At 41.8% G+C, this 72,089-nt stretch overlaps 1 protein-coding gene across 1 annotated transcript; it reads left to right on the top strand.

Moving 5' to 3' along the window:
• Nucleotides 1–17,727: 17,727 nt before the first annotated feature.
• On the top strand, nt 17,728–48,143 carry ATP12A (ATPase H+/K+ transporting non-gastric alpha2 subunit). The gene is made up of 23 exons (XM_037527384.2): nt 17,728–17,792; nt 18,476–18,634; nt 21,501–21,560; nt 22,357–22,560; nt 23,269–23,382; nt 24,226–24,360; nt 24,497–24,614; nt 24,856–25,124; nt 26,320–26,518; nt 26,682–26,791; nt 33,485–33,619; nt 36,877–37,069; nt 38,943–39,118; nt 40,617–40,753; nt 42,867–43,017; nt 43,493–43,661; nt 43,742–43,896; nt 45,077–45,200; nt 45,365–45,510; nt 45,969–46,102; nt 46,230–46,331; nt 46,738–46,829; nt 47,211–48,143. The coding sequence occupies exons 1-23, from the start codon at nt 17,784–17,786 to the stop codon at nt 47,237–47,239; spliced, it is 3,120 nt and encodes a 1,039-aa protein (XP_037383281.1). The 5' UTR covers nt 17,728–17,783; the 3' UTR covers nt 47,240–48,143.
• The last annotated feature ends 23,946 nt before the right edge of the window (nt 48,144–72,089 follow it).

The following is a 72,089-nucleotide window of genomic DNA, read 5'->3' as shown; positions in this document are numbered from 1 at the left end:
TTTCAAGAATATATCATACACTAGACTGTAAAAGAAGCTTCAGAAAATATGCAAATATAGAAATTTTATCAAGCATCTTCACAGACCACAGAGCAATAAAGCTAGAAATTAACCATAAAGGAATCCTGGAACAAACCAAAATATGTGAAGGCTAAAGAAAATCTTCTGAACAACCCTTGGATCAAAGAATCATCAAAAAAGAAGACATCAAGGGGCCTCCCTGGTGGTGCAAGGGGTTAAGACGCAAACTACGAAGCTACCTGCAGCTGCTGCAGTGTGAGTTCCATCCCAGGCCAGCACAGCAGACCTCTCCTGTTTGGCCAGCTGCTCCCCTCAGCAGTGTATTTCAGTCATTCTGCATGTTCTGCTGCCCACTCTGGTGAATCTTCTCACCACCCCACACTTCTGGCTTATACCCCAGTTCTGGTATGAATAAATAAATAAATCTTTAAAAATAAAAGAAGAAGACATCAAAAGATATCTACAGACTAATGAAAATGGAGAGACAAGCTGCCAGATCTTGGAAGCTACATTAAAAGCAGTACTGTACAGGAAGATTATGGCAATACAGATTCACATGAAAAAAAAAGAGAGAAATCTCAATTTAACAACCTAATTCTACAGTTGAAGCACCCAAAAACCAAAAGAAGGCAAGAAATAATTTAAAATTAAGAATGAAATAGAAAACAAACAGGTAGTCCAAAAGGTCAGTGAAACCAAGAGTTAGTTCTTTAAAAAAGTCAACAAAATTCCCACCAACAGTGTAGAAGAGTTCCTTTTTCTCCACAACCTCGCCAACATTTGTTGTTGCTAGTTTTTTAATATGTGCCATTCTCACTGGTGTAAGATGGTATCTCATGGTAGTTTTGATTTGCATTTCCCTGATTACAAGTGATGTTGAACATTTTTTCATATGTCTGTTGGCCATTTGCATTTCCTCTTCAGAGAAGTTTCTTTTTAGCTCTTCTGCCCATTTTTGGACTGGATTATTTTCTTTGTTGTTGTTGAGTCTCATCAGCCCTTTGCAGATTTTTGTGATCAGTCCTTTATTATTATTGTTGTGTGCAAAAATGTTCTCCCAGTTGGTGGGGTTTCTCTTTGTTTTTGTTATTGTCTCTTTTGCTGTGCAGAAGCTCTTTAATTTGATGTAGTCCCAGCTGTTTATCTTTGCCTTCACTATCACTGCTTTGGGTGATGTGTCTGTAAAGATGTCTTTGATATGCAAATCACGTAGTGTTTCGCCTATATTTCCTTCTATGTATTTTATGGTTTCAGGTCTTATGTCTAGTTCTTTAATCCATTTTGAGTTGATTTTTGTGTATGGTGTGAGGTAGTGGTCAAGCTTCATTCTTTTGCATGTAGCGACCCAGTTTTCCCAGCACCATTTATTGAACAAACTTTCTTTGCTCCATTGCATAGTCTTTGCTCCTTTGTCAAAGTTTAGTTGACCATAAATCTGTGGGTTTATTTCTGGATTTTCTATTCGATTCCATTGGTCTGTATGTCTGTTCTTGTTCCAATACCATGCAGTTTGATGATTATGGCTTTGTAGTAGAGTTTGAAGTCTGGGAGTGTGATGCCTCCATTCCCTTCTTTTTTTTTCAGGAGAGCTTTGGCTATTCGGGGTTTTTTGTGATTCCATATGAATTTCATCAATAATTGTTCTATTTCTTTGAAGAATGACATTGAAATTTTGATTGGAATAGCATTGAATCTGTATATTGCTTTTGGTAGGATGGCCATTTTAATAATGTTTATTCTTCCAATCCATGAGCAGGGGATGTCTTTCCATTTCTTTGTGTCTTCTTCTATTTCTTTTAACAGTGTTTTATAGTTTTCTTTGTATAGGTCCTTTATCTCTTTTGTTAGATTTATTCCCAAATATTTGATTTTTTTTGTTTCGATAATAAAAGGTATGTTTTTTTTTTATTTCTTCTTCTTCAGATTTATTGTTTGTGTATAGGAAGGCTACTGACTTTTGCGTGTTGATTTTGTATCCTGCCACTTTACTGAGTTGATTGATGAGTTGAATTAGTTTTTCTGTGGAGTTTTTGGGGTTCTCTATGTATATTATCATATCATCTGCAAATAGTGATAGTTTGACTTCTTCTTTTCCTATTTGGATTCCTTGTATGTCTTTCTCATCAAACTGGTCCAACCACTATGGAGAGCTGTGTGGAGACTTCTGGACCTACTAAACATAGAGCCTCCATATGATCCAGCAATTCCACTCCTAGGTATTTACCCAAAGGACACAGAAACATCAATTCCAAAGAACATCTGCACCCCTATGTTTATAGCAGCACTATTTACAATAGCTAAGCTTTGGAAACAGCCCAAATGCCCAAAAATAGATGACTGGATCAAGAAGATGTGGTACATATATACCATGGAATATTACTCAGCATTCAAAAAAGATAAACACATGCAATTTGCAGCAACATGGATGGCGCTGGAAGGGATCATGCTCAGCAAAATAAGCCAAAAAGAAAAAGAAAAATACCGGATGGTCTCACTCATAGCAGGAATCTAGAAAAATTAAATAAGGGACCAGGAAAATGAATAACTATAAGAAAGTGAAAATCAAAATCAACAAAAAACTATGAACCAGAGACACTTTTTGGGGGGGGGGGCGGGAGGGGAGGGATTGGTGTCAGAATGGGGGGTTTGCAATTGTATGGGGGAATATAAAAATAAAATTTATTATTTAAAGAAAATTTTAAAAAAAATAATAAAAAGGTTCAGTGTATTCTTCAAAAAAAAAAAGAATGTAGAAAAAAAAAGAAAAAAAAGTCAACAAAATTGACATAGTTATGCTTATGATAAAAAGGAGAAAACCCAAATCAATAGAATCATAAATGAAAGAGGCAAAATTACAAGTACTGCAGAAATCATACGATCATAAGCATGTATTTTAAAGACTCTATGCAAATAGATCACACAGCCTAGAGGAAATGGAACAATTCTTAGGACTCAAACAATTCCTCAAGATTGAAAAAGGATAAAATAGCTTAAAAAGTCCAATCACAAGTGCTGAAATTGAAAGAGTAATAAAATGTCTCCCCCAAAACAAAAGCCCAGGACCTGATGGCTTCTCCAGTAAATTCTGCTAAGGCTATAAAGAAGATCTAATATGTATCCTACTCAAACTCTTCAAAAATATCAAAGAGAAGGCAGACTCTCCAACACTTACCTTACATTACCATGATCCCAAAACCAGATAGTACCAAAAAAAGGAGAAAATTATAGACCGGTATCTCTGATGAAAATTGATGCAAAAATCCTATGAACAAAACCCATATGAACACAGTTAACACAGCAATATATGAACAGAATTGTCCACCATGATCAAGTAAACTTCATCCCAGGGATGCAAGACTTGTTCAACATATGCAAATAAATCAATGTCTTTCATCACATCAACAAAAAGAAAGACAAAAACCACACACTCATCTCAATAGATGCCAAAAAGGCATTCAACAAGATGCAACATCCATTTATCATAAACACTCACCCAAAAATGGAAATAAATAGAACCTATTTATATATTGTAAAAGTCATAGATGGCAAACCCACGAACAACATCACATTCAGTGATAAAATGTTCAAAGCATTCCAACTAATCGGAACAAGACTGGGATGTCCACTATCACCACTGTTATTCAACATAGTGTTGAAAGTCCTTGCCAAAGCAATAAACAAGGGGAAAAGATTTATATGATTTGAAGAGAAAACAGAGTAGAGATGAATCAATTAGGCAAGAAAACGAATTAAAGGAATTCAACTTGGAAAAGAAGAAGTGAAACTGTCACTATTTACAGATGACCTGCTAATATAGTTAGATTAACCAAAAGATTCTACCAAAAAACTTCTAGGTATAATAAATGAATACAGTAAATTTATAGGATATAAGATCAATACACAAAAATCAGTGGCATTTCTATGTGTAACAGAAGAAAGGGAAAAGAAATACAATTCCATTTACAAACATTTCCAAAGGAATGAAAACCAGGTAATAAACTTAACAAAGGAGGTGGAGGACCTGTACAATGAAAATTATAAAATTCTCTTAAAATAAATAAAAGAAGATACCAAGAACTGGAAAGATATCCCATTGTCATGGATTAGAATCATCAACATCACTAAATTGTCCATATTTCCCAAATCGTTTTATAGATCCAGTGCAATACCTACAAAATATCACCAAAATCATGGAACTGACCTAAGTGCCCTTCAACAGAGGAATGGATATAGAAATTATGGAACATATATTCAATGGAGTATTACACAGCTATGAAGAAAGATGAAATGGTGGCAAAATGGATGGAACTTGCTGTGATTAAATTGAATGAAATTAATCAAAAACCAAAAGATAAGGGCCTCCCTGGTGGTGCAGGGGTTAAAGTCTTAGGGCTATCAAGATATCACAGGTGGCAGGAGTTGGATCCCCAGTCAGGGAGCTATCTTATAGCAGACCTCTCCTGCCTCTCCTGCTGCTCCCCTCAGCAGTGTATTTCAGTAGATCTGCCTGTTCTGCTCCCCACTGTTTCTCATAAATCGTCTCTCACACACACACAACGCCCCCCATACCTCTGGCCTACACCCCACTTCTTGTATGCACAAATAAATTTTTTAAAGCTTTTTTTTTTAAAGCTTTTAAATTTTTTTTAAAAGCAAAATTTAATTTTTTTTTTAAAACCACATAAGATGGTTTCACTCATCTGTGGAATATAAATACCAAAAAAACATTTATACAGAATGTAAAGAACAGAAGCAATAAAATTTGAACTTGGCAAAAAGGAAGATGTTTACCAGAGTGAATAAAGGAAGGGTGGATGGGATCGGAGAGAGAGGCAGACAGAGTATGGACATGGTTGTTCGGTGGAGGGAACAAATGAAAAAGAGGAGAGATTTTTTTTTTTTTCCAAAACGTTTAAAAATATAATTTGGCTTATGGAATTGTGGGACTGGGGAGGCAAGTCTGAAGCAGTCAGGAGGGAAAGCTAGATATCTGAACTTTAGGGAGCGGTTGCAGAGGAGTACATTCATCCTTCTGGATTGGGCATACCCAGACTTTTCTGGATAGTATCCCTGCCTAACACCAACTAAGTATGGACCTTAGTCACATTTCAACACCTCACAAGACTCAGGTGAGTGTCTGATGGAATAGCTGAGACTTCAGCCTCACCAAATGAACCCATTGCCCTGGTCCTCACCTGAATGCCTGTCCTTGCCAACCCCCCAGCACTCACTTCTCACACTTAGAGGTGACATTTTAAAGTTGATCTTTTAGAAACATTAGCAGTTATATGAAAAGAACCCAATGAACATTAAATTCTAATTGGCCAACCTCATTCTAATGCACCACATAGTCGCTAATGTACACACATCTAATTCCACATAGGTGTAATCAGGATACACATGTTTTATTTCTTGGTACTTTCACCTAACTTTTTTTTATTTAGTCATGTCCTTTTTTGATATTTTCTTTGTATTTGTCATTTTTCTAAATAATTCATGCATTAATTCATGTTATTTGCTATAATTTTAAGTCACATTTGAATAATTACAGGTGTTTGCCATTTAAAAAGCACTGCCGTGAAGATATTTATGCATTTTTTTAAAGTTTTTAATCATTGTGCTGTGTTATTTCTGGGTCAAAAGATTTGAACAACCTTGGAATCACTGTTATGTACAATTGGATTGCTTTACAGACCAACTGGGCCAGTTCATAATGCACCAAAATAACATTTTTTTAAATATTTATTTATTTATGCATACAAGAACTGGAGTACAGGCCAGAAGTGTGGGGGGTGAGAGGATTCACCAGAGACAGAGTGGGGAACGGAACAGGTGGATTGACTGAAATACACTGCTGAGGGGAGCAGTGGGCAAGTCAGGAGAGGTCTGCTGAGCCATGTGGGTCAGGGAGGCCCAAAATAACATTTGTTATCCTAAAGCTGTGCCACCATTGGAATGGGTCTTTTTCTAAAATATGTGTTGACCTTAAAAACACATCCCATCCCCTTAATTGTCAGAAAGCATCCTTTCCCAAGACAAAACTAGCAAGCTGACCATAGATCTGAGGCATGCAGCAAGAGAGGAGAGGGGAGGAAGTCAAAACAGGGGAGAGAAGAACACAAGGGAATATGGTGATGGTTCACAGGTGATAAGGTGGTAGAAGAAACCAATTACTATACAAGAATTACCAACAATATAAGAAAATAAAAAGGTTTTATATTTAAATAATAATAGGCATATATATTTACAAATACAGAATTTCTTTAAGCATTAAGAATTACACTGTGGATGAGTATGCAGTAGCATATTATAAATAATTATTGGCCTAAAAAAAAGAAAGCATCTTTTCCCACGTAATAAGGCACTACCCTTTATTCCTCCTGCATAAACTACTCAGAGTAATAGACACCATTCTCCAAGTAAAGCTTTCTTAACACTTCAAATTTATGCATCAAATTTTCAGCTAGATCAAAAACTGCATGAGAATAAGATCCATTCCTCCTACTTCGTGTATCCTGCAAAACAGCAAACCCATTGTAGACTCTGCACTTCAAACCCCCTGCCTGGCACCCAGCAGAGGAGATGAGGGCTCAACTCTCCCTCCCTGCTTGCATGCAGCACCAGGTCTCCCCGGAGACCTGGAATATACAGGAAGTGTGAGAGGTTTGGCGGCTTGGAAGAAAGGAATCATTTTCCTAACATATGCTGATGGTGTTTCACGTACCTTCGGTTACTGTTCTTGAACTAATAACGTCTTTCTTCTGATTTAACCTGACCTTATAAAATCAGTGATCTTCTAGGGCAGGTTTCCTGTTCCAGTTACCCATTCGAGGGAAGATGATGGGGTCTTAGCACATTTGGAGTGTGAGTAGTGTGGCAAGAACAAAAGGAAAGGCAGAGTCTGAAATAGTGTTAGATGCATTTGTTCTTAAGACCATGTTGTAGGACTAAGATCAATGCCACACATTTGAGGCACAACCAATAAGATAAAGAAGTTCCTTAAGATATCACCTTTCTGTTTTACCACCTCAGTTTTAAAAATCAAAGTTCAATAGTTATTCAATAATAATTGTATGTGGCTGAGACCAAAGAAGCCAAGAAAACAAGCAAGGCCACTGCTAGGCTCTTTCCAGTTCCTGAAGGTCTTAATCAGGAGATACTGTGAGCTGCAGACGTGTGTTTACATTGATCAAATCCCCCAATAGTTGCTGAAGGCCCGATTGGCTTTTACTTTGTGTTTCAGGTTACATGCTGTATGAAGACAAGATTAAGAGAGCTTATAAGTAAAATGAAGTTTAGCAGGAGTAAATTGACCTTTCTGAATTTCTGGGGAAACTAAAATCACTGCATTTCAGGCTCTCAATTCAGAATCAAGTTTGTGTTCCTGGCTTCTCTTACTCGGGGCTGACTCTTCACTGTCTGCCTCACCCACTGCTGCTCAGACCTCCCAGGGTCAGTCATTGACTTCAGAACAAACTACAAGGAAATGCAGTTGTAAAATTGTGTTTATTTGCATGAGTGAGCATCCACAATGGAATACTACTCAGGAACCAAAAAGATTCATGTCATTTGCAGCAACATGGATGGAGCTGGAAGGGATTATGTTCAGCTAAATAAGTCAAAAGGAAAAAGATGAGTATCAGATGGTTTCACTTATATGTGGAATATAGAAAAACTGAACAAAGGGCTTAGGAAAAAGACAAAACTTGCAAGTTGACCACAGATCTGAAGCCTACAGCAGTGCGGGGGAAGGGAGAAGGGCCAAAAGGCGGGAGGGAAAGGAAAAAGGGACTGTGGAGATGGCACATAGCTCCTATGGTGGTGGGGAAGCTACAGGGACGACACCTGAGGGGAAAAATAAAATACTGTTAAAAAATGAACAATGATATAAGAAAATAAATATTTTTTTTAAATTGTATTTATGAGGGCCTCCCTGGTGGCACAAGGGGTTAAGACACAACCTATGAAGCTATCCACAGCCTCTGCAACATAAGTTCGATCCCCGGCCAGGGAGCAACCCACATGGCACAGCAGACCTCTCCTGTCTTTCCCACTGCTCCCCTTGGCAGTGTATTTCAGTCAGTCTGCCTGTTCTGCTCCCCACTCTGACTCTGGTGAATCCTCCTACCACCACCCCCCCACTCTGGCCTGTACCACAGCTCTTGTATGCATAAATAAATAAATCTTTTTTAAAAATGTGTTTATGAGAATGCAGCAGTTAATGACAGCATCTGATTATGATAACACCAAAAGCTTTTTCACATAAGCCTAAGCTAGAGGTGGTTGACCATACAGGGTTTCAGGAGGCTGCAGACAAATGACTGAAAACTGCCTTTGACATTTCACTTCTTTTCCGTGGACTGGACATTCTCTCTGTGGCTTGCTAGCTGATAAAATGAAGGACCTTGGATTAGTTCAGAACTCTCCAGTGACACAGAAACAATAGGATGTTTAAAGGTTGATTTTTAAGGAACTGGCTCATATAACTGACAGGGGTTGGCAAGTCCACAATCTTCAGTGCAGGCCAGCAGACTGTTCCTAGGGAACACCTAGGGTGGCACTCAAATCCCAAGACAGTCTGGAGGCAGAATTCCCTTCTCAGCCGCTTATCTCTTAAATCCTTCAACTGACTGAATGAGACTCACTCACATGCAGAGGATCTGCTTTATTCAAATTCTATTAATTTAACTGTTATTAATATCCAAAAATCCCCATCTAGCAGATGCTAAGCTAGTGTTTGATCAACAGCTAGAAACCATGATTCAACCAAGTGACACAGAAAATTAACCATCCCAGCATCAGGCAGAGTGTCTAGGAACTGAAAGGATGCATCAGGAGTAAGATGGAGAGAAAAAACTGACCAGATTTTCATTTCCAAGTGATATGCTTCCATCATTTGCTGACATGGAGCAGACAAGACTCCTGTTACAGCATCAGGCCAGTGTCTCGGATGGGTAGAGGCACAGCCCAGAGTCTGCTCCTCCAGTCCAAATTCAACTCCAGCCAGTCTTTCCTGCCATAAAGGGAGGAGAGCAAGGGAAAGAGAAAGGTTTGTAAGTCACTATGTCGGATTTGCCGGTCCTCTGGTGAGAGGCAGTGGTTGTTTTAGAGATCTGAACAGCCTATAATCACCTAGACCTGTAAGACGTCCAGTCCACCCTACTGGATCAGTACCATTCTCACCAGCTCCTATATACTTCTGATGATAACACGCAGACCAAATAACTCATCACAGAGTATAGAGAGCAATCACCAAGGCCTAGCATCGACTGAACTGAACTGGAAAATCTAAAGAAGTCAGAGGGCTCACATCCTTGAAGGGGTCTCTAGGAATTGGAAACTGACAACATGGATGTGAGCTGTGTCCTGATGGCCCTTGCCCCAGCTGTTTATGCAGGTCCTCCAGCTACCCGGGATCCCAGAAAGGGCCATCTACAGCGTCTCCATCCTACCCTCCACACCAGTTCTGTTCACCCTTCACAGCAAACTCTCTCCACGCCTATGAGACATCAAGAATCATCACAACTTCCCTCAAGCTCCTGCTGAAGCTCAATCTCCACAAAGCGTGACCTCTGTCCATGCACAGGCCCTGCAGGGGACAAAATCTCAGCACTTACAGAGGACTGTGACACAGACTTCATACATTCATGTCAGTCCTCTCTCTTTCTCTGGCTTGAGTTGAGTCCATAAGGAGGGCCTTGGGACAAAGGGGAATGAGGACATGTTGATGTATCCTACCAGTGAGGTTCTATTCTGAGGTTCTATTCTGGACCTCTGTTCTGAATCCTTGCAGACCTTGTTTCTTCTTCACTGCAAGGAGGTACTCCCACCTGGCTACTTCCTTTTGTCTAGCTCATCAGGTACTCAGATGTACTACATGTGTTCTAGTGGTGGACACAGTAGACTCACTCTGAAGTCCTGTCATGCTGCAATGTGTAAAAACACTCCGCAATTGTAATTGTAATTGCAATGTGTAAAACCACTCTGCAATTGTGTAAAAAGACAAGCAGGTGCCTTTAAAAATACATAAATAATTTGAAGTGTGGGTTACTCATGGTCATTGCAGTGGAATATGCTTGTGTGCAGAATGAATCTACATCCCTGTTTATGAAAAGCTATACAAATGTCGGTGATACCCATACTTCACCAAAAGCCAGCACACAGCTGAGCCATGCCACTTGCCGTTGGTGAATAAGCATTTCCTCTTGTCTTTGTGGTGATATAGCTGGCTTGTATTGATTCCCCCACACTCCTGCATCCCCACTGTCTATGAATAAGAGTGGTTCCTTGCCAGGGGGTAGCTATGAGACATTTGTCATTTAGTCCACAGATAAAAGATCAAAGTTTTCATTGAATGCAATAAACTACCACATTAATACTTATAAAGGCATGTAAATCTTGGTAAAGGTCTAAATCAGAGGACTATTAAATGGCATCTAGTCTAGGCCCTTGACCTCAGCTACACATAGACCTTCTGCCCACATCTGACCCTGAGTGACTCTGTGAATTCGATGTGCACAGTGAGGACCTGATCCAATGGTTTTCAAGTTCACTGGTTCATAAGAACCAGTGGAACTATATCCAAGGGAACTATATAGACATAAACTGCCAGAGCCTATCCCAAAACTATTAGAGTATGGGGTCCAGGGGAGTTCTAAATCTCCTGGAGATTCTGTGGCCAGTCAGCTTTGGGATCCTCTGATTCTCTGAGGACACAGAAATGTCCAATGTATGTCCCAGCAAATACAAGTAGTAACAAGAAAGCTTGGACTTGACTTCAGGTCTACAGACCATCAATGCAAAAGCATTATTTAATAAATTATCAACTGCGTCAATCAGGAAAAAAATACCTCTGCTTTATATTTTAGATTAAAAAAAAAACAAAACTGCTCCATTGGGACCATTCACATCTGGAAATAAACTCCAGCTGTAAAATTAGTCTTTTCAGTGGTTTATAAGGAAGACTTTCCTAAATGCAAGAGCCAATCACTAAAATGAAGATTTATGAAGGGAGAGTGTGAGATCTCCTTTTAAAATATTTTAAAACTATTCTTTCTTTTCTCCAGAGTACTGAGAAATGGAGATAACTACTACAGTGCCTAGCCATGTCTTTGAAACCTAGAGAAAGTATAAGATAGGGCATCAAAGAGCATACTTCTCAGAAGGAAGGAAGGAGAGCAGCAACTGGGGCTGTGAGGCCAGAACTACTATAATTGGGTGTTGGGGTGCTGAGTGTGAAGGGGGTGCTGCTCAGTTTGCTTCAGGGAGAAGCAAGCCCTAAAAGGCTGAACCCAGTGTTTCCCTGTCCCACGCCATCCTCGCAGGAACGAAACACTCACAATTGGATTTTCCTCAGAACCTGTAGTTCATTTTGTTTTTTTATCTGTCTTGCTCTTTCTTTTTCTGTTTTTTTTTTTCTTCTTCTTCCCTCTAAGCCACCCCTTGTCAATTTAGAAATGAAGTGTTCTGCAAGCAGCAGTGAAGCATACAGGTGTCTAGTAAATTCCAGGTGGTCTGGTGGGTGGCTATCTCATCCTGGGTTCTGGGCCCTGATGTGCAGCCTCTGCCTGGTCAGCTTTCAAAGTGCACCTTGGTTTTGAGAGCACTGAATCCCACAGTGCTCTCCTCAGCTCAGAGGAAGTATCCTCAGTCTTTCTTGCTCAAAAGATTGATTTAAAACAAAAAACCTTACACCTACAATCATTCAAGTTGGCTATCTTAAGACAATTCCACTCACTTGGGCTCTTGGGGGGGACTGGCCTGACATAAAGAGGAAATTTGGAAGTGTTTTTATTTTGTTTGACCCAGCAATGAAAAGACCAGAAGGTGTATCTGTGGATGAGCACTCAGGACCCACCCCTAAGGCACTGTGGGAGTAGGCATGCAGGGTTACAAACAATAACATCCAGTTCAATTAGTATTTTGGCTAAATAACAAATCTTTTTGTTTAGTAAGAGTATATCCCATGCCATATTTGAGATCTACTGTAGGGTAAGGAAAAATGTCAGGCTTTTCTGCCCTCCCGCCATCAGGATAGATGATGGATCCTTGTCCTGAATGCATGCCTGATGGCGGGCACCTGGAATAGGGTGTGGGCATAGGTAGATGGGATTCACCTGGGCTAAGACTGTGCTTATAAGGGTGGCATCACGGGGACACCAGCAGAAGCCAAAAGAGAAGCAAAAGCAGCAGAAGCCGAGAGAGAAGCAAGAGAAGCGGAAGCTGAGAGAAGGCCAGAAAGCCCAGAGTGAAGACCTGCTGGGGGCTGGGAGGCCTGCCAGCCCACCGGCCCCCCAGAGCCCCTGCCTGCCGTGGACCTGGTAATCCCAATAAAAACCTGCAAAACCACTGAGGACTCTGACTCTTCCTTTACCGGTTCTGCTGGAGCATAGAAAACCTGCACTATAGTCTTCCTGACCCTACACCTACTAAAAATTGTTTATCTGAAATGTAACTTTTTTTCTTGCAACTCTACAAGAAAAGAGAGTCTGAGAGGAGGAGTAAGATTGGTACAGAATCTATGAAGGCGCATAGACAATAAGGCCCCAGGGGGGAAGTGGCTGCAGTCAGTGACATTGAGACATTAGGCCTGAGATGATAACTAGTCCCACTGAAACCCTTTTCATTTATCCTCTCCCTCTGACTGGACAAAGGTAGACCTACTCTGCACATGTGCTGATTAACTAAATGCAGCTCAACTTGTTTTCTGACTTTGCCGGTTTCCCAGGCTGTGATCCTACTACTGGTCACGTGTTAATTGACACTGCAGCTAGTGGCTTTATCTCCTAAGGGGATGCTTAGGCAGCCTCAATAATATCACCTACAAATATACCAAGCACCCCTTCTTGCATGGACCTGGCGAGGGTGTTCTACAGTTCAGCTTCTGCCTCCCCAGGCTCCAGGTGCATTTTAGGAGTTGGCATGATCCTTGGCTGCTTGACAGAGGACAGAACTTCAGAAACTCAACTACCACTCATTTATTAGTGGAACATCCCAGAACAATTTGCAGCCAAGCAGCTTCCAGTTTTCTCCCAATTGCTCCATGAAAACATTTTCTCATTTCCTTTACTTGTGTTTTATTTTCTCAGGTTTGTGTACAGAGTACCTGAATTCTCCAGCGAGGCTTTGAATTCTCACTGGATGGGCATGACCCCCTTCCTGTGTGCCTCTGTGGATCAACTGGCGCCCTGGTGTGGATGTAACCATGCCATGCCATTCCTTCTTTTCCCATTTGCTTCAATGTTTGTTATTTTAAAATACTGATCCCAGGACAGATATGTTCAGAATTAGCTTAACTCACCGCACGTGACTTGAATGATTGTTTATCAGATACAATCATTTAAAGCACGTCAGCTGTTCATTATCTCTACTTGTTAGGGAAATGCAAATAAAAGCAACAAGATATAACTTCATACTTATGAAATAGCTGTCGTCCAAAGACAAGAAGCAAGTGTTGTCGAGAGTGTGAAGAGAGAGAAGGGAGCCCTTACACACCTTTGGTGGGAATGTAAATTGGTGCAGTCATTATGAAAAACAGTAAGGACATTCCTCAAAGAATTAAGAATAAATACCATATGGCTCAGCTATTCCACTGTTGAGTATATATCTGGAGTCAGGAGGGCTCTCACCATGTTACTCTCATCTCAACACTCTCCCAGGCATAAGGCTAAAGTCCAATCTCTCCACAGCCCGACCTCCTGCTGCTCCCTGAGAGAACCCTTTCTCTCCTCTCCCTGAAACACCCCCTTCTAGTCCCACCTCTGAGCCACATCTTTGCAGGAGCCAGTGCCTGACTCTCCTCTCCCACAGCACTGCTGCCCTCCTCCTCCCAACTGGGTCATGTTACTTAGTCTTTAAAATGCTCTTGCACTTGACCCACTTCAACATGTGCCCATCTTGCCATTGCACAGAGCTCCCTCTTTCTCAGCTCCTCAGGAACCCTGCTCCCCACCTCCACTCCCCACACCCAGAGCTGGACCTTGTTGGACCTTTGACATGTCTGATGTTAACATTCAACCCTGGGGTGATGGATCTTATCTCCTTAACCAGGCTGGAAGCTCTTTTGGAGAAAGGGCCTGGATGGATAGTGCTACACATATGTCACAGCCTCCAATAAATATTTCAGGAATGAATAACTATTGCAGTGTCTGCTTTTGGCTCCCTAACTCTGCAGAGAGTGGGAGGGAGCTGGTGACAGGAGCACGTGGCCTGTCATCAGAAGGAAACCATTCCTGCCAAGTTACATGGACATGTTTCTGTGAGAAATGGCCTTTGTGACATATGTACATATAACACCCACAATAAAGGTGAGGGTGATTGGCATGGAGACAAAAACTATTTTTACCCTAGGGTTAAAACACAAAAATGAGAAAATTTCAATGCAGTCAAATTTTTTCAATTGCCTGTGAAAAGGAAAATAGTGCTTTCTGGAAAGGGATCTTATTACCCAAAATAAGTCACAGAGAGAATGTGGTAGCAACCTGACATTTGGGGGACCTCTGTGCACAAGAGGGGAAATGTGCCCTGTGGCATGGCCCCTGGGCCTCTGCAGGCATTTTCCCAGCCCAGTCCCTGCACCAGTAAGGGCCTTTCTGTAGCATCCATGCTGACTGATTGCTGAGCGTGTTCCTTTCTGTGGGATGTTCATGCATCAGTCTTGGGGTTTCTTATTAATGAAGAAACAAGGAAGCAATGAAGTGTGCTGGGCTGAGGTTTTGTTTGTTGTTTCATTCTTGTTTCCCGCGGTCAGTCACTGCCTGGCACACCGGGCGGGTACAGGTGTGGGGATGGCCACATGTGGGAGAGGAATTCAGGAGAGGAGGGGAGTGGGAGCAGCCACACTGGCTCATCCAGACTTGTGGCAGGAAGTGAGCCTTCCTCTTCCAGCATCACCTGGCTTCTCTTCCCTGTTCTTGAATCCTCACATTCACACTCACCAGCCAGCTGGCAGACACCCCTTCACTGGGAGGGAGTCTTTAGAATGACTGACAAACACAACCCCTAAATCAGAGCTCCTTCAATCTCTCTCCCAACCCTCATGGAGGATGCGAAGGGATAGAAAAATCCCAAAAAACCTGTTCTAAGTAATAAAAATCATACCCTCTTCCCCATCTTTCCTTTAACTCTTTCAAGCTCTTTGTCTGTGCCATTTAGACTTAGATTCCATCCTGTCTCTGCTCATTGTCTGTCAGGTATTCATTAATGTAGCCTCTGCAACTAAGTGTGATTTCCTTGTGGGCCAAGAATGACACATTTTAGTACCATTTCTCCAAGTACCTGATCTGTGTAGTCCAAATCAAATACACTAAGTGTATTAAATGATTAAAATGAGCAAGGAATGTTATGTATCATGACCACTGTCCCAAGTATGTACCGTTTATCAATCAGAACTGTCCTGGAAGAGACTCCAGGCATGGATGGGCTTCTTCTGAAAGGTAGGAAAACCCAGCCGCAAGCTAAGCAGGTGTTCCAGGATGTACCCTGGCCTGTGGTCAGCCCAGAAGGTCACAGAATTATCTGGTGGTCAAGGTCAGTTGCCCACATCAGCCCTGGTACCAAAGAGTTGTGGCTATGCTTCTCAGGGGAAATCCAGTCCCTAGAACTGCTTGGTGAGGACTGGTGCTATTCGGGTCACAGCCAACTGATGACCAGGGCTCTTATAATTGCAAGGTACCCTCAACAACAGCATTGAGAAACTCTGAAGAAAATAATAGTTTATAATTGACAAGCCCTGGAATTACCCAGCATACCTGAGGACAGCAAGCTCTCAGGCTTGGTGTCCTACTTTTATTGGGATCTGGGGGATTCCAGGGCTCACTCTTTAATGGTGAATATCAGTGGGAACCTAAAGTATGGGAAGCTGAAAATCAGTGGTACTTATGGTCATTTATGGAGATTCAACTGAGATCTCTAAAAAAAAAAAAAAAGGAGTCTCAATGGGAGGCAAGGACCTGGCACACACTAATGGTACAACTAATGAGCATGTTGAAATGCCCTCTCTGAGCAGATGCCCTCTTGGGAATGGAGGCCCCTGCCATCAAAGCTTGCCTGGCATTCGCATTACAGAGAAAACCCAACTGTCTGGCTGACCAGACAGTACAACCCACGGCACAGATACCTACAAGACTTTCTCCCCAAGGATGATGGGATATCTGTGTCATGCCAGCCAGTGGATGCTGAACAGGTCAGGTGCAGCATAGGAAGAACTCTGGAGTTAGGCTGACACTGTTCTGTCTGGTAGAGGCCACACGCCAAATGCCTGATGGCATCAGAGACTCCCACTTGGGCCACAGCAGCCATGGCAGAGACTGGCACATGGCAGAAGCCAGGAACTCCCAGGACAGAGAAGTGCTGTAGAACTTGACGATGGAAAATCTTTCTCCCATTTGGTAGCAACGGACCCTTTTCCAAACCTGACACCAGCAAGGACCAATAGCACTCTTCTCCGAGGGGAGCCGTTACAATAGGAACACCTGACCCTCTCTGCCTTCACCCTCCACCAGCCCCTTGCTCCTTCCCTCCCACTCCGGTCCATCCATCAGGTCCTGTGGATCTGACTTTGCTCTTAAAGATTGAAACAGATGAGTTTAGGGGCATCTCTTGAGGCATCCTGCTTCTCTGCTCTGTATCTGTCCACAAAGAGAGAAGGAGCCAGACCAGGTGAAGGTGTGCAGCAGCCCCTGTGCCTGCAAACCCTTCTCTGGGGGTCTAGCAAACAGTGGGGCTGGTATATTCAGGCAAAGTTTGTATCTTCTTCCCCATCTTCAAATCTTTCCCTTGTAGAGCAATGCTCAGGGAGAAGGACACAGAGACCCCTTGGAAGGATACTCAGAGACCTTCTTGGAAATGCACCAGGGCCAGAGCTGCCCCCTCCACTTCTAGAGGTCCTGTGATGAGTACTAGTAAACCAGATGGCGTCTTCCTGTCTTGTGAGGTTTAGTTTAGTTAGGAGCAATTCACTGGTGTTGCCCTTGCTCTACAAAGGGTCGGTGCCTTGGACTTCAATTATGCTCTTTCAAAAAGTAAAGCCACCAGGAGGGGCTGCGAGAGAGGGCACCAAGGCCAGCATTCTTGGGAGAAGGGACTCTCCAGGACGACCAGGGATGGAGTGGGGAATTTTTGGGCTCAGTCCGCAGCTTCCACGCAGCCTCTTCCTAGCCGACTCTGACCTCACAGCCCCCTGGGTGTGCGCTGTCTACCCTCCCGCCTCCCCTGTCCATCTCCCTCCCAGGAATCATTTAGAACTCCAAATTCCTCTCTGGACCCTGCGAAGCCTTAAACCTCTCCTAGGAAGCTTGCTGGGTTACTCCTCAATCTAGTGTGAGACCCAATATTTACCGTTGGACCCTGTTTCTGGAAATGGAGAAAGCCCCGTTTCTGGTCAGGACGACTTAGAGGTTGCTGGGGACTGCAACTTGTATTTGCTCTGCTTATGTATTTGCATAGGCGCCTTTATTGGAGAGCCTGTTTTAAGCTTAAAAAATAAAAAAGCAGGTCTGTGTTCGCCCTCCCACGGGTGGGGGGCTAGACGCGCCGGTACTGTACCTCCCGCCCAGGGCCCTCTCTAGGGTGCGCGCCGCCGCCTCCCGCCTCCCCGCCTGGGCGGGGGCGGGGCGCGCTGTTTAAAGTGGCGGCGCCTCTTCGGGCAGCGGCTGCAGCTCCGCAGCCAGAGGTTCCCGCCGGGCCAACGCCGCCGCCGCCCGACGGGACCAGCCCGCGCCACTGCCCCGGACCCGAGCAACCCCCGCGGCGCCAGCCTCGCCATGCGTCAGGTGCGTGCGCCCCACGCCCCGACAGTCCCACGGGGGGCGAAAGAGGGAGCCACTTTTATTCCGCGCGCCCCGGCCGCTGCTAGGCTCCTCTCCCTTGTGGGCTGCAGGGTGCCCGTGGTGGGAGCTCCTGGCTGGCTAGGTCCTGGGTGACTGGGTGGCAGGGTGGCATGTAGACGCAAATTCAAATGCATGGGAAAGGATCCATGGGTCCTAGACCTGCTGGGATTTGGAGTTTGGCGCCAGACTGGGGCTTCCAAGAATGTGTTCTAATGCATAAAGCCCACCTGCACTAAAGTGAGTTCATAGTTCAGTGGGCACCCCCTATCCAGGAAGTGGGGCACACCACTGCTGTGTCCTGTGGGGGACAAGATACCAGTGGGATACCTCGGCTCCTGGGCGGGATCTTGTCTCAAATTAGGTAACATAATTTTCCACCTTCCCCAGTGGGTGTCACCCTGAGGAGACACCTGCAGGCTTGTGCCCACCCAGTCCTACTTTGGCAGGGGAGGGAAGAAAGGGCTGGAGTTGCTCAGTGAAGGTGGAAGGGAGCCTCACTCCAGCCCCCTTGCCTTCCTGTCTCTAAAGCAGGGCACGGGGAGGGAGGTCTGGCCTGCAGAAAGAGTTCTCCACTTTTCTGCAGAAAACCCATCTTGGCCAATATTGCACCTCTACTTCTCTTTTAGAAAACACTAGAAATTTACTCTGTGGAGGTCAATGGAAATAATGCCATGGAGAATGCAGACAAGGGGGGTGGCAAGGAGAAGTACAAGGGCCTGAAGAACAACTGCCAGGAACGCGGAAAGAATCACCCAAAAGAAGAACTCAAGAAAGAACTCGATCTGGTCAGTCCATTTAGTCCTTAAGTGATAGAGACTGCCCTTCCCTGAGAGTTTGCCCTTCTAACCTACCTCCTACAAAAGGAAAATCAGTCTCAATGATTTGAACATCCCTGGAGATTTCATTCCTTATCTTTTGTTTTGTTTTTTGTTATGTTTTGTTTTTTTTCATTGTGATAACATCTGCCCAGGGGTCAGGTCTCTGCTGGATGCCTGGTTCTGGTTGTAGGCACTTTCAGGTAGAACTCAGAGAAGAGTCTGTTCCAGTCCCCAACTGGTATGGCCCAGACCTCACTCCTTCCTGGTGCTTCAGACATAGAAGTGCCCACTTGTCAGTTTTTAGCTGACTTGGTAAATCATTTGAGCCAGAGCTGCCACAAAGGAGGACCACGACCACTAAAAATGGCTGGGTTTCTGGGCAGATGTGCTCTGGGAACTAATAGTTTCATGGTGAGAATGTTGGACTGGGACTCAGGACCCAGAGGCTCAGTTGAAGCTCTCCTCCAAGGATTGATCTCTCACTGGGGCAAATGATCTGTCTTCACTGAAGTGCCATTTTCTTCATGGAAAATGGAAAATAAGCAATTTGCATGGGTCTGTGAGGGAAAAGAAGGAGACAAGAAAGAGAGTACTTTGTAGCTGACAGTGCCTTATGGAAGCATATTATAATTACTATTAAGGCAGAACCTTGGTGCAGAGGCTGCCTGTGGGACAGAAAGGCATCAATCTGAATGTGACAGGTTGATCTCAGGAATGCAAAGGGGGAACTTTCATACTGAGCTGCAGATTTTGCTGAATTTTCCTGTAGTTCATTGCAGACTTTAAAACTCTGTGATTATTTGAGCAGAGGGTAGGAGTGTGAGTTCATTTGACCTAGAGACCATACTTGTATATTGTTAAATATTCAGAAATTTGTCAAGCTAATTGACATCCTGTTAGTAGCTTAACACTGGCTATCATAGACAGCAAATGCTTTAAATCAACAAATGCGGCCAAAAGAGCTTTTCTTTTTTTCTGGAGAGATAGGTACAAGTTGAGAGAACACCTCTAAGCATTTTGCCCATGTATGTTCTGATATACACATTCTACAACAGCCTGAAAATTGGAGTAACCTGAATCAATCCCAGTTTGACTGAAGTTGTGTTTCCTATTTTGAAAAACAGGAAAAATGGTGCCTACGTCTTAGAGTTAGGAGGGTTAAATGAGGTGAAGTAAGAGAAAGACTTAGCACAACTCCACACAACAGCCATTCTTATCTCCTGTGTAGCTCTAGCATTGAGAATCAAAGACACATATAGTCTTCTGGAATTGCTACTTACAACATGACTATATATCCATTTATCAATGCCTGTTTATTATGATAAGATTTGAAGATGGATACTTCTAAGTAATTTCCAAGGATCAGCCAAAGTTTCCCTGCTGAGAAAGGAACATCTTTCTTTCCCTGTTTTCCCCTAACTTTCTCACAATTTGTGACAGTGCATTTGGGTGCTCCTGCATCCTGACCTCTCCAGCAAATTATAACCTTGTTGAGAATTAAAGTATCTCTGAATAAAGAAGGGGATGATGCCGCATAACGATACCTATGTTATTCCAGTGCGGGCCAGCAGAGTGCGCTCCAGAGCCCCCGGCTCCTCTGCTCCTGCCCCATGCTCTCCAAAGCCAGGAATAAAGGCAGGACGGGATTCTGTTTCACGGTATTGGCCCCTGAAAGTCTGATATCAGTTCATGCGAAGATGGCTGCAACCATCTGTGATTTGTAGCTGCCCAGAACTAAGACTGCTGTGTACATAACTGTGTCCTAACTATTTGAATCTCCAGCAATATCACAGTCAGTTGGGAATGGTGCAATCATAAATGCGCAAAACAGACTCTGGCCTAGAAGGGAGCCAAAAAAAAAATTTGAAAAATCCAATCTCTTAATGCAACATGCAGCTTTCTTACCTATAGTTAAGAAAAGACATGGCTCTTGTACCAAGCACAGTATAAACAAATCTCTATTTCTGACAATTAGAGCTTAAAGAATCCTGAGTGGAATGAGGTAAATAAGTCTTGGTCTGGATTTTCTGCCACAGGAAGAGGCTTCTTGTCCTTTATTCCAATGGCTCTCAAATGGAGAGGAGATGATGATTTAACAATGCCTAGAGATGTTTCCAGTTACCTCCACCCCAAGGAGGGTGCTAATGGGCCCATCTAATGGGTGGAAGCCCCCATAACAAAGAGTTATTGACCAAAATAATAATGCCACTCTGCTAAAGTCTAATGATTCTGTGGCAAAATTAGTGAGTGAGGCTATACTGGTGTGCATTTGGCAGGTTTTTAACCTTCAGGGCTTCTCTAACCAGTAAGCTGCTTTGCCTCAAGAATAAGGGCAGGTCTGCTTCTCTCTCAGAGGCCACCCATCCAACAAAGCTACATGTCAGAAGAGTTGTCAAAACATGAGAAATGGCTCTGGTGTGGTTTTGCTTCTCACCCTCCATGCATTCCAGAATTCAGTTTTGAGCAGGAAGTGTCTTAGCAGCAACTACCTAGATAGCAGGTGTGCTCAGGTTTATGAGGCAGAGGTGAGACTGAAGAAAAATGCATTGCTTTGTCCATAAAAACTACGGAAAGCTGTGCAGTAAATGAATTGTTAAATCTGAACTCTTCAGGGATGGCCAGAAATCCCCTGGTCTGTGAATCGAAACAAGTCTCTCCTGCAACAAGACTCTCTTTCCTCCCCACAACAGCACCAGGCCCAATGGTGTCTTTCTTCCCCACTCCTTCCTCTCCTCCCAACCATTCTCCCTTCCTCACTGCCACTCCCCCCTTCACAGCCTGGCCAGTGTTGGGATGACTAAATTCACTCAATTCTTCCTTTTATGGATTTCAGGATGACCACAAACTCAGCAACAAGGAATTGGAAAAGAAATACAGTACAAACATCATTATGGTAAGAGACTGGGAACTAGCGTGTGGGAAGAAAAGCCCTTATCTACACAGAGGAGCAGCCTGTGTGCTCAGAGGTGTGGAAAAGTTGCTGTGCGTTCAGCACCTTAGAAGTACTATTGACCTGTAGCAACTGTCATCCATATGCCTAGCCTGGGAGAGCGGGCTGGGAGCTAGCTTGTCTCAGCCAAGGCCCCAGAGAAGCCCCTGGGCTGAGCAACTGCTGTAGTAAATAATTATTTTGCCCATGACACAAGGAAAGCTGTGATGTCCCCAGAAGTGTTCAGATCTTTTCTCACTGCCATGGACTGACTGTGCCCTCTCAGTTCTCAAAACTTCCCCACCAGGGAAGTGTTACTTCTGTTAATTCAAATGCAAACTAAATTTCACAAGTGTTGGTGTCTTGACCTGAAGAGAGGCAGAGACATCTTTCAAGACAACAAAATTATCTACTGTGTGCTACATACTGAGCTAGTCACGAGAGGGTTAAGGAAGAGCAGTCATCTCTGCTATTCAGAAGTGACAGTTCTGAAGGGTGGTGATGTGTAAGCAAGTATCACAGCATCTTCCCTGTGCACTAAGGTGGGGAACAAGAGATGTAAACTATGCACTGAGAAAGTGATGAGTTCTGACAGTGATTTGATAAAATTGGTTTTCCAAAGGCAGTTTTGGTGTATGGCAGTACCTGGAGGAATGGGGGAGTGATCCAAGACTGAAATAGGGCAGCAGCTATAGGGTAGGAAAGGGACTTTTTCAGTAAAATAAGTGATAGAGCTTTGCATTAATGAACTCTTTCTCAGGGTCTCTCCAGCACCCAAGCTGCTGAGCGCCTTGCTAAGAATGGGCCCAACATTCTCACACCTCCCAAGAAAACCTCAGAGATCATCAAGTTCCTGAAGCAAATGATGGGGGGCTTCTCCATCCTTCTGTGGATAGGTGCCGTCCTGTGCTGGAGCGCCTTTGGGATTCAGTACTCCCAAGACCCATCCACATCCTTTGACAATGTAAGACCCTAGGACCTGCTTCCTGATTTGCTGAAATCGTGGTAGGAGAAAATAGACCATAAAGTATGGCCCTTAGTAGGCAATGCCTGGGCTTAGTGTAGGAATCTGCTGCTGAACATCACTATGGAGCTCAGCAAGAGCAGTAATCATCCCAGCTGTAAAAAAGAAGTGTGTCTCAGTGATGTGCCACAAGCAGTGTGAACATACATTTTAAAGAGAGAGCTGGAGAGAGAGAAACACTCTGTTGTTTCCTAGATAAAAACAACAAAATAGACATATGTGAAGCATTTTGGGGCTCTCCCCAAACCTATTTCTGTTGCTTTATCATGGTGAGCATCTCTGCCCACTGAGAACCAAATTGGCTCACATGACATTAAGAGAAGAAGGCAAATGCCAGAGGCCATGTGCTGTGCTCAACAGAACACCACAACCCAGCAATAGAACCACAGGGATGGGACAGGCACAGGGCGGGGTGAGTGATGATGGGAGATGGGTCTGCTGGGATGAGGAAGTTGTCCTAAAACTGCATTTGGGGGATTGCTATACATCTGTGTAACTAAAAATCATTGACTTTTTTACTTTCCATGAGTGAATGTGGAATTTGCAAATTCCACCAGGACACAGTGCTCTCTCTCTTCAATTCCTGTAGCTTCATCCCTGATCTGGCTCCTCCTAATGCCTGTTTTTTGATCCTGCTCTCCTTACCAGGTGTACTTGGGCGCTGTGCTGGTTCTGGTTGTTATTTTAACAGGAATCTTTGCTTACTACCAAGAGGCAAAAAGCACCAACATTATGGCCAGCTTCAGCAAAATGATTCCACAAGTGAGTAGTCCACTCCCTCTGGTCTCTCTGTGACTTCAGGTGAGGAAGTCTCTGTATGAATTCATGTAGGAGGGCAGACTGGGGCAGAGGTCCTGCTCTCTACCCTTCCTGCCCTTGCTGTCCAAGAAGTCTGGGGCAAGTGACCTCATCTCTCTCATCAGCAAGTGAAGATTCAGAGAAATGCTTAGTTTAGAATCATGCAAAGGGGAAGAAGTGCTAGGAACACATCTCATGGGGAGCTTGGCAGAAGTGAGTCAGGAGGTCCTGGGAATAAAATAGAAGTTTAAGGGTGCTCACTGCACTGAAGAGCCCAAATTCTGATTCTTATCTGTGACAATTTTTGCTTCCCTGAGGTTCCCTGAGGTGGCCTGTTCTCAGGGCAGGGGACCTGCTCTCCTCTTCTCAGGGTGTTAGGTGTCCTCTAGGGAGATTAGGCACATAGTCCCTACCACTGAGTTCCAGCTGGAAGGGGTGAAGGGGGCCTCCTTGTGTGCTGAGATGTAGGAGAGCTTTCTCCCCCTCCAACCTGAGCAAGATGATTCTGCCTTTGGCCTAGCCCTCCCTGAGGATTGGACCCCCAGCCAGGGTTGCTCATCCTTCATCAGCTCCTTCCTGTCAGACCTGAGCTTTCATTTGTTCCATCTGCCCCAGGCAGCATTTTCTACTTCAAAAACATCTCTCTGAGCTCCGTCTCAAGAAAAAACTGTCATTAGGGTCTTTGGGCCCCGAGTGAGGATCTTTGATTCCACTCTTTGCCAAATGGCAGCTGTGGGCTGTGGGGCCCCCATTCCTGTCATTTGGCATCATCCCAGAACTGAGTCATGCTCACATTTTCTTTCCCAGCAAGCTCTGGTTATCCGAGATTCAGAGAAGAAGCCCATCCCAGCAGAACAGCTGGTGGTGGGGGACATAGTAGAGATCAAAGGAGGGGACCGAATCCCAGCTGACATCAGGCTTCTGTCTGCTCAGGGGTGTAAGGTGAGGTCTCGGGTTCCCCCAATGTGCTCATACTCACTGCCTTTCTGTGTGTCTCCCAATCTCGTCTCCCAATCTCAGTGCTTTGGGGCACAGACCACAGGACCTGATCCTGAACTGTTCCCAACATTCCTTCCAGGTGGATAACTCCTCTCTCACTGGTGAATCTGAGCCCCAATCCCGCTGCTGTGAGTTCACCCACGATAATCCTTTGGAGACCAAGAACATTGGCTTCTATTCCACAACCTGTCTGGAAGGTGAGTCTGGCTGTTGCCAGGGCCTGTGCCCATCCAGGTCACTTTCCCCTCCTCTGGCCTGTGGACTTGACTCTTTGCATCTCACAGAGCTATCCCAGAGCTTCTCCCAGAGCAAGCAGGGAACTAATGCTTGGACTTTAATGTAATATGCTGACAGTGTTGTCACCACCCAAGGAAGGCCCGTAAGTAGCTGTGGTCCTCTGGCTGAGGACCTGGAGGAACATGTCTGCTTCTCCTGCAGGCACTGCAACCGGAATGGTCATCAACACGGGTGACCGCACCATCATCGGTCAGATTGCCTCCCTGGCTTCTGGTGTTGGAAACGAGAAGACACCCATTGCCATCGAGATCGAGCACTTTGTCCATATTGTGGCAGGAGTGGCTGTCGCCATTGGTGTCATTTTTTTCATCATTGCGGTGTCCATGAAGTATGGGGTCCTGCAATCTATCATCTTTCTCGTTGGCATCATCGTAGCCAATGTGCCCGAAGGTCTTCTGGCCACTGTCACTGTGAGTCAGGCTGCTAGGTGTCCTGTTCCCTGACCCTGTTAGCACAGTCCATCCTGCTCCACCTAGTGAGCTCCCCCACAGTACGTCCCTCCTTCTGCAGAGCCACAGCATCTCCCCATCTCAGACAACCCTGGGATATTCCAAATGGACTGTTCCCTAAGGGAACAAAAGGACTTGTGACATTGTTAACACTTAACTGTATTATCCTTGAAAAATTTCATTTTGGTTTTCAGGAGTTCCATTTGCAAGGCATGTATGAGGCTGTGACCCTTAGGTAGACTCTACCCTCAATTCCAGGTTTTCTAGAAGCCTGATGCCTTTCCCACATTTCCACATTTCTGAAAATGAAAAACAAAGAAAACCAACTTCCACAGCACTTTCTACAATTGAGGAACCTAGGACATAGTTCACTTCCCTCCCCTCCCCCCCTCAGACACACCTGCACAAATTCCTCCAGCTCTTTTCTGCAAAACAATTAACCCTTCTCAGCCCTGACCCCTAAATTAACCTTTTTGGCCTCCCTTTGTAAGGACCTATCTGAATCATTCTGAAACAGAAGGCCCCACCCCCATCTCTCCTATGGGGCCTGTGAGTAGGAGAAGAGGGCTTATGTTTGCATTACATATAAAGGGCCCACGTAGTCATCAGCCTGCTGTGTCCTGTGCAAAGGGAAGAGAGGTCTTTGACTCCAGTAGGCAGTCATCTGAAGAAATTAAAGCCAAAAGAATGCTATGGGATCTGGGGTTTTAAAAGACAGAGTTAAGAATCTTTAAATACTGAGCTCCTAAAATGAAATACAAATGCCTCTTGATCCCCCAAGAGCAGAATTTGGGACAGGTTCTTTAGCACATGCTGTGAGTGACTTGAGCTGGCAGCCACAGCTCCCTTTACAATTTCCTCTGAGTACCACATTCACAGCTGGTGACTTTGCCACCCAGGGGTTCTCAGAATCAGGTTCATCAAGGGGTAAAGGGACAAAAAAGGTGTCCTGTGTTTAATACATTGGGCTTCATAGTAGTTTCATCTGCTGAATCAGTTTAGCAAAACTTTTGTGACTGCAGCTCTGTCCTGACCCCAGAGCAGCTCTCCAGAAAATCCATCATGGGTGACCTTAGCTATTTCTATGTCATTTAACTGGAGTTCCCAGAGATTATTCTTCCCATAGCTTCTCTCACTCTCTTTCTCTGTTGTCCAGGTCACTCTGTCACTGACAGCAAAAAGGATGGCTAAGAAGAACTGCCTAGTAAAGAACCTGGAGGCAGTGGAGACCCTGGGGTCCACCTCCATCATTTGCTCAGACAAGACTGGCACTCTGACCCAGAACAGGATGACCGTGGCCCATCTGTGGTTTGATAATCAGATCTTCATGGCTGACACCAGTGAGGACCATTCAAGTGAGTCTTTTGGAATATGCCCGCTGACCTAATGCCAGGGATAGGAGCAGAGGGGACTGAACTCAACATGCCTCGTGGGTCTGCATTTTCGTATCTATGGATGGCAGATTCCTTGAGAGCAGACCCTGTCCTCAGGGCACCCACTGGCCTTCCTTTTTTCCAGATCAAGTCTTTGATCAAAGTTCTGGAACCTGGGACTGCTTATCGAAGATCATAACGTTGTGTAACCGAGCTGAATTCAAGCCAGGACAGGAGAGTGTCCCCATCATGAAGGTAATAATCCAGCAACCTGGGTCTCAATCATGGCCACTCAGAGGTCATATTCTCTGCTCTGATTTGGTGAGTGATTTAATCTCTACAACCAAATAAAAGTGAATAAGAATAGGTTTGACAGTAAGACCGGCAGAAAACTTTCTTCACTCTCCCCAGCTTTAACAGATCACAGAGAAGCTAAATGTTCTCAGAATATTCATTTAGGTCTTTGGAAAATTCCAACACATTCCAGAAGATAATAAGTGACTTTCCTAACTTCTTTACCAGATAAGTGTATATAGTAAAATTTCATTATTTCATAAAAACTATTCACTGAAGTTTAAAATATAATTGAATGGACATTGGGCTGATCTTAGGACATATTCTCCTGGCAGCAAATGGAATTCTAAGAGATCCTAAATGTTTGAATATGCAATAAATAATTTCCCTTACCTTCCCTCTTTTTCTCACCTTCCCTCTATTTATTCATCTCTTTTTCTCTTCCTTTCCATCTCTGTCCCTCTTCTTCTCCCTTAGTCAGTGGCTCAGTTCCACAGACTTGTCTATTTGTCCTATGTCCGATATTGACACTTTTTCTTTTATATATTTGTTGTTTGTTATTCTTTCTTTATAAGATGACTCATCATTCTTTTGTTGACCAAGTACTTCTTTGTCAGTATCTTCAAATTCTTATTTCCAGATTTTATTTTTAACCACACTCCATGGACCTCTAGCCAGTTTGTGTTTCTGCTTGGAAGTTTTGCCATGTTAGACTCTCAACAACTTATACTTGTCTCCTTCCATCTGTACCCAACCTGACTTCAAATCAGTATCTTGTCCCAAATATTCTATTTTTCTATTTTACTTGTCACCCCAGACCAAAACTTTCTCCTTTCCTTATATCTGGTGAGTCACCAAGTCCTGTCATCCTTGCTTCAAAATATCTATAATTTTTTTTGGTTTCAGGTCTTATGTCCAGTTTTTTTTATCCATTTTGAGTTGATTTTTGTGCACGGTGAAAGGTAGTAGTATAGTTTCATTTTTTGCATGTGGTGGTCCAGTTTTCCCAGCATCATTTATCGAACACACTGTCCATGTTCCATTCTTTGCTCCTTTGTCCAAGCATATTCTTTGCCCCTTTGTCAAAGATCAGTTGTCCATATAAGTGTGGTTTTATTTCTGGGCTGTCTGTTCAGTTCCATTGGTCTGTGTGTCTGTTTTTGTTCCGATACCAAACTGTTTTAATTATTATGGCTTTGTAGTATAGCTTGAAGTTTGGAAGTGTCCTTTCTCCTTTATTTCTCCTTTATTTTCATAAGTAGGGCTTTGGCTATTCTTGGTTTTTTGTGGTCCCATATGAATTTCATCAATATTTGTTGTATTTCTTTGAAGAATGTCATTGAGATTTTTATTGGAATAGTGTTGAATCTGTATTGCTTTTGGTAGCATAGCCATTTTGATAATGTTAATTCTTCCAATCCATGAGCAGTGGATGTCTTTCCATTTCTTTGTGTCTTCTTCTTTGAACAGTGTTTTATAATTTTCTTTGTATAGGTCTTTCACCTCTTTTGTTAGGATTATTCCCAAATAATTGATTTTTTTGGTTTCAGTTATAAAAGGGATGGTTCTTGATTTCTTCTTCTTCAGATTGTTTGGTATAGGAAGGCTACTGACTTTTGTATGTTGATTTTGTATCCTGCTACTTTACTAAACTGGTTGATTATTTTGAGTAGTTTTTCTGTGGAGTTTTTAGGGTTCTCTATGTATATTATCATATCATATGCAAATAGTGATAGTTGTACTTCTTCTTTCCCTATCTTGATTCCTTGTATGTCTTTCTCTTTTCTTATTGCCCTGGTTAGGAACTCCAGTATTATATTGAAGAGCAGTGGTAAGAGAGGACACCCTTGTCTTGTCCCTGATCTTAAAGAAAAGGCCTTCAACTTTTCGCCATTGAGAATAATATTGTCTGTGGGTTTGTCATATATAGCTTTTTTTTAAAGATTTATTTATTTATTTATACAAACACTGGGTACAGTCAGAAGTGCAGGAGGGTGAGAGAATCCACCAGAGCCAGAGCAGGGAACAGAACAGGCAGACTGACGAAATACACTGCTGAGGGGATAGCGGATGTAGCAGGAGAGGTCTGTCACGCCATGTGGGACCCTTGCTGGTGGCCGGGGATCGAACCAGCACTGCAGAGGCTGTAGGCAGCTTCACAGTCCAGTGCTCAACCGCTTCGCCACCAGAGGAGGCCCTGTCATATATAGCTTTTATCATGTTAAGGTATGTTCCTTCTATCCCAAGAATTTCAAGGGCTTTCATCATAAATGGATGTTGGACTTTGTCAAATGCATTCTCAGCATCTGTTGATATAATCATATGGTTTTTATTTTTCTTTTTGTTGATGTGTTGGATTACACTGATCGAGTTTCGTATGTTGAACCACACTTGTGCCCCTGGGATGAATCCCACTTTGGTCATGGTATATTATCCCTTTGATGCATTGTTGGATTCTGTTGGCAAGGGTTTTGTTGAGGATTTTTGCATCCGTGTTCATTAGGGAGATTGGCCTCTAATTTTCTGTTTCTGTGCTGTCTTTGTTTGGTTTTGTTATTAGTGTAATGTTGGCTTTGTAGAACGTATTTGGTGGTACTCCTTCTTCAATTTTTTGAAAGAGTTTGTGTAGGATAGGCACTAATTTCACTGCTGAACATTTGATAGAATTCATTTGTGAGGCCATCTGGACCTGGGCTTTTTTTTTTTTTTTAATGAAATTTTATTACTTTTTAAATATATTTTTGAATGCATTATTGAGACTGCTTTGAGAGTGAGATTAATACACTTTAATCAAATTATCTATATACTCAAATTTACTGAAAATGGAAGGAGCTAATTTATTTTTTTTAAATAATAAATTTTATTTTTATATTCCCCATACAATTGCAACCCCCCCATTTTGACCCCAATCCCTCCCCTCCCACACCTCACCCCCCAAAAAGTGTCTCTGGTTCATAGTTATTTGTTGATTTTGATTTTCACTTTCTTATAGTTATTCATTTTCCTGGTCCCTTATTTAAGTTTTCTAGATTCCTGCTATGAGTGAGACCATCCGGTATTTTTCTTTTTCTTTTTGGCTTATTTCGCTGAGCATGATCCCTTCCAGCGCCATCCATGTTGCTGCAAATTGCATGTGTTTATCTTTTTTGAATGCTGAGTAATATTCCATGGTGTATATGTACCACATCTTCTTGATCCAGTCATCTATTTTTGGGCATTTGGGCTGTTTCCAAAGCTTAGCTATTGTAAACAGTGTTGCTATAAACATAGGGGTGCAGGTGTTCTTTGGAATTGATGTTTCTGTGTCCTTTGGGTAAATACCTAGGAGTGGAATTGCTGGATCATATGGAAGCTCTATGTTTAGTAGGTCCAGAAATTTCCACACAGCTCTCCATAGTGGTTGGACCAGTTTGCACTCCCACCAGCAGTGCAGGAGAGTTCCTTTATCTCCACACCCTCGCCAACATTTGTTGTTGCTAGTTTTCTTAATATGTGCCATTCTCACTGGTGTAAGATGGTATCTCATGGTAGTTTTGATTTGCATTTCCCTGATTACAAGTGATGTTGAACATTTTTTCATATGCCTGTTGGCCATTTGCATTTCCTCTTCAGAGAAGTTTCTTTTTAGCTCTTCTGGATTTTTTCTTTGTTGTTGTTGAGTCTCATCAGCTCTTTGCAGATTTTTGTGATCAGTCCTTTATCATTAGTGTTGTGTGCAAAAATGTTCTCCCAGTTAGTGGGGTTTCTCTTTGTTTTTGTTATTGTCTCTTTTGCTGTGCAGAAGCTCTTTAATTTGATGTAGTCCCAGCTGTTTATCTTTGCCTTCACTATCACTGCTTTGGGTGATGTGTCTGTAAAGATGTCTTTGATATGCAAATCACGTAGTGTTTCGCCTATATTTCCTTCTATGTATTTTATGGTTTCAGGTCTTAGGTCTAGTTCTTTAATCCATTTTGAGTTGGTTTTTGTGTATGGTGTGAGGTAGTGGTCAAGCTTCATTCTTTTGCATGTAGCGACCCAGTTTTCCCAGCACCATTTATTGAACAAACTTTCTTTGCTCCAATGCATAGTCTTTGCTCCTTTGTCAAAGATTAGTTGACCATAAATCTGTGGGTTTATTTCTGGATTTTCTATTCGATTCCATTGGTCTGTATGTCTGTTCTTGTTCCAGTACCATGCAGTTTTGATGATTATGGCTTTGTAGTAGAGTTTGAAGTCTGGGAGTGTGATGCCTCCATTCCCTTCTTTTTTTTTCAGGAGAGCTTTGGCTATTCGGGGTTTTTTGTGATTCCATATGAATTTCATCAATAATTGTTCTATTTCTTTGAAGAATGACATTGAAATTTTGATGGAATAGCATTGAATCTGTATATTGCTTTTGGTAGGATGGCCATTTTAATAATGTTTATTCTTCCAATCCATGAGCAGGGGATGTCTTTCCATTTCCTTGTGTCTTCTTCTATTTCTTTTAACAGTGTTTTATAGTTTTCTTTGTATAGGTCCTTTACCTCTTTTGTTAGATTTATTCCCAAATATTTGATTTTTTTTGTTTCAATAATAAAAGGGATTTTTTTTTTTAATTTCTTCTTCTTCAGATTTATTGTTTGTGTATAGGAAGGCTACTGACTTTTGCGTGTTGATTTTGTATCCTGCCACTTTACTGAACTGATTGATGAGTTGAATTAGTTTTTCTGTGGAGTTTTTGGGGTTCTCTATGTATATTATCATATCATCTGCAAATAGTGATAGTTTGACTTCTTCTTTTCCTATTTGGATTCCTTGGATGTCTTTCTCTTGTCTTATTGCTCTGGCTAGGACTTCCAGTATTATATTGAAAAGCAGTGGTGAGAGTGGACATCCTTGTCTTGTTCCAGATCTTAATGGAATTGCTTTCAGCTTTTCACCATTGAGAATGATACGGGCTGTTGGCTTGTCATAGATGGCCTTTATGATGTTGAGGTATGTTCCTTGTATCCCAAGAATTTCAAGGGCTTTTATCATGAATGGGTGTTGCACTTTGTCGAAAGCTTTCTCAGCATCTATTGATATTATCATATGGTTTTTATATTTCTTTTTGTTGATGTGTTGGATAACGTTGATTGATTTTGGGATGTTGAACCATCCTTGTGTCCCTGGAATGAATCCTACTTGGTCGTGGTGAATTATCTTATGGATACATTGTTGGATTCTGATAGCTAAAATTTTATTGAGGATTTTTGCATCAGTGTTCATTAGGGAGATTGGCCTGTAGTTTTCCTTTTTTGTGTTGTCCTTGTTCGGTTTTGGTATTAGTGTAATGTTGGCTTCATAGGACGTGTTTGGTATTGTCCCTTCCTTCTCAATTTTTTGGAAGAGTTTGTGAAGGATAGGCACTAATTCGTCTCTGAATGTTTGGTAGAATTCATTTGTAAATCCATCAGTGGACCTGGGCTTTTGTTTTTGGGGAGTGCTCAATTTCGCTGCTTGTAATTGGTCTGTTTAGGTGTTCTATTTCTTCTTTGTCCAGCTTTGGGTGATTATATCATTTTAGGAATTTGTCAATCTCTTCAAGCTTATTGGATTTGTTTGCATGTAAGTGTTCATAGTAATCTCTGATTATTCTTTTGATTTCTACTGAGTCTGTTGTGATTTCTCCTCTTTCATTTATAATCCTATTTATATAATGTTTTCTCCCATTTTTTTCTTTGTGAGCGTGGCTAGAGTTTTGTCTATTTTGCTTACTTTTTCAAAGAACCAACTTTTGGTTTCATTGATCTTTTGAGTTGTTTTTTTAATTTCCATTTTGTTTATTTCTGCTTTGATTTTTATTCTTTCCTTTCTTCTACTGGCTTTAGGGTTTTTTTTTTTTGTTGTTGTTGTTGTTCTTTTTCTAGCTCTTTGAGATGTGAGATTAGGTTGTTTCTCTGAGTTCTTTCTTGTTTCTTCATGTAAGCCTGCATTGCTATATATTTTCCACTTATTACTGCTTTTGCTGCAGCCCATACATTTTGGAAACTGGTTTCCTCCTTGTCATTCAATTAAAAAAAAATCTGTAATTTACATTTTTGTTATCACCAACATCTTGCATCTAAATAACTACCAACCTCTTAATTGGCCTCCACAATTCCAGTTTAACCCTCCCCCAGTATTTTTTGTATGCTAATGTTTTTTTCTTAAATATTGCATTAGATGAAGCACTTTATCTAACTTAGCTCAAAATTGTTCCATACTTCTCTGTCTTCTGCTTCTTGAGTCTAGCCTCTTCAGACTATCTTACAGGTCCTTATTTCTCGCCCCCACATCCACTGTGCCTCTAGGACTTACAGCAGAACTGTATTATTTCATGCTTCCTCCATAGCACACTGGTTCTAGAAGGTGTTCTTCTGCTTGCCATGTATCAATAATCCACTGTTTTTCCAGATTTGGTTCATAGCTGCTTTTTTATGAAACCTCAGCTCTCCTAGTCTAATTTTTTTTATGAACTTGCCTAAAGCTAGTGGAACCATTAAGTTTAACACTTTTACCATGGTCACAACCCTTCCCCAGTTGTGGTATAGTTTCCCTCTCTGAATACATGCTAAGCTTAGACAAGAGAGGTATTGGGCCCCTGAAAATAGTCACAAAAGAAACAGATTATGCCTCACAAATGTTTTTTTTGTTTCCTTTGATTTGTAGAAAGTTGTGGTTGGAGATGCCTCAGAAACTGCTCTCTTGAAATTCTCAGAGGTCATTTTGGGAGATGTGATGGAAATTCGAAAAAGAAATCGCAAAGTAGCTGAGATCCCTTTTAACTCAACCAACAAATTTCAGGTGAGTATTTTCTCACAAGTAAATCCTGTATCACTAGAAACACACTTCTTACCTGCACGTCTCTTGGTTAGTTTGTAATTTGAATTATACTCAACTCAAAAATAGAACTCAGCCACAGGGTCTGGGATTCTGGCAAACACAGAATAGATTTCCTTTGCTGGGTCTTTCCTTTACCTGAAGAAGGTAGAGAAAAAGAGAAAGGTAGGCAGGGCCACAATCTCTCTCTCTCTCACACACACATATATACACACACACACACACACACACACCCCAGCCTTCCCATTCCTCACTGGTAACATTTGCACAAGTGAGAGGACAGGTGCTCCACAAGGGTAAGTGACAGGTGGGGAGAGAGGAGAAATGACATTTTCTGCCCCCTTAGTCTTATCAGGTACTTTCTTCATCCATTATCTTGTTTAGGCCTCACAATGAGACTATGAGTTTAGGATAGATTCATCTCAATATATAGGTGAGGAAACAAGCCCTTAGAAGGTATAGACATGACCAGAATCACACAGGCATCTAAGTGGTACAAGGATTTTCACACATCTGTTTGACTCCCAAGTCTTTACTTTCTCTACCACAATACAGAAGCCAAGCAGTTCATTTAAAGCTCTGTGAAGAAGGCTTAGCCTGTGAAGACAATCAGCAGTCTCTCGATGAACAGCCATGTACAATAGCAGGGCTCTCCTTTCCACTCAGAAAGAGATGACTATCTCACATTTTACCTCATTCCTGGAGTGACCAATGATAAGCCATTTCCATTTTCCTCACGATAAGACTAATGACAGTGAAACCCAAGGAAGGGTTTCCCTAAAACTCTCAGGCTGAGAGGGAGCCATCACTACTCAGTCTTTGCATGACAGTCAAGTCTATAAACAGGATTACACATTGTGTGGAAGTTCCTGGTGATTAGAAAAGAATTGTTTCTGTTGCTAACATCTATGTGGCTAAAAGACCAATAAAGAATCTTAGTTAGACAATTAACAAAAACATATGGTATAAAATATGAAAGCCAGGAAACCAGATCTCTTGTTCTACATAAGTGGAAATAGGATGAGTAACAATTCTAAAATGACAGTATAATGATACCTATTCTGTACTAATTTCCATATGTATTAAACCACTCAATTCTCTCTAAGTAGGTAAAGAATGAGGAAACAAGTCCAGGCATCATCACACAGTGAATGAGGCCAGAACAGAGCCCACACAGACCCAAGGAGTCTATGCACATAGAAGAGGTGTGAGGAACTTCCCATCGAGGACAGGCTCAGAGTCCTGTTGGGGCTCCATGTACTCCAGTGGAGACTTTCCTTTACTGAATTTGAGGTATAAGAAAAAGCAGGTTCCCTGAAGCATCATGTACAAAGTTGAGGGAGAAAGTGGGCTACATAGAGTTGGGAATGGAAAGGAGAGAGGGTGCTATGCATATCCTGCTAGAGGTCAGAAGACCCTTTGGGGGCTGTTAGTACCATTTAGATCCCAGATAAGGAACACTTAGCCCCAAAGACAAGAGATGTGTAGGGTATCATGACCTTGGAAGGCCTCTGGGTATCCCTCAACCACAGGAAACAAAGCAGAAAGTCTTAGTCTTATTGATCTTAGGAATAGCAATTCCCTTAGAATAGCAATTCCCCAAAATTCCAAGACTGGTCCATGGAAAATTTTTTCATAGTTCATAGCAAATTGGGAAATTAGCACAATATTTTCTAACATTTTATATAAAGAGAAATGCATTTGGGCCTCGCTGGTGGTGCAAGAGGTTAATACACAGCACTATGAAGCTATCCACAGCCACTGCAGCACAAGTTTGATCCCCGGCCAGGTAGCTGACCCACATGGCGCAGCAGGCCTCTCCTGTCTCACCCGCTGCTCCCCTCAGCAGTGTATTTCAGTAGATGCGCCTGTTCTGCTCTCTGCTCTGTCTCTGGTGAATCCTCTCACCCCCCGCATCTCTGGCCTACACTTCAACTTTGTATGCATGAATAAATAAATGTTTAAAAAAAATAAAGAGGAATGCGTTTAACTGAAAAGATTGTCCTTTATGCCTTCCATGATTAAGGCATAAGCAGTTCCCATGCCTCTCTCTCTGGAGCCTGCAGGCTTGAGTTCCAGCCCAGATCAGCTACATTACTGTGCAACCCACACAGCCCTTTCACCACTTTTCCTTCCCTTTAAAAGGTTATAGTAATGGTACTCAAAGTCTTAGCAAGGAACTCTAAATTAGATTAAATGAATCGCTGTGGGAAGTGCTTAGAAACACACTATGTACATGTTTATTATTATTTCTACTTTTAAAATGTTAACACATCCATCTTTAAGAAAATTCTAGTGATAATTAATGGAAGTTTTTGTTTTGGTTTAGTTTTATTTTAGTTTTGGTGGTTTGGTTAGTTGGTTTTTAATGTCTTCACTTGGCTGTAAAGTGTTATTTACTTTTTAGTTTATTGTATTCATCTCTGATTTAGAATCAACTGATAGACCCCACATGCTAGAATTTTTCTTTGCAGATTACTCATTCTCTCCCACAATCCAACCTTCTGATATTCTTTTATTGGTCTTAGAAGAATATTTGATATATAATAGAGGCCACATAAGAGCTAACCTCATAAGAGTTATCAATTTTATTATTTTATTATTTTTCATATACTCACATTTTTTCCAGTTTTCATTAAGGTGAAATTGCCAAGTTAAGGGTATTAATGTTCAAATTATGATACCTATTTCTTAGCTGCCCTTCTGAGCCTGTGCATGAGTTGTCCACTGTCTCACACCCTCCCACTTCTTCCTGCCCAAATGTTCAGACTCCATGAAGGTGAAGGTAAAGAGGCTCAGAGAGTCCTATTGCCTTCATGCTGACTGAGCTCAGAATCACTTGGGTCTGAGAGACTACTGCTCAAAATAGCGAGGGACAGAGGGGAGATGACATGCAAATTGCAGCCCCTGACCCCAGAGGTACCAGAGATTATGATCAAGGCATGAGATTTCAGAGGTTGACAGGCACATCCACCTGCCTGCAGCAACCAGTTTCTGTGTGAAAGGTAATCTCCACTTGACCACAAAATACAGAGTCTAGATCTCACCTGCAGAAAACACTCCTCTTCATACTTCATGTTCATATGACCCAGTGAGAGAAGGGGATATTTTCATCTCTTGTCATGCTGTTAATTGAAAGATCTGACCGGCTCAAATCTTTGTGGTGAGGATGCTGTCGCTTTGTGGCAGGCTATAGTGATGTGTTCACCACCTCCCTCCAGCTCTCCATCCACGAGACTGACGATCCCAATGACCAGCGCTTCCTCCTGGTGATGAAAGGGGCCCCTGAGCGGATCTTAGAGAAGTGCAGCACCATCATGATCAATGGCCAGGAACAGCCTCTGGACAGGAACACCACTGAGGCCTTCCACACGGCCTATATGGAGCTGGGGGGCCTTGGGGAGCGTGTGCTGGGTGAGTCCTTGCAGCAGACCCTTGCCATCACCATCAGGGAGGTTCAGTGCTGGCTCAGGGCACAACTTAGACAGCTTATCTCTAGTAGAGTAGCTGTGATATACACGTGCATCATAAAAAATAAGGTAGACTCCGTGGCAAGCACATCAGAGATGCTATGTGACTGCACCAGGGACCAGGCCACTTCCAGATAAGGAATATCGGGGAAGATTTTATCAGGGAAGGAGCTTCCTTGTGAACAGGGCCTTGAATGGCAGAGTATTTAAGGAAGGTGGGAAGTAGTCACAGTGTCAGGAACCACCTAGGCCGAGCTCGGATGTGGAAGTAAGTGGGCATTCACGTACCTGGTATGAAAGGCAGTCTGTGAGCAGTGGAACAGGTGGATGAGGCGACAGTTGTGGAAACAGAGCTGGAAAAACAGACAGGAAGTCAGGACATGGAGCACTTATGAGTGTGAGGAGCTGCAGTTTCACTCTGCAGTTACTGAGAAGCTGCTAAAGTGAAGGAAGCGATCCATTGCAGTGTTTTCTGAAGTGTAATAATTCTCAGCAGCAGCCTGAGAGTAGAGACCTGGGTCTCAGCAAGAGGGGACTGCCTCATTCAGGGGAAAGAGGGTGAGAGTTTGATCCAAGGCACTGGGGACATGAAAGAGGCATCAGATAAAAGGTACTCTATGGAGGCTGGATTGGTAAGACTGACCAACTAGTTAGAGGGGGAAAGTAAGTTTAAAAAAAGTAATGAAGCTATCCACTTCATGATTAAGGGAAAGTGCTGCCAGCAACTGAGACAGGGGATTGCAGAAGTGGAAGTAGCCTAAGAGATACACCAACAATGCCAAGAATCTGGTGGTGGTGACTTAAAGGTATCACAGGACAAGTCCTGTTGTAACAATTGTGGATTGACAAAACTGTACCTCAGAAACACAGAAGGGTGAATTCAGGTAACAGAAGGTCATGGTTTATGATAAGGCTCATTTAATCTTATAAAAGATCTTGCCAATAGAACTGGAATCTGTCAAGTGTGTGTTTCTAAAAGATATTCAAGTTTCTAAAGTAGATAAGAGAGATAAATTATTTGATAATGCTCTAAGTAGGCTTTAAATGACCCATAACCTGCAGGACTCAATGCAAGATTGTTCCCCATCTACTAGAGCCATCTAGGAATCTAGACTCTAATTTGGCTCTCAATAATTTGGTATAAAAACTGATGAGAAAGTCACATGATCTCAGAAGTCCCACCCCACACTGCAATCCCATCTCCCTCAGCCTGTGAGAGCAGGTACCTTCTGAGGGATGAAGGTCCTTCTCCATTCCTGTGACCATTCTCTCATATTTCCCTTGATTTAGAAGTTGACCTCTGTGCCACATCTTCCAGGTTCTTTCCTCATCTTGTGTTAGTAGCACATGTGATACTTCCTCTGCCTGAAACAACCTTCCCACCTCCAACCCTCCCTTCTTTCTCTGGAAAACATCTAACTCCTTTCTCAAGAATCAGCTTGCATATGACCTGCTTGGGGAAGTCTTTGCTGAGTCCCAGGTGCTGAAGCATATCTCTCCCCATAATCCTCACTGTGCTATTAATGTCTCTGTCCCCCAATAAGCTGGGACATCTCCAGAAGGTGAAGACTGCGCACTGTTGGACTTTCTATACCTTGAACGTAATAGAGAACTTAATGGTCACAAAGTACATTGTTTTTGGATGAAATGTCTTTCCTAACAATAACAGACATTATGGGACTAAAAGAATTAGGTAGTTCTGGGATACCCTAGAGTATTGATAAAATAGTGTACTGAGAGTGTTTGAAAATGACCCTCCTGTCTCCTGTCCCCTCTTATCTTATTTTCATTGGCTCTCAAATTCCTCCCCATTCCAGGTTTTTGCCATCTCTACCTGCCAGCAGATGAGTTTCCAGAAACCTATTCATTTGATGTTGATAACATGAATTTTCCCACATCCAACCTCTGTTTTGTGGGACTCATGTCAATGATTGACCCCCCTCGGTCCACAGTACCTGATGCAGTCACCAAGTGCCGGAGTGCAGGGATTAAGGTGGGACTTACTTTTCTCAATTAAGAAATCCTCCATTTATGTTGTGTCCTAAGGATGTTTGTCACAGAAGATCTCCTATGACAAATATTTAGGTTTCTTCAAGTAAATATCATAATTCCTTTTTTATTTTAAGATTTATTTATTCATGCATACAACAACCAGGGTACAGGCCAGATGCGCAGGAGGGTAAGAGGACCCACCAGAGACAGAGTGGGGAACAGAACATACAGACTGACAGAAATACACTGCTGAGGGGAGCAGTGGCTAAGACAGGAAAGGTCTGCTGCTCCATGCACGTATCTCCGCGGCCGGCCAGGATCCAACCCGCGCTGCAGAGGCTGTGGACAACTCCACAGTGCTACGTTCAACCTCCTGCGCCACCAAGGGAGGCCCTATAATTCCTTTTTTTTAAAAACTCTATTTCCACTATAGTAAGATTTCAGTAACTGTACCATATAAACAACATGATTGTGTCTGTGTGAAATTACTATGAGAGTAACTAGAAGAGAAGAGAGTTCTTTCCTTGTGCCATGAACTGGCCGTGTCTTGCCCGAGACTATGATAGACAATAAAAGGATTTAGTGCTTGATCTTGAGATACAATATCCATAATCTATTTGGTTTTTTTGACAATGCCAAAATATACTTCCATTACATTTTTTAAGTTTTTTTTTTTTTAAGATTTATCTATTTATGCACACAAGAGCTGGGGTATAGGCCAGAGATGCAGGGGGTGAGAGGATTCACCAGAGACAGAGTGGGGAACAGAACAGGTAGACTGACTGAAACACACTGCTGAGGGGAGCAGCAGTGGGCGAACAGGAGAGGTCTGCTGCACCATGTGGGTTGCTCCCTGGCCAACCGGGGATCAAATTCATGCTGAAGAGACTGCAGATTGCTTCATAGTGCAGTGCTTAAACCCTTGCACCACCAGGGAGGCCCTGACTTCCATTACATTTTAATGTCAAGACTGCTGAAGCAGCAGGAGGCTGTCTCAAGTAGATATCTACCAGCCCTTTCATGAATATAGCAACAGCAAGGGAAAAGGACTCCTTCAATGTCAGAAGCTTAGGACCAAGGAGAGATCCAATGGGATTACAGTGTCCTTCAAAGATTATTGTATCTTTTTTTTTTTTTTTTTTTTGAAGTCAGGAAGTAGTTTATTTTCGCTGAAACTGAAGAGGGAAGTTAGAGAGCAAAACAGCTGCAACTTGATCAGTTCTGGAAAACCAGGTAGGAATAAAAAGAACAAATTCACGAGAAAGCCAGCTCAGATTTGCTTTGGGCTACATTTTGCAAACCAATAAAAGACAAAAATCCCAGTAGTGTTCAAAAGATGGTTTTATCTTTGATATAAGAATCAAGAACTTCCCATAAGGTGATCAATCACTAACCACATTCTCACAGGTCACGGCAGAGAAAGCAATACTGAACTGACCCTGCCCTGGCCAACCAGCTTCCTCGTTGTCTGCATCCCTTTCTCATTGTTTGTCCTCTAGGTTATTATGGTCACAGGTGATCATCCAATAACAGCCAAAGCCATTGCCAAGAGTGTAGGTATCATTTCAGCCAACAGCGAGACAGTGGAAGACATTGCAAAACGCCTCAATATTGCTGTGGAGCAAGTTAACAAACAGTAAGTCCCCAAGTTATTATCCATTGCCCCCTGATGGACCTAAAAATCTATGCTATTTGGAGCAAATTCCCATTTTTGCTAGACACTCTCTCAGAGTAATGCTATGCTGGTTCAGTCTGTAATTCATATATCTATCTATTGATTCATTCAGAAACACTGTGTCGGACACTGTGTCAACAACACGAACAACTACCTTTCATGTATTCCTTGTATAGAAGTTCAAAACCCAGAATTAGAGCTGAAAACTTAAATGTCCAACTTAGAGTAAGAAAAGCTGAAACAAAGAGTTTGCATGAAACTGCTTCCATTGATTCAGCTGTGTGATCAGAAATGTTAAGACCCTTTAGGTTTTGCATGTATAGACCCTTACTGCCAATTTTGAGTATTGTCTATTCAGTGGACTTCATGATACCCAGCTAGTAAACATACTCTTCTTTTTTATGTGGTAATAAATAAAATATTAACTTCCTAAGGGAAGACTTGGTATTTCCTGTGTCCCCTAGTTCTTTTCATCATGTTCATCCTTTAATCCATTTATCTGTCCACTTATTCATATCTTACTTCTTTCAGCAATTAATTGTTGAGTGCCAACTATGCCCCAGGCCCTGAGAGAGATGCAGAACTGTGGTAGGAAGAGACTGAATACTATCTCCCAGTCTTGGGGGGCTTTCCATCTAGCCAGACCAGCCAAAAAGTAAAGAATTGTGATGTGATAAGTACAATCAAGTGACGCACATGGCACAAGGGACCTGGATCCGAGGAGCGGAACCTTAACTGTTGTTATTTTAAATGAGTCCAAGACGCCACAGTATCAGTGTGAAAATAAATGTCATTGGGTTTATTATACTTTCATGTATATGGGGTAAGAAGAAGAACATCTTCTCAGTTCCCCCAGCATATCCCCTTCAGAGATACAGAGCTATCAGATGATAAATTATAACCAGGCAACAAATTACCGGGGAAAACAACCACCCAGTCACTGCCTCTGGGAAAAAGAAAAATAACTGGACTCCTGAGAGTCTTACGGCATTCCTTTGTACAAATAACATTCATCTGTCCAGATGGGTTTGGATCATTTGTTTACTTATCTTGATTTCAAAATACTAGGACTAAACCGGGTTCTTTTATGAATATTTTCGGTTACCTTCTTTTTCAGTTCTAGCTTCTTGATTGTGTAATAACTTTACTTCTGCAGTTGGGAGGAGAGGGCCAGGAAACACCCTGTCCATCTTATCTTACTTTTATATTTTCTTACCAGAACATTAGGAAGACCTGCAGTTTGTCAAAGGCTAGAATTACAATATTTAATACAAGAGTTTTTGAAAAATGACCTAAAAATAAAATCTTGAAATTAAAAAAAAAAAATGTGTAAAGGAAAACAGGCACATAGTGTTTGGTACTGAGGGTGTGTAAACTGAGATTTGAGGCTTAAATATGGAAGCCAGAGATGCTCATTCCTGGCAAAGGGCAGGTCTGTATAGGGCTTGGGAGGGGGCATTACAGAGGGTGCAGAGCAGAGGGGTACAGTGGGCTAGAGGGGAACCAAAGGAGGCAAAACTTGGCTGCACTTGCAGAGCAAGCTGTGGGCCCTTGAGCATAGTGTAATCTTTTTGGATGGCTGTAGCAGACACAGCACAATATATCTGCGTACTCAAAAGCCTTGAGAGCCTTATTATTAGAGTTAGCAGATAACGGTTTTCCTCAAAGTAAACCTCCATAAATGTTTCATAACTCCTAGCATAATTTTCTGTAAGTCTGAAAATAGCAAAGAATTGTTACCTGTGTGTTTTGGCATAAGCTTTATTCTAGGAACCAAAACATAAACAGGGTATTTTTTTTCTTTTTAACCCTTCTTTTACTTGTGAAGTAAAACAACACCCAGGAAGTACTTGGAAGGAGAAGGTTATTTGAATCATTCCTATTGTTATATGATAGCAGGAAACTTTTACCCTCTTTATTCTGAGATGGAGCTCAGAGCATCCCTAGTCTCCCTAACCCTGCCACCCTCTAGGGTTTGGGGTGTCAAGAACATTGGGCTCAATCCTGGCCAGAGAGTATTCTGACCTGAGTCCCTGAGCCTTTGGCCTCACCCAGGTCACTCTGGCCCTTGTAGGGATGCCAAAGCCGCCGTGGTAACAGGCATGGAGCTGAAGGACATGAGCCCAGAGCAGCTAGATGATCTCCTGACCAACTACTCAGAGATCGTCTTTGCCCGGACATCACCTCAGCAGAAGCTGATCATTGTGGAGGGCTGTCAGAGACAGGTGGGAGTGACCTGTACCCAACAGAAGGCAGGGCAGAGGCTGCATTGGTATTGGGTGTGGGGCACTTTTTTAACTTCTCCAGAGACTGCTCTCTGCTATCCCCACCCCTTCACATCTCCATCTCAGGGGATGATTGTGCCCTCCTCTGAAAGCCTGCACACTCCCCAGAGAGTTTTCTGACAGTGAGGCAGTTGTTACGGCAGGAGATGTGGGGACAGGAAGATTCAAAGATTTAAGATACCAAACCAAAAATGTAAAAACATAAGATACAAAATACCCATGTTTACTTGCTACATTCGTGGGTTTTAGTTATGGGAACATGTCTGGTTTGAAGTTACTTGTTTTTGCTTCTGGGACATCTTGTCTTTTTCTTTTCCCCATAATGGGCTCTTGGTTCAGCCCCAGTCATCCCCCAGCCAAATCTTTAGCTCCCCTGGAACCTGCTTACTCCCCTTTGCTCACTGTGTCACCATAGGATGCAGTTGTCGCTGTGACAGGGGATGGAGTGAATGACTCACCAGCTCTGAAGAAGGCAGATATAGGGATCGCCATGGGCATAGCGGGCTCAGATGCAGCCAAAAATGCAGCCGACATGGTTTTGCTGGATGACAACTTTGCATCCATTGTCACAGGGGTAGAGGAAGGTGAGTGAGGGTAAAGGTGGTCTCACCCAGGACTAGAGTCACCTGGATCAAGCTTTGTAAGGAAAAATCTCTTTGCTTAGGTCGTCTGATCTTTGACAACCTAAAGAAGACCATCGCATACACCCTAACCAAGAATACTGCCGAACTGTGTCCCTTCCTGATCTACATTATGGCCGGGCTGCCCCTGCCCATTGGCACCATCACCACCCTTTTTATTGACTTGGGCACAGACATAGTAAGTAGCACTAAAGGGAATAGGATCCGTTAACCACCTCAGTAATGTAGATTTCTGAGTCATTCCCTTTCAGGGCCAAGAGATGGACCTAATCAGTGCCTCTCAGACTTTGATGGAGGGGCCTAAAGTTCTGCACTTCTACCCAACAATTAGGTGCTGCCAATTCTGCTCAGCTACCATCCACACTTCAAACCAGAGGACAAAAGATATGTCCAATGTCTGGCTCATAAAACCATGACCTTCCGTAGAAGAGCTTTTTAAAACAGAAGTCACCTTCCAAAAACATATAGGTCGTTGGTCCGCACCTCCATTGGTCCATGTTCTCACCAACATTGTCCTTGTGTACTGAGGGCCCAGTGGTTAAAATCATAACCCACAGCTTCCCTTGTTGAGTGAAAGAATCTGTGATCTGGAATCCCCTCACCTGAACAGTCTGAAGTAGCAGTTCATGAACACTCCAAGGCCTCACACAGAACGACAGTAATGCCACCTAAATCTCCCTTGTCCTGTGTGTGTCCATTTAAGAAACCTCCATAACACTCATCATCACATGGCTTTGGGTTGTACCAGCGAAAGGAGAAGGCACCAGAGAGCAAACTTGGTTCATAGGGAGAAGTTCAACTGCATTGCTGCCCCCCGCTCCCCTTCAATGCAATAGGCAGTGATCCCCACATCTCAGGCAGACTCGAACCTCTGGTTTACCCCTGAGCAGATCTGATGTCCCCATAGCTGACAGTCACATTGTTTCCAGGCCCTTTAGATATACTCATTTTCTCACCCCAATGGTGATTAGGCACTCCCTGAACACTAGTTAGAAATGCAGGTTCTTTGGCCTCAGCCCCAAACCTTGGGGATCAGAATGTCTGCAGGTTGACTTAGTGTTCTCCAGGTGGGGAACCTATGAGAGAAGCACTGTGGTTCTGTGGTGTGCCTGAGGGGCGAAGGTGACAAGATCCCCTATAGGGGACAAATGTCTTGGTTTAGAACCATGCGCATGGTGATGATGCAAGGCAGCTTGACTTTTAAAGCCAAATGTTCTTTAGTTCTCTCCAGACAGTGCACCTCCAGTGCCCATGCTCCCTGCCCACCACCAATCCATCCCCAGCCTGCCCACTTGCTCCTTTCACACCGCCCACAGTGTTGTATGCAGGGTGAACTTTACGGGCTCTCTCCCTCTCAGATTCCCTCCATTGCCTTGGCTTATGAGAAAGCAGAAAGCGACATCATGAATAGGAAGCCTCGCCACAAAAAGAAGGACAGACTGGTGAACCAGCAGCTTGTCACATACGCCTACCTGCACATTGGTACGATGGGGGCATTTCCCACATGTCACATAAGGAACCTCCCAGAGTGCATTCCTGTCACACGTAACACTGTTTCCTTGCGGGGTACAGGTGATGGAGGAACCCAGGGGAGCATGAAGACAGGCCCATTGTGAAGCTGGACCCTAGTCTCTTTTATTTTTCAGGTCTCATGCAGGCCCTGGGAGGCTTTGTGGTATATTTCACTGTGTACGCCCAGGAGGGTTTCCGCCCCAGCACTCTCCTACACCTGCGGGTGAAGTGGGAAGACGACGCCATGAATGACTTGGAGGACAGCTATGGGCAGGAATGGGTGAGGGGGCGCTGCCATCACATCCCAACTTTTCCCTTCCTGTCACTGCCTTGCCAGGGTGATGCTGAACTCTCTTCGCTCTGGAGGTCTTCATGAGACAGGGAAGGGGAGCCTCGTTTCAGTGAAGAGGACCCTGGGACTCTGGTTATATTGGTTTGGCCCTTGCCAGGGTGCAGGCTCCTCTCACTAGTTAGATACTTAGACTGTTTTTCACACTCACTATGGAAGTCGTGGAAGAATACCCAGTTCAACGTTGTCCACTGCTCAGCCAAATCAATTAAATTAGCACCTACAACCTCCACCCGGTTAAAAGGGAAAAACATGTTTCTTTCCAAACACAAGGTGATCAGTTCTCAACCCTGGTAAGGTGTAAGGTGGGGAGAGAGTGAAACTTTACAGAAGTGCTTGGGAATTTCCCTGAAGTTTCCCATTCTCTCCCCTGCTTTCTTTGTTGACAGACCAGGTACCAGAGGCGATACTTGGAATGGACTAGCTACACAGCTTTCTTTGTTGCCATCATGGTCCAGCAAATAGCAGATCTGATCATCAGGAAAACCCGGAGGAATTCCGTTTTACAGCAGGGCCTCTTCAGGTACTATCCACATCTGACCTGAGGGCTCAACCCCGGGTGGTGGCATCAAGTGAGGTGCTCACTCTGTTGAGCAAGGGTCCTGGGGCCCTGGGAACTTAGAATATCTTTGCTTTGTTGTGTCTTGTAGAAATAAAGTCATCTGGGTGGGAATTGCCTCACAGATCATCATTGCGCTAATCATCTCCTATGGCCTGGGAAGCGTCACAGCCCTGAATTTCACTATGATCCGGTGAGCAACACTTCAACAGTGGAGGGAAAGAGCCACCCCCTTTCTGAACTGTACCAGCTGAATTAAACACTAGGGTTCTGGTAGTTCTTTCCCCTCAAGTCTTTCAAAAGAGAAAACAAAATACCTTCCAATGTAAATTAAAGGCTTTGAACTGCTAGGTTTTCCAGGAGAGGAAATAGGCTTTCAAAACCTTACCATCCCATCTCTACCCTCATCCAAAGCCTCTTCTAGACTTCACAGTCCAGATTCAATAAGAAGCTTTCCAGTGTTATGTTTTGTGACCTAGTGAATTTGCTGTTCTCTCCAGCGAGGCAAGGAAAGTGAAAGAGAAATCCCCTTCCCAGTGGCAGCAACCAGGCTCTCTCTGGGGCTGCACTGAGTCTCATGTCCCCCTTTCTGGTTCCAGGCCTCAGTATTGGTTTGTGGCTGTGCCACACGCCATCCTGATTTGGGTGTATGATGAGATGCGAAAACTTTTCATCAGACGGTACCCAGGGAGTAAGTAATATTGTGATTTTGAAGCCCTATTCTCTACTTCAACAGCCTCTCCATTTCTTTTTTTTCTTAAAGATTTATTTATTTATTTATTTATACAAGCACTGGATACAGTCAGAAGCGCGGGAGGGTGAGAGAATTCACCAGAGCCAGAGCAGAGAGCAGAGCAGGCAGAAGGACCGAAGTACACTGCTGAGGGGAGCAGCGGGTGGCAGGAGAGGTCTGCGCGCCATGTGGGACCCTCCTCCGGTGGCCGGGGAGCAGCCGGGGATCGAACCAGCGCTGCAGAAGCTGTGGGCAGCTTTGCAACCCGGCGCTCAACCGCTGCGCCACCTGGGAGGCCCAGCCTCTCAATTTCTAATGCCTTTTTTCCTGCCTCTGCAGGCTGGTGGGACAAGAACATGTATACTTAAGACCACCTGACTTCCTCAGTCTCCCAGCTGCTCATTGGAGATGTTTCTTGATCCTCTGGCCACCAGCCCAGAGACAGCTTCAGTAGGGACATCACCAGAATACAAGCAAGAAAATTGTCTGAAAGATACTTACTGATGTTTTATATTCAAAGCAGAAATTTGACTATTTCTATATGATTTTCATCTCCATATCCATATTTCAAAACATATGAATGTCAAGATAATGGTGTAGGAAAGACGTGTATTTATATGTATATAGAGCTCATTCGTGTTAAATAGTGTGGGTAATCTGGACATCTGCTAGCTTCCCTCTGATCCTTAAGCTATATGTAAAATCACTTAGCTATCCACACCCTATTAACAATCCAGTGACCTCACTGAGATTTTGAGAATTCCCATAGAACCAATATTTTTTAAGATATTTTCATACTTACCTTGCTCAAAAAAAAAAAAAAAAGGCTAAGTCAGCTAAAGGCTTTCAAGATATGGAAGAGATGACAGCTTTACTCCATGGCTTCACAGATGACCTCAATTATGACTCAGAACATCCTTCTTAACATTCTCACCACCTGGCTACCCTCTATCCCCCTGACTCCTCCTTTAATTCCTCCCTCCTACCATCTGAACTTCTCTTTCCCTCCCAGATTGTCTTCCACTCCCACCAGCAACTCCTTCAATCCTGAGCTGCAGTCCATATCCAAACTGCAAATGTCCAGCCAACCCAAAATAGGTTTCCATTTGGATTCAACATCACTAGAGAATCCCTATGGTTTAAAAGAGTGGTATTTTTTTTTTTGTCAAGCAATTGAAAAGTATTCTTCTAACATATGTTGACTTGTGTGTGGCACCACCATCTTGACAGCCCCAGAGAGACCTTATTTTTAAATAAAATATATTTTATACAATCAGGTCTAATTGTGGTAGTCTAATTAATCCAAGGCTTTATAGCATGTCAAGCATAAGATATAAGAAAATGATATGTCATTTCAATTCTTTATCTTCTTCCAGTGATTTTACCTTGCTCTGAAAGGTCTGAAAATGTGGGATTTGCTTTCTAAACTTTCCCTCACCAGCTCTGCACCTTGAGTCTCTGCTCCCATATTGGAGTTGGGATTTCTATGAAAGAATGATCTTTCAGCAGCTGCACACCTAGAGCAGACTGATTAAAAACAGGAAAATGACATCTGGTGAAATATTTTCCATTCAGTGGCCTACCCTTCCCCCCTCCTCCATTCTGCACTTGTATAAGTATCTCTAAAATGGAAATGAGAGATTGAGGGCTACATACACTGTCATTTTCCCAGAGGTCCCATTTAGAAGCATGGAAAAGGTGGGGGAATCAGTGTAACTTCATGTAAACAGATTGTGATGTGCAATGTGTGGTGTGTGTACATTTACATTACAATAATGTGTTGCTCTCTTCAAGGATGTTAACCTCTATTTTGCAGTATGGTTTTCATATGCTTATTAATTAAACTGATCTCACAACAGCAGTTTCAATGAACTGGAAACCTTTCCAAGCAGCATTGTCAAAGCCTCCCCACTCCAGTTCCGGCAAGGTGACTAACACCTTCTAAACTTCAACTGAAAGTCATTTATCCTCACCATTTCCTGCCAAGATGTCCCCACGCTCTTGGCTATGACAGTTGGCAGCTTTTAGTCCAGCCAGAGTCAGTGGGAGAGGCTATAAATAAAGCACTATGCTGTAAGAGATTTAACTTGGGGTTGGATTAAGTTTGAAAGGGAAAAAATTGAAGTAGAAGTCTTCACATCAGGACCCTATCTGGAATAACATTCGCATTCATACATACCTAATCTTCAAAAAATTCAACACTCAAATATTTGTAAAAGTATAACAGAGTGGTCCCCAGGAAAGGGGGAGCGAGTCCCAGGTTTCCTTCCCCACCCAAGGGAGGGTGGAGCTGAGCAGGGAGGAGAAGCTGGAGAAGAGACTGAAGAAGGAAGGGAGAAGAATGGAGGGTAAGAGGGAGACCTGGAGAAGGCTCATGGAGCAGAGAGAGCTGTGAAGAAACTGCGCTTGATTCTTGGTCCAGAACTGGTTGAAACAGATGTGAGTGAGAGACCCATGGGATGGTTAACAATGGCAACTTTTATCTTGATTTTGCTCCTTTTTTCCGAGAAGTGCTGGGTCCTTTCTGCCCCTTTCTGCCCCTCTCCTATAGGCCCCCACTACAAGGTGCCTTAGACTTGTGGCAGGCTTTTGGGCCTCAGTGGCCCTGCTTTGGGCCAACCCTGCTTGGCTGCACATTTACCCACAAAGGGATGGGTAGGTAACTTCAGATACTTGATTTGGAAACTATATTCTTCCCCTTTCCTTTGTTGCACACTAATTATATTAGAGTTTCTTTCCATTAAAGGTCTTATATGTTTTGTCATGATGTGACAGATGGCAGAACCTATTTAGAGTGGGCAGGTTTGGGGGTTTTGGGGTACCCCCTCCCTTCCCTGTAACAAAAGGAACTAAGGATCGCAGAAATGAGATGTATCAAGTAGCTTTATTAAGTTGTAGACTGAAGAAGGCAAAAATATCCCATATAAGAGGGTATTTTTTGAAGGGACTGCTTCATTGATCCACAAAGACCTATATACGTTTTAGAAAACTGTTAAATTAAATCTGATTTGTGCAGCCAACTAACTCAGAGATAAAGATGAGTCTGGATTTATAGAAAGTTTGCTTTCTTAAACAATCCTTGCTTTATTTTAATTCTAAAATTGTGACTCATTTTCAAAAATTTGGAATACCTGAGAATTAAAAAAGTCACAAGTCCACTACCTAGTACCATATCTAAACAAAAGAAGAGTTACTTGAGGGGGAGAGGATTTGTAGGGGCAGAGAGGAAGGTTTCCTCATCCCTCTGGATTCTTCTCAAATCTCCCTTTCTGCTTCATGTGAGCTCCTCCTCTCTCCTCACATCTCTGGCCTGTACCCCAGTTCTTATATGCATAAATAAATTAAATCTTTAAAAAAAATTCTACTATAGGCAATTCCAGGGAAAACAACTATACATGCTTTCCTTTAAGAGGAGTGAGAAACAGATTTATTCATCTCCTAGAGTAGTATGGATCAAGACCTCTAGATCCCTTACATTCCTCATGAAATTTAGTTTAGTTTTAGACAAATAGTAAATTCTCAATGCTCATCAAAAAAGTAACACATTCGCAAATGTGCTGAGATCAGGCTGGAGGTATGTCAGTCGTTTGACCCATGCAATAGTTAGCTGTCTCTAGTGCCAATTATAATTTGAAGATTGAGCACACAAAAGTGATGTCTCTTCTCTTCAGTCTCAAACTTCATTTAGAAAGCTGTCTCCTTTACTGCTTCTGCTTCCCTTGTCCTGAATGCCTTGAGATCTTTTTGCTTCACAGAGACTGTTCTCATGATTTTCTGATCCCCTCACAGTCCCCATCACACTTGGTCTCTTGCAGCATCTGATAAGAATATTCCAGAAACTCCCTTCTTGATTTCCCTGTCTCTGTTCCCCCTTAGTAGGTGGGGAAGGGGCATGTCTATGTGATACCACTGCACACTTGTGATGAATTGGCATAGAATACCATCAGGAAAGGCTTTTGTCACAGTGCTGATGATAAGGGCTAGGAAATGGGGGTTCCAGTAGGACACTATGCGTGGTAGAGTAAGAAATCTGCACACACACATTGTTTATGGGTGTCTACTCTGAGTTAACTGTCTAGCCCGAGGACACATCTGGAGGAGCGTGGGGAGCAGTGCTATATGAAGACCAGATTCAAGACAATGGGACACGCATAAGGTTACCTATAGTCCAGGAGGATGATGAGTAGCTCTAGGGACTGGACATCACAAGCTCCTGACAGCAGTGAAGGCCTGCTTACTGCTGAACTGTCTCACAATAAAAAACCAGCTGGAAATGAAACATTAAGGCAGTTTATTTAGTGTTAACCTCCCATCTTCCAGATTGACAGCTGTCTGACTGAAGCACACCTTAAAGATTCAATTCCTGTCTTTACTTCATTGGCATTTGTGGTGACAGGTAGCCTGAACTCTGGACTTCTGGTTACACTGATAGGAACAGGCCACTAGGTCAGACCACTTGGGCCTTTGTCAAAACCTACCTACCAAAGCCCATCAGGAACACACCTGTGACTAGACACAGCTAGGTTCAGTTACTTGTTTCTCCAGAGGGAAGAGCACACAAAAACAACCTTGGGACATGGTAAGGTGGAGTTCAGAGGGGTTTACGTAGGATGCTTGTTCTGGGACATCCATAGGAGGGTCTAGAGTAACAAGAGCCAATTTTCCATTGGTTGCCATCAGGAAGCAAGAGGAAATTGGTAGTGGAGTGTTTTGGTAATTTTTATCTGGGAAGCTGAAAAATTAAGGAAGTGTAAAACTAATGTAGATTTAAAAAAAACTCAGTAACTGGAGAAAGGGATACTTAGTTATTTCTAATTTCACAACATCCTTGTCTTTTTCTAGGTTCAGACATTTCTAGGTTCTTTCCATTCTGTTCCCCTTGGCCACAGAGTGGACATATTTGTATATTATTTAGAATCCATGAAAACTATTCATGCATAATTGGGAATATTATGACCAAGCTCCCAGATGCTGGGGTGTCTTCTTCATTACTCAGGGGGAATGGGTTGCTTTCATTTATCAGCTGTGAAGTTTCATGCAAAAGACGCTGTGCTTCAGTTTGCTCATCTGAAAAATGGTAATGAATATTATCTCACCTAATAGGATTCCTGTGAAGACTGGAAGAGTTAATACACATAAAAAAGTTAAGTACAGAGCATGGCACACAGTATCCACTCAATAATTGGTGACTCTTATTATCAACATCATTCTCATTATAATCATTATCACAGCTTTCTGTTAAACTCAGAAATGACTTTTCTGAAGTAAAACATATCCAAGGTCACACAGTGAACTGAGTGAGCAATAATGATAATGATAATCATAACGATGGATCTGTATCACTCTACATTTGTCCAATACCAAGAGTGAATCCTTAAGCAAATTATCAACCCAGATGACAATTTTGTGTAAATGTAGATTAATTAGTGCTCAAAAAATAAATAAAAGTACCATTCTGGTGAGTGATATTGATAACAGGAAAGATAGAGTATGCGTGTATAACAACAAGGGGTGTGTAGGAATTCTGTTTTTCTCTCTATTCTAATAAAAATTAATACCTCAAAAATTAAAAAGAAAAACAACTCAAAGAAGAAAGAGAAGAAAAGAAAAAGGAGAGGAGGAGGAGGAAGAAGGAGAGAGAGTGCCAAGGGCCAGCCTTGGCAAAATGTCCCGTCAGGGGTTCCTGAAAGGATGAGACAGCCTAGGCGACACCGCTAAGGGCTAAAAGGAAGGGAATGAGGCAGACACGCACTCTTCTTTTTGGTACAGGTATCTCCTACTGAGGGACTCAGCAGGTCTTTATTTATTCATTTTTAGCAAGCAGAGAAATTACATCATCATGTGCAAAGCAGAAATAATTAGTGTATTTTACTCCCATGGACTACTGGCTCCTACGGGTCTCAGCTAGAGGGTAGCCTTCAAGGTTAATAGATAAAAAACCAAACCTTACACTAAAACTTATTATTTCAGCTAGACAATTACCTAAGACAGTTGATAGCTGCCAGTACACCCCTATTAGCTAAAGCCTAAGCATCAAAAGACTCTTTTATTCATACGGCCTTCAGCCGGAGGCCAGCTGCTTCTCAGCTATCAGAACTTTTTCTACCTAGAAACTTCTTAACACAGTTAACTTCATTTAAAAACTTTCCTAAGAAACTTCTTTAAAAAAAAGGTAACTTCTGAAAAAGCAAAAGAAGGACTTACTATAATAGTTGTGCTGGATTGCTTGTCAGATATGTACAATAAATTGTCTCCCATTGTCAAGTGGGCCAAATTGTTTAATAACTAATTTCTAAACAGATAATTTTCTGTGCCATTTACTACAGTATGCTGATACATATAATTTATTGCTTAATGTACTTTCTGAGAAATTTTTCTCTTTTTTTTTTTTTTTAATAATAAATTTTATTTTTATATTCCCCATACAATTGCAGCCCCCCCATTCTGACCCCAATCCCTCCCCTCCCACCCCCGCCCCCCTAAAAGTGTCTCTGGTTCGTAGTTTTTTGTTGATTTTGATTTTCACTTTCTTATAGTTATTCGTTTTCCTGGTCCCTTATTTAAGTTTTCTAGATTCCTGCTATGAGTGAGACCATCCAGTATTTTTCTTTCTTTTTGGCTTATTTCGCTGAGCATGATCCCTTCCAGTGCCATCCATGTTGCTGCAAATTGCATGTGTTTATCTTTTTTGAATGCTGAGTAATATTCCATGGTATATATGTACCACATCTTCTTGATCCAGTCATCTATTTTTGGGCATTTGGGTTGTTTCCAAAGCTTAGCTATTGTAAACAGTGCTGCTATAAACATAGGGGTGCAGGTGTTCTTTGGAATTGATGTTTCTGTGTCCTTTGGGTAAATACCTAGGAGTGGAATTGCTGGATCATATGGAAGCTCTATGTTTAGTAGGTCCAGAAATCTCCACACAGCTCTCCACAGTGGTTGGACCAGTTTGCACTCCCACCAACAGTGCAGAAGAGTTCCTTTTTCTCCACACCCTCGCCAACATTTGTTGTTGCTAGTTTTTTTAATATGTGCCATTCTCACTGGTGTAAGATGGTATCTCATGGTAGTTTTGATTTGCATTTCCCTGATGACAAGTGATGTTGAACATTTTTTCATATGCCTGTTGGCCATTTGCATTTCCTCTTCAGAGAAGTTTCTTTTTAGCTCTTCTGCCCATTTTTGACTGGATTCTTTTCTTTGTTGTTGTTAAGTCTCATCAGCTCTTTGCAGATTTTTGTGATCAGTCCTTTATCATTAGTGTTGGGTGCAAAAATGTTCTCCCAGTTGGTGGGTTTCTCTTTGTTTTTGTTATTGTCTCTTTTGCTGTGCAGAAGCTCTTTAATTTGATGTAGTCCCAGCTGTTTATCTTCGCCTTCACTATCGCTGCTTTGGGTGATGTGTCTGTAAAGATGTCTTTGATGTGCAAATCACATAGTATTTCGCCTATATTTCCTTCTATATATTTTATGGTTTCAGGTCTTATGTCTAGTTCTTTAATCCATTTTGAGTTGATTTTTGTGTATGGTGTGAGGTAGTGGTCAAGCTTCATTCTTTTGCATGTAGCGACCCAGTTTTCCCAGCACCATTTATTGAACAAACTTTCTTTGCTCCAATGCATAGTCTTTGCTCCTTTGTCAAAGATTAGTTGACCATAAATCTGTGGGTTTATTTCTGGATTTTCTATTCGATTCCATTGGTCTGTATGTCTGTTCTTGTTCCAATACCATGCAGTTTTGATGATTATGGCTTTGTAGTAGAGTTTGAAGTCTGGGAGTGTGATGCCTCCATTCCCTTCTTTTTTTTTCAGGAGAGCTTTGGCTATTCGGGGTTTTTGTGATTCCATATGAATTTCATCAATAATTGTTCTATTTCTTTGAAGAATGACATTGAAATTTTGATTGGAATAGCATTGAATCTGTAGATTGCTTTTGGAAGGATGGCCATTTTAATAATGTTATTCTTCCAATCCATGAGCAGGGGATGTCTTTCCATTTCTTTGTGTCTTCTTCTATTTCTTTTTTTTTTTTTAATTAATAAATTTTATTTTTATATTCCCCATACAATTGCAATCCCCCCATTCTGACCCCAATCCCTCCCTCCCGCCCCCCACCCCCCAAAAAGTGTCTCTGGTTCATAGTTTTTGTTGATTTGATTTTCACTTTCTTATAGTTATTCATTTTCCTGGTCCCTTATTTAAGTTTTCTAGATCCCTGCTATGAGTGAGACCATCCGGTATTTTTCTTTTTCTTTTTGGCTTATTTCACTGAGCATGATCCCTTCCAGCGTCATCCATGTTGCTGCAAATTGCATGTGTTTATCTTTTTTGAATGCTGAGTAATATTCCATGGTATATATGTACCACATCTTCTTGATCCAGTCATCTATTTTTGGGCATTTGGGCTGTTTCAAAGCTTAGCTATTGTAAACAGTGCTGCTATAAACATAGGGGGCAGGTGTTCTTTGGAATTGATGTTTCTGTGTTCTTTGGGTAAATACCTAAGAGTGGAATTGCTGGATCCTGTGGAAGCTCTATGTTTAGTAGGTCCAGAAATCTCCATACTGCTCTCCATAGTGGTTGGACCAGTTTGCACTCCCACCAACAGTGCAAAAGAGTTCCTTTTTCTCCACAACCTCGCCAACATTTGTTGTTGCTAGTTTTTTTAATATGTGCCATTCTCACTGGTGTAAGATGGTATCTCATGGTAGTTTTGATTTGCATTTCCCTGATTGCAAGTGATGTTGAACATTTTTTCATATGCCTGTTGGCCATTCGCATTTCCTCTTCAGAGAAGTTTCTTTTTAGTTCCTCTGTCCATTTTTTGACTGGATTATTTTCTTTGTTGTTGTTGAGTATCATCAGATCTTTGCAGATTTTGTGATCAGTCCTTTATCATTAGTGTTGGGTGCAAAAATTTTCTCCCAGTTGGTGGGTTTCTCTTTGTTTTGTTATTGTCTCTTTTGCTGTGCAGAAGCTCTTTAATTTGATGTAGTCCCAGCTGTTGATCTTTGCCTTCACTATCACTGCTATATACAAACAATAAATCTGAAGAAGAAGAAATCAAAAAAAACCATCCCTTTTATTATTGAAACAAAAAAAAATCAAATATTTGGGAATAAATCTAACAAAAGAGGTAAAGGACCTATACAAAGAAAACTATAAAACACTGTTAAAAGAAATAGAAGAAGACACAAAGAAATGGAAAGACATCCCCTGAAATTCTTGGGATACAAGGAACGTACCTCAACATCATAAAGGCCGTATATGACAAGCCAACAGCCAGTATCATTCTCAATGGTGAAAAGCTGAAAGCAATTCCATTAAGATCTGGAACAAGACAAGGATGTCCACTTTCACCACTGCTTTTCAATATAATACTGGAAGTCCTAGCCAGAGCAATAAGACAAGAGAAAGACATCCAAGGAATCCAAATAGGAAAAGAAGAAGTCAAACTATCACTCTTTGCAGATGATATGATAATATACATAGAGAACCCCAAAAACGCCACAGAAAAACTAATTCAACTCATCAATCAGTTCAGTAAAGTGGCAGGATACAAAATCAACACGCAAAAGTCAGTAGTCTTCTTCTATTTCTTTTAACAGTGTTTTATAGTTTTCTTTGTATAGGTCCTTTACCTCTTTTGTTAGATTTATTCCCAAATATTTGATTTTTTTTGTTTCGATAAAAAAAGGGATGGTTTTTTTGATTTCTTCTTCTTCAGATTTATTGTTTGTGTATAGGAAGACTACTGACTTTTGCGTGTTGATTTTGTATCCTGCCACTTTACTGAACTGATTGATGAGTTGAATTAGTTTTTCTGTGGACTTTTTGGGGTTCTCTATGTATATTATCATATCATCTGCAAATAGTGATAGTTTGACTTCTTCTTTTCCTATTTGGATTCCTTGGATGTCTTTCTCTTGTCTTATTGCTCTGGCTAGGACTTCCAGTATTATATTGAAAAGCAGTGGTGAGAGTGGACATCCTTGTCTTGTTCCAGATCTTAATGGAATTGCTTTCAGCTTTTCACCATTGAGAATGATACTGGCTGTTGGCTTGTCATAGATGGCCTTTATGATGTTGAGGTATGTTCCTTGTATCCCAAGAATTTCAAGGGCTTTCATGAATGGGTGTTGCACTTTGTCGAAAGCTTTTCCAGCATCTATTGATATTATCATATGGTTTTTATATTTCTTTTTGTTGATGTGTTGGATAACGTTGATTGATTTTCGGATGTTAAACCATCCTTGTGTCCCTGGAATGAATCCTACTTGGTCGTGGTGAATTATCTTATGGATGCTTTGTTAGATTCTGATAGCTAAAATTTTATTGAGGATTTTTGCATCAGTGTTCATTAGGGAGATTGGCCTGTAGTTTTCCTTTTTTGTGTGTCCTTGTTTGGTTTTGGTATTAGTGTAATGTTGGCTTCATAGAATGTGTTTGGTATTGTCCCTTCCTTCTCAATTTTTTGGAAGAGTTTGTGAAGGATAGGCACTAATTCGTCTCTGAATGTCCGGTAGAATTCATTTGTAAATCCATCAGGTCCCGGGCTTTTGTTTTTGGGGAGGTTTTTGATTACCATTTCAATTTCGCTGCTTGTAATTGGTCTGTTTAGGTGTTCTATTTCTTCTTTATCTAGCTTTGGGTGATTGTAGAGTTGTAGGAATTTGTCCATCTCCTCTAGATTGTTAAACTTGTTTCCATATAACTGTTCATAGTAGTTACTGATTATTCTTTTGATTTCTGCTGTGTCCGTTGTGATTTCTCCTCTTTCATTGATGATCCTGTTTATTTGTGCTTTCTCCCTTTTTTCTTTTGTGAGCCTGGCTAGGGGTTTGTCTATTTTATTGATTTTTTTCAAAGAACCAGCTCTTGGTTTCATTGATCTTTTGGATTGTTTTTTTAGTTTCAATTTCATTTATTTCTGCTTTGGTTTTATTATTTCTTTTCTTCTACTGGTTTTGGGGTTTTTTTGTTGTTCTTTTTCTAGATCTTTGAGCTTCGAGATTACGTTGTTTCTTTGAGTTCTTTCTTGTTTCTTGATGTGAGCTTCTATTGCTATATATTTTCCTCTTATTACTGCTTTTGCTGCATCCCATACATTTAGGATATTGGTGTCCTCCTTGTCGTTCAATTCAAAGAATTTTTTAATTTCTTCTTTGATCTCCTCATTAGTCCAGTGGTCTTCCAGTAGTGTGGTTTTTAATCTCCATGAGGTAGGAAAGTTCCTTGCCTTCTTTTTATGGTTTATTTCTAGTTTGATGCCTTCATGGTCAGAAAAGATTGTTGATATGATTTCAATCTTGGTGTATCTGTTGATGTTTGTCTTGTGCCCCAGTATGTGATCGATCCTGGAGAATGTTCCGTGTGCGCTTGAGAAAAAAGTGTACTCCATTTTTTGGGGTTTAGTGTTCTATAGATGTCTGTTAAGCCCAATTGCTCTAGGTCCTTATTTAGAGCTTTGGTTTCTTTACTTATTTTTTGTCTTGTTGATCTATCCATTGTTGATAGTGGTGTGTTGAAGTCTCCCACTACGTATGTGTTTTCTCTGATGTCTGTTTTCAGAGAGGATAACAGTTGTCTGATATATTTTGGTGCTCCTTCGTTTGGTGAGTATATGTTAATGAGTGTTATTTCTTCTTGTAGTATTGTCCCCTTGATCATAATGTAGTGACCATTGGGGTCTCTTTTTATCTCTTTGAGTTTGAAATTTTTCTCTTTTTATGACCAAGAACAAAAAACGAAGGGATGTTAAATCTTCAGCCTCACGGTGTGAGGCTCTTTGAGCTTCGGCCCCATGGTGTGAGGCCCTTTTTCTTAGCTGCTTGCCAGTGTCTTATCTGGCTGGTAAGCAAAGGCTCCTGCAGCAGGAGAGGAAGAGCCACATGAGAAAGGAACAGGAAAAAGAGAGTAGCATGAGGAGGAGGATGAAAAGGAAAAGGAAGAGGAAAAGAAGGAAGCCACATAGCAGAACACAGTTCAAAAGGCCCTACATTGTGCAAAGAATTACACTGCTTGTGGTGCTTTATTTAGTGCCAGACGTGGGTCTAAGCACTTTCATATGTGTTAACTTATTTAATCCTCACAACCACCATAGGAAAGAGGTATATTAATATGATCCCATTTTACAGATAGGAAAACCAAGACCAAGAAAGGCTAAGTTCATCCCCAGGCACACACATCATTTGCTTCAAGTGGCAGGGCCAGGAGTCTGATCCAATCAATCTGACTCCGAGATCTGTGCTTGTTACCTCTATGTGACTCTGTCTCTCATAAACCAGGGATTGATGTCTATGAAACACAAAATTTATTTCTGTCATTTGTGCTTGAGTAGAGCATATGCTCTAAGAATATTTTCCATAGTAATTTTTTATATATTATCTTAAAAAATAAAACCTCCAGTATTTGGCCTTACACAATTCTTAAATTCTATTTTGTTTTATAGCCTTAGAGTAAATTATATGGGGGAAATGGGATTACCACCATCCTCCATTTTGTGGGAATGAAGCAAAGACTCTGAGATGTTAGGTCTGGGTCACAAGGCACCACAGCTGGCTTCTCCAGAATGCTCATGACTTCACCAGGTCCCACCTCCAAGACATAATTCAGGTTCAACCAAGTGCAGAGCTGGTAAAACTGTGGATGAGGGATAACTCATTTTCCACATCTTACTCCTGTAGAGGGAATGCTGATGTGGTCTGGCCGTGAGGTCTTAGGAAACAATCAAATGAGAAATCTGCACAGTTTCCATCACACTATTCACCTTACACACATGTGGCCCCTGGCCACAGCCCCACATTCTTTCCACTCATTAACATCACCCAGAACAGGGGAGGTCAATGTCACTAAGGAATAGCACTAATACCTCACCTTTGTTAACAGGGGACTGTTTACATGGTCCTTTCATATTTGACTTTCATAATAAAGCCCGAGAAATGATGTGGGCAATTTACAGATGAGAAGAACTGATCTCAAAGATACTGATTTGCCCAAAGTCACACAGATAATCAGGGGTAGAACTGAGTTTATATGCCTCCTGGTATGGAGTGTTTCCATGACCCCACTGAACTCCTATTCAAAATTCCTTATTGATGGAGAGTGTTTGTGCTCGCTGTGCTATTAAACAATAGCACTGAGCAAATCAGGTGTCAATGAGCTTCCCTTGTTGGTCATGTGCTTGTTAGATCCCTCTTGTGTCAAGCACTGGAGATCTCTGGCCAAGGAAGCCTGTGAACAGCTACATAAGACAGAGACTACTGTCATGCCCATTTTACAGGAGGGAAAAAGGCTCAGGGTCTTTTTTCTTTTTCTCCAAGTTCACACAGGTAACAAGAGTCCATAGAGCCATGTCTGCCCACTTTGTGCCTTCCTGCTGCTCTGCCTGCCTCTGTCTGTGCAGGTAATTTCCCTCATCATCTCCTTAGTTGGCAATAACCTAGGTAGGAGAATCCCTAGTCTGAGTATAAGAACTCCTTGTTCTGGAATTAAGAATAACAACAGGGCCTCCCCGGTGGTGCTGCGGTTGAGCGCTGGGTTGCGAAGCTGCCCGCAGCCTCTGCAGCACTGGTTCAATTCCCGGCTGCTCCCTGGCCACCAGAGGAGGGTCCCACATGGCGTGAAGTCCTCACCTGCCGCCCGCTGCTCCCCTCAGCAGTGTACTTTGGTTCTTCTGCCTGCTCTGCTCCCTGCTCTGGCTCTGGTGAATTCTCTCACCCTCCCGCACTTCTGACTATACCCAGTGCTTGTAAAAATAAATAAATAAATCTTAAAAAAAAAGAATAACAACTGAAGCCCTTCTCCCATCACTACCAAATGATCCCCACAACATAAGAGAAAGCAGATGGATAATGTCTTTTCCCTGCTGAATAAAATGCAGCGTTAGCAAATCTGACAATATTTGAACATGACACACCTCTGCTTACCTCTCCACTCCACATGTCACCACCATCTTCCTCACCCACCAACAGGGAGAGTATCAATAGCACACTGCAGGGGTAACATGGAATGCCTCTTTAGGAAAATGCAATCTACTTCTAGAAACGAGGCCCGCCCATGTGAAACAATCAAAGACCAATAAGGAGAACATAACTGGACAGTGACAAAGGACTGAGGCAAGTGGTTGGTGCCAGTGGGATACACCATCTGATTCCTGGTGGGGCAATTTTAAAGGAACTTTGGGGATTTGTGAGAAGCTTCACATATAAAAGCAATGGTGAAATATGGCATTTAATATATTGTCTTCACCAAATGGGATAGACCAGTGACTCTAGGAGTGAGTGTGTTGGTTTTCAGAAAACCATTAATTCAGATCTGACTTTTGTTGGCCTTTAAAAAGAAAGGTGAAGGGGTGGGAGGAGGGAAGAGGAAAACCTCCAGAAAGAAGAGGTGTTGGGATTTCACCTTCCCCATGAGAACTAAGTGGTAAGCACGTCACGTGGTGACCTCAGCAGTGGGCACCTTAGTTCTTACATCCCCCTTCAGCACAGCGAGCACAAACACTCCTTCCCTTATTCCTTCATCTGGCCCTTCAGGGCTTCATCAAAACTGATGCCATATCTATTAAAAGCATAACCAGGGGCCATGGACTGCATTTATTTGCCTCTCTGACTAGAGCATGGCAGGTAAGGATGGAAGTTAGATGTAAAGGTAGTCATAAAATAGCACCACCAGGCAATAGAAGACCAAAGTGACTACTTCTCAAGTTTTGCATGAAATGTTTTTATTATTTTACAATACTGGAGAGAAGGGATGGAGAGTTTTTGCACATGGGATAAAGGCAACTCAGAGTTGGGAAGGTGGGGAGCAGTGGCTGCAGGTGTGTGCCTACCACCTGGGCAGATGACTGTACTGGGCCCTGAGGAAACACCTTGGGCAGGAATTTCTCACATCCAACAGCACAGCTTGCACAATAGTGACTATTGGAGTCTGAAACAACAGCCATGTTTTTCCATTAAAAGTCAACCCCAATTGCACTTCCCTCCATCTGTCTCACCACAGAGCCTAGGGTTGGATTGGCTACCTTCTGGAGATTTCCTAATCAGAGTAGTTTGCCTCAAGTACAAACAAACAAAAATCACTGATAATATGGGTGATGTTTTTCTCTTGGTACCGGTAGCATTATGCTTCCAAAAGAAGAACATTTGATGTAAACAGCAGTGAATGTGTCTCTAGGAATGGAAGGAACTACAGAAATGTGTGTGAGTCACTGAGGCGGTTATAAGAAGCTTCAGCCATGCGAGACTATCTGTCAGCTTCAGCCATGCGAGACTATACTCAGTGTGGGCCTCACACCAGCTACATGGGCAGTGTGAGGCACCAGTGGTAAGGGCACCAGCCTGTGCTTTTCTGACCTCCTGAATCAGAACCTCTGGCACTTGGGCCCTTGCATCCCCAAAACCTCTCCAAGAGTTAACCACAACAAAGGCCGTAACTCCAAGTCAGCAGGCGAGAAGTACCAAGTTGTGTGTCCAGTGCCCCCATAAGCTCAGTCAGGAGGGTTGTCACTTTTCTGTCTGTGACAAATGCAGCTGGAGAATTCCCCCATTCACATGTGAGTCCTGAAGAGAGCATGGGAAGCAGCGCAGCAAATGCCAGCACCCTGACTCAGTGTACCGTGGGTCCTAGGGACACATTTCCTCAGGCTGTTGCTCATGAAAGGACATTGCAGCCTGCATTCTATCCCCTAATTCTTCATACCAATAAGGTTGAATTTGCTTATCTCTACAAAAGGCCCCCCAAGAGACCTGAAACAACAATTGTATCCTCTTATTTATCTAAAGTTTTATGGCTGTATGGCCCGTCTCTTTTATTATTCCCAGGTGGAGTTTTTGGAAGTGGACATGGAAGTCGATCGGTGTAGTAATTGCAGAAGCATGGTCTGGGAATCAGAAAACTGGGACTCTAGTCTTACCCAAGAATGTCAGAGTAGTTTTGGGCTTTTGTTACCCCTTTTGTTTTTAAAGGAGGAATGGGGTTCAGTATCTTTCCTGCTTATAATTTTTAAGGATAAAAACTAGAGTCATTTTCTAAAAGTGTTGGCTTTTCTGCTGCCTCTGGAATACATTACAGAAGACAGTTTAGACCTTTTTCCCACACACCTCTGCTAAGACAGAAGGTCAGGATCTAGAAGTCAGAGGCAAAACAGTGGGGAAGTTGAAAACTACTTATGAAAAGTAAAGGAGGTACCAAACTGCAAATGCTATTTGTTAAGATCCTGGCGCCATCTACTGTATTTTGAGACCAATGGTATGTTCTCCCTACTGCCATCTTGTGTTCTGACACCAACTTAAGCATTTACTACTACATTTACTATGAGCACATACTGTGTACAAGACTATGATCATTGTATAATAAATCATATCAACTACAACCTGATAATTTTAGTGAGTCTAGAAGAAAAATATTAATCCAGTGTTTTATCAAAGTCAAAATAACCTTTTTAAAAAATAAATCCATTGTCTAATAAATAGCATTCTGGAATATCTATCTCTTCATATATCTGTAGTCTAAAATGGCACTACACCAAGTGTACATGTGAAGACATACATGTAAAGGTAAACCAAGGTTAATAAACCTGTACATCCAAATTACTGGGCTCTCATGTTTCTATTGCACTCTACTTCCCCTCACTCTGGCAAACATCCACCACCACCAACAACAAAGCCGAATCTTTTGTTTCATTTTCCTTTTTAATTGAGGTAATATTAGGATACTTACATCAGGTATTGCTTCTGTAGTACACCCACCACCAAGTCAACCAAAGTTCAACTCCACGATCCACTGTGCTTCCCTCCCTCTTTGTTCTTACCACGCCCACATTCCCTGCCCACTCTGGATGCTTCAGTTCTATAGTCAACTTTCAAGAATTACTTCTCAAGTTTGTCTTTATCTAACCCTTACTTTGGCTTCTCTATGTTCTACATATTAGTGGCATTATCTGGTATTTATCTTTCTCCTTCTGACTTATTTTGCTTAGCATTGTCCCTTCCAGTTCCATCCAAGTTGCCACAAATAACATGCGTTTATCTTTTTTGATTGCTGAGTAATATTCCATTGCATATATATACCACATCTTCTTGGGGCACTTAGATTTCTTCCATAATTTGGCTATTGTAAATTTTAGTGCAATAAACATAGGAGCACAATTTTCCTTCTGAATTAATGTTTTTGTATTTTGGGGGTAGATGCCTAAGAGTGGAGTTACAGGGTCATATGGTAGATCCATTTTTAATGTTTTGAGACACCTCTCTATTGCTTTCCATAAGGACTTGGCCAGTCTGCATTTTTATCAGCAATACAGGATGATTCCCTTTCCTCACATCTTCCCCAGCACTTGTTTCTGTTTTTTTCAATATAAGCCATTCTCACAGATGTCAGATTGTATCTCATTGTGGTCTTGATTTTCATTTCCCTGATGATAAGTGATCATGAACATTTTTCATGTGCCTTTTTCAGTCTACATGTTTTCTTTGGAGAAGTGCCTATTTAGTTTTTTCTGCCCATTGTTTTCATTGGGTTATTTGTTTTCTTTTTGATGAGTTGTATGAGTTCTTTGTAGACCTTGAATAGCAGCCCCTTTCAGATGTATGATGTGCAAATATTTTCTCCCATTCAGTAGTATGTGTTTTCACTTCAGTTGCAGTTGTTTTTGATGTGCAGAAGCTTTTTAGTTTGATAAAATCCCCGGTTTTTATCTTCTCTTTTGCTTTCATGTGTTGAGGATGAATCCCTAAAGACAACACTAGAGGTTTTCATGAAGTGTTTGCCTATGCTTTCGTCCATGTATGTTTAGGATTCAGGTCTTTTATACAAGTTAATTTTTGTGTCTTTTTGTGTATGGTGTGAGATAGTGGTCTACTTTCATCTTTTGGATATGACTGTCCAGTTTTCTCAACCCCATTTCACCATTTATTGAAAAGGCTATCTTTGTTCCAGTGTATATGCTTGTTTCCTTTATCATATTTAACTGTCCATATAGATGTAGGTTTATTTCTGGACTTTGAATTATACTCCACTGGTCTGAATGTCTATTTTGTTCCAGTACCAGGCTGTTTTAATTATTATGGCTTGATAATACAGTTCAAAGTCTGGAATTGTGATACTTTCACTCTTTCTTTTTTGTCAGGATTGCTTTGGCTCTTTGGGGTTTTTTTTGTGATTTTTATATGATTTCAGTGCCAGTTATTTGAAAAATGCCCACTAATATTTTTATTGGGGATATGTTGAATCTGTATATTGCTTTGGGTAGGATGGCCACTTTGACAAAGTTGATTCATGTTGATTCTTCCAATCCATGAGCAGGGAGTATTTTTCTATTTCTTTGTCTACTTATGTTTCTTTTAACAATGTCTTATACTTTTCTTCTTATAGAACCTTTACTTACTTTGTTAAGTTTATTCTTAGGTATTTAATTTTTATGTGATTATAAAGGGATGGATTTATTAACTTCTATCTCATTGTTTGTATATAAGAAGGCAACTGATTTTTGTGTGTTGATTTGATAACCTGCCACTTTGCTAAACAAATTGTTACAGTAGTTTTTCCATGGAGTCTTGAAGGCTGCATATATTATGATGTCATCTGCAAGTAATGATTGTATTAATTCTTCTTTCCCTGCTTGAATTCCTTTTTTATATATCTCTTGTCTAATTGCTCTAGCTAGGAATTCAAATTCTATGTCGAATAGCATTTTTCAATATACAACATACTGTTGAGAGTGAACATCCTTGTACCAAATCTTAGTGGAAAACTTTCAGATTTTTACCATTGAGGATGATATTAGCTGGGGGTGTTGGGGTAAGTGTCTTTTATTATGTTGAGGTATGTTCCATTTATCCCCAATTTTTCAAGAGCTCTCCTCACAAATGGAATTTAGATCTTATCAAATGCTTCTGCAGCATCTACTGCTACGATCATAAAGGTTTTGTTTTTCTCTTTCTTGATGTAATGAATTACATCTATTGATTTTTTTTTATGTCCAACCATACTTGAATCCCTGATCTAAATTCCACTTGGTCATGGTGTATGATCTTTTAATGCATTGTCAGATTCAGTTTGCTGAGATTTTCTTGAGGAGTTTTGCTTCTGTATTCATTAGGGAAATTGGTCTGTAGTTTTTTTTGTGTGTTGTCTTTGCTTATTTTTGGTATTAAAGCAATGTTTGACATATGAAATATGTTTAGAAATATCCCTTCTTTCTCAATTTTCTGGAAGAGTTTGAGCAGGATAGCTACTAGATAATTTTTGAAGGTTTGCTAGAATTCACTTATGAAGGCTACTGGTCCTGAACTTTAGTCTTTTTTTGGAAGAGCTTTTATTATTGATTTAATAGCTTGCTTGTGATTAATATGTTTAGGATTTCTATTTCTCCCCTATTCAGTCTCAGATGATAGTATATTCTTGCCTCATTACAACTTGTGGCACAAGATGAAAAAGATTACTCAGAGTCCATATGCGAAGCAATGAGAAGCCTAGAGGGACTACACCAAGAAGGTGCAGCCCAGCTCCAAGGGCAGTCTCATTTTTATTTAGAACCAAGCAGAAGAAATAAAAATAAATCAAAGAAGCAAGCAGGCAAACAGGGAATGCCTAAGTGTATGGGGGACACATAACAATCTGGTCCCAGCCAAGGCTGGGAAATCAGGGATTCAGTGGAAGTCTCAGTGTTTTTGCTACCCTAAGCATAACATCTATTGTTATTTTCAGCACATGTTGTGTTCAGCATGTATAGATCCTCATACCTAAACTTTTGCATGAGAGGTTCCTTATCTCAAACTTGCCCTGTTCATACACTGGGTGTAAAGCACAGAATAGTCAAGACACAGAATAATCCAAGTTCCTCACATATTGTAACAATATGACAATCTCTTTTAGGTTATCATATTTGTAAGTTATAATTTCTTTGGTTGTAACTAATTATCCTCCAAATTTCTATAGCATCTGTTATAATTTCTCCTCTTTCATTTTTGATCCAATTATTTGAGATTTCTCCATTACTTTCTTTATTTTTTGACATCTCAGAAACACCTTTATTTTATTTTTTATGTAACATGAAAGTTTACTGCATCTTAACTTTATGATTTTATTGCTTTTTCTATTATATATATATATATATATTACATCAGTATTCATTTTTGTAGTTTCCTTTCTTCTCTCAGGTGTAGTACCCATAAAATTTCTACCACCAAGTCACCCATGAGTCATTACCATAGACTCGTGCTCTCTTCCTGCCCCTATTTTAATCCCTCTTTCTCCCCTCCCATGCTGAATGTTTCTTTATTCTTGCCTGCTAGTTTTGTCCTTTTTTCCCCAGATCTCTTGTTTGGTTCCCCAATACTCCTCCATTAAGTAAAACCATCCAATATTTTTCTTTTTCCTTCTGGCCTATTTTATTAAATCTAATCCCCTCCAGTCCAAGCATATTGCTGCAAATGGCATGAGTTTATCTTTTTGATTGATTAATAGTATTCCATTGTGCATATATACCACATCTTCTTGATCCAGTCATCTGTTTTCGGGCATTTAGGTTTCCATATGTTACCTCTTATAAATAGTACTACAATAAACATAGGAGTGCAGGTTACCTTTCAAATTAATATTTTCGTGGCCTTCCTTTGGGTAGATTCCTAGGAGTGGAATTGCTGGGTCATATGGTAGCTGCATTTTTGGTAATTTGAGGGTCCTCCACAGAGTTTTCCATAGTGGTTGGACGAGTTTTTATTCCCACCAGCAGTGTAAGAGAGTTCCTTTTTCTTCACATCCTCACCAGCATTTGTTGTTACATTGTTACCATTGCTGCTTAATATGTGTTTTTTAATATGTGCCATTCTCACTGGTGTGAAGTTATATCTCACTGTGATTTTGATTTTCATTTCCCTGATTATAAATGATGTTGAGCATTTTTTCATAAACCTTTTGGCCATTTTCATTTCCTCTTTGTAGAAGTGATTTTTAGCTCTTCTGCCCATTTCTTGACTGGATTGTTTATTTTGGTTTTGTTGAATTGTATAAGCTCTTTGTAGATCTTTGAAATCAGTCCCTTATCTGTTGTGTGGAGTACAAATACTTTCCTCAATCAGTTGGGTGACTCTTTGTTTTAGTTACTGTGTGTTTTGCTTGTATAGAAACTTTTCAGTTTGATGTAATCCCAGCTGTTTATTTTTACTTCACTTTCTTTGCTGTGGGGATGAGTCTTTACAGCTTTTACTGAGATTTATGTCATGCAGTGTTTTACCTGTTTTCTTCTATATATTTTATGATTTTAGGTCTTATGTTCAAGTCTTTTATCCATTTTGAGTTGGTTTTTGTGCATGGTATGAGGTAGTAGTCTAGTTTCATTCTTTTGCATGCCCATTTTCCCCAGCACAACTTATTGAACAGATTATCCTTGCGATAGTGAATATTCCATTGCTCCTTTGTCATAGATTAGTTGTCCACATATGTGTAGCTTTATTTGAGGGTTTTCAATTTGATTCCTTTGGTGTACATTTCTGTTTTTGTTCCATTACCATACTGTTTTAATTATTGTGGCTTTGTAGTATAGTTTGAAGTCTTGGTGTGATACCGCCATTCTCCTTCTTTCTAGTCAGGAGAGTTTTGGCTATTCTTGGCTTTTTGGTTTTTGACTATCTTTCATTTGGTAAGTATATGTTTTTATTGTGGCTCCATTTGAATTTCAACAATATTTGTTCTATTTCTTTGAAGAATGTCATTGAGATTTTTATTGGGATTGTGTTGAATCTGTAAATTGCTTTTGGTAGAATGGCCATTTTGATAATGTTAATTCTTCCTATCCATGAGCAGGGGCTATTTCTGCTAACAATGTTTTATAATTTTCTTTGAATATATCCTTCATCTCCTTTGTTAGGTTTATTCCCAGGTATTTGATATTTTTTCAGTACAATTCTAAATGGAATTTTTTTTAATTTCTTCTTCAGACTGATTGTCTATAGAAAGGCTACTAATTTTTGTGTGTTGATTTTGTATCCTGCTACTTTACTAAACTGGTTGATTATTGTAATCAATTTTTTGTAGTTTTCAGGGTTCTCTATGCATATTATCATATCATCTACAAATAGAGATAGTTTTACTTCTTTCCCTATTTGGATTCCTTTTATGTCTTCCTCTTGACTTATTTCTCTGACTAGGACTTCCAGTATTATACTGACAAAGCAATGGTGAGAGTGGGGGGCTGTGTGTATGTGTGTGTAATTTCCTCTTTGATTTTAGATGGGAGAGCCTCTTTCAATATTTTTTGGAAGGGATGTGTGGAGTTTGTAAATTCCCTCCATTTCTATTTGTCTTGAAGACCTTGAGTTCTTCTTCATATCTGAAAGAGAGTCTTGCAGGAATAAGTATTCTAGGCTGGCAATTTTTCTGATTAAGTGTTTCTGATTAAGTGTTTTCAACATGTCACTCCATTTTCTCCTTTCTATTTTCTGTTCATTAATTATATTTTTCAAGTCATTCTCTTTGTTTCTTCATTTTCTTCCATTTCTTTAAATTTCTTTATCAAAGCAATTTTGAGTTCTATGTCTAATAGGAGGACAAGATCTTCCATATCTTTGTAGTTGGGTTCTAGAGAGCTGATTCTTCCTTATAGTGACATGTTCCCTTGGAGGCTCAAGTTCCCTTGTATTGTGTTTTTTGTCTGCCCATTTTGTTTCATTAGATCTTCTCCCCTGGAATTCTGTTCTCTCCAGCAGTACAAAATGAAAGCCCCAGGGAAGCCCAAGAGAGTGTGTTGGGATCCTACTGTGGGTCTGCTAGACTTAAACGGCCTGTTCAGCCACCATTATGGTTACCTGCAGTTCTGCATTCCTATACAAAGATCAGAACTGTCTGGTCACAGTCATATGAGCCAAACCTTACAAGGTGTCTTTCATATCAATCAAGCGCAGAAAGCTTGATCACCCTGGGAAGAGTATGCATCAAGAGGTATGACCGGGAACACTCGGGGGGCTGAGGACCAGTGCGTATACTTACTCCCAACTCATACATCATGAAGTATGACCGGGAACGCCTGGGGGGCCAAGGACCGATGTATGACAAGGAACCCCAGAGCTGATCAATGGAATGACTTGTTGATAAGATTAGAACCATGGCCAGGGGTCTGGGGTCCAGTTTCGATTACAACACTTGGTCATCAAGCAGATAACATGGTCAGCAGACTCGTGTCCCCCAAGCCCTAGATAACATTCCTGAGTTTCACCCATCCTTTCTCCTTGTCCTCCTAACGCACGTAGCTGATGCTTTATGATTATTCTATCAATAAAAATGGCCAGGATCTTGCTCTCAGCAGCATCCTGCCTTGTGCAGCCTGCTCCACGACGCCCACGTCTTTGTCAGTGTGGTGTTGACCAACACAACACCTACCACCCCACTGTGACTACCAGCAACCAGGATACCCTTTGTTTGCAGGTTCTGTTCCCTGTTATTATCTGTAGTTTTTCACTACACACTCTGGACAAAAGTCCAGGGTTCCTGAAGGAGGGAAGAGTGGGTGTTTCCTCAGTCTTTCTGAAGTCTTATGTCCAGAAGCCCCCTGCTGAAAATTCTATGATGGCCATAAGGCTGCCCTTTCCCCTATCCTGGGGGTAGACCAGGTCCCCTGATTGCAAATTCTTTGTGAGCACAGTGCAGAGTTAATGGTTGGCAGGAGGAGGAGCAGTAAGCATGCCCCCAGTCTCTGGTAAGCCTGTTGTCTGGAAGCCCCTCCAGAAAAATCTAAGCACACAAAAAGCCTGGAAATGCTGTGCTTTTGCCAACAATTCCAAAAATGGATAAGTTCCCATGCAAACAATTTCTTTGTGAGTTCAGGCAGGGTTTGAGCAGGGGAGGGTGGGTGGTATAGTGGGTATGACCCCAGTCTCTAGGAAGTGAGTTGTCAAGAAGCCCACTGAAGGAAAGTCTATGCATCAAACATGGTGTCCCTAAGCAAGGCACTAAGCCAACCAAGTTCATTGTGGCCTCCCATAACCATTTCCTATCAGTGTAGATTGGAGCTTGTGTGTGTCAGGGGGAGGGGTAAGTGACTTCTTGGGCTCCCCAGGGCAGTAACACTCCTGGGGGCCTATATACCACATTGACAATGACAATTTGGTTCTCTCCACTGCTGAACTCAGTCCCTGATCACCTGGTGTCACTTGTTGAACTGTAAAACAAGGACACTAAACCTTGTTGAATTGTGCTCTATCCTCTCTAGGTCAGTTGCAGAGCCTTGGAGATTTGACGTTAAAGGGCCAAAAGTCTCTCCAGTGAACTAGCACTGGTTCTGACTTGCTGTTTCTCAGTCTTTCTTTCCTTTCCAATTGTTTCTGGCTGTTCTTCCTGAGACATTGATTCTCATTTCCACAGCTCCATTCTAGGTGTGACTGCTCCCTTTGGGTGCTTATCCTCAGTATTCCTGAGAAGAGCAATGTTACAAGGATCCTATCTGTCCACGGTCTCTGTGGACAGATTATAATCTAATAATATAATCCCTGGTTAGATTATTCTGTTCCTTAACTATTCTGTGTCTTTGCCTTGATTATTCTGTGTCTTGACTTTTCTGTGCTTTACACCAGGAGTACGAACAGGATAAGTTTGAGATAAGGAAATTCTCAGTGCAAAAGTCCTGGTATGAGGATCTATACATGCTCAACACAGCATGTGCTGAAAACAGCAATAAATGTTATGCTTATCATAGCAAAAACACTGAGGTTACCCCTGACTTTCTCCCTGATTTCCCAGCCATGACTGAGCCAAAATGGTTAGGCATTCCCCCATACTTCTGCATTCCCTGTTTGCCTGATTGCTTCTTTGAATTTTTTTTTTTTAATCTTCTACTTGGTTCTAAATAAAAATGAGACTGCTCTTGGAACTGGGCTGCAACTTCTTGGTGTAGTCCCTCTAGGCTTCTCATTGCTCTGCATATGGACTCTGAGTAATCCTTTTTCATCCCACTCCACAAGATCCAAACGAGATAAATCTCCTTCCCCTCTGTTGTTGAATCTCCACATATTAATGGATTTTTTTCTACTTTCTTTTTTTCTGTTGCTTTTTAATTTGATATCATCTTGATCTGATAAATACTTAACATGATTCAATCATCATGAGTTTATGGACACTTGTGACTAACAATATCCTGGACAATACTCCATGTAAACTTTAGAAGGATGTGTACTCAGCTTTTTGGGCATGAAGTGTCCTATAGAAGTCTATCAAACCCATGT

This window comes from Talpa occidentalis, unplaced genomic scaffold, assembly GCF_014898055.3.
Source record: "Talpa occidentalis isolate TD23 unplaced genomic scaffold, MPIMG_talOcc4v2.1 talOcc4.5, whole genome shotgun sequence".
NCBI classification, from domain to species: Eukaryota; Metazoa; Chordata; class Mammalia; order Eulipotyphla; family Talpidae; genus Talpa; species Talpa occidentalis.
Note: the sequence above shows the minus strand (reverse complement) of the source record. Positions and strands in the feature narration are given on the sequence as shown.

Excerpts from the sequence above, each read along its gene's own strand:
- ATP12A (XM_037527384.2), top strand. Across the intron at positions 23,383-24,225 it reads TCAGCAAAATGATTCCACAA|CAAGCTCTGGTTATCCGAGA; the intron begins GTGAGTAGTCCA and ends TTTCTTTCCCAG. Across the intron at positions 39,119-40,616 it reads GCCGGAGTGCAGGGATTAAG|GTTATTATGGTCACAGGTGA; the intron begins GTGGGACTTACT and ends TTTGTCCTCTAG.